The sequence below is a fragment of the Lactuca serriola genome, chromosome 4, assembly GCF_051521515.1.
Source record: "Lactuca serriola cultivar US96UC23 chromosome 4, Lser_US96UC23_V15, whole genome shotgun sequence".
NCBI classification, from domain to species: Eukaryota; Viridiplantae; Streptophyta; class Magnoliopsida; order Asterales; family Asteraceae; genus Lactuca; species Lactuca serriola.
Genome location: NC_136411.1, coordinates 159,757,907 through 159,818,854, shown reverse-complemented (window position 1 = coordinate 159,818,854; position 60,948 = coordinate 159,757,907). Strand labels below are relative to the sequence as shown.

Sequence of the window (60,948 nt, the reverse complement as noted above, 5' to 3'; positions counted from 1 at the left end):
AAACATACTCAAGATTAACTCTAATGTTGGGCTTAGGGGCAAAGGCCCAAAATTTTCCTTTTCTTTCCAAATTCTCGGCCCAAATGCACAAGCCCAAGAGGATGGAAGAGTTGACTTGTTGTGCCACATCATTGTTATCCAAAGGACTTCCATGCAAAATATCTCACATACCTCCATGCACATCACTTCAAAATCACATCTCTTCTCTCCTCCCTCTCACTCTCGGCCGAAACACACATACACACATTCACAAATCTCTCACAAATTCTCTCTAGATCACTCAAGAACACTCCTTCCTCCCCACTCCAAAAATCTCGAAAATTAGGAGCTTTCAAGAGGATCTTGCAAGTTAATCATCATCTTAGGTAAGTTTTTACTTATATATACGATCTAGCTATTTCATTCCATCAAAAACCTCTTCTAAATCTATTCCAAATTGTGATCATACACCTTAGAAGTCACCAAACTCGAGATCTACCAAGGAAGGGTGCTAAGGCCGAAAATCACTTCATTTTCCTTCCATTTTCTTTGCAAAACCGAGCCCCCACACCCAAGGTGAGCTTCATACCCCTATTTTCTATTTTCATGCGTTTTGTGGGGGGGGGGGAATACAAGTGAAAGTGTATATCTATATGTGTTTTGTATGCCTTGTATGATTTCCATGCTTACATGTATGCTTTTGTGTGCTATAATGTTGGATCTAGCCATAAAACCCCTCAAAACCGAGATATATCTTATGTTAAATGATTTTAGCATCAAATGTATTTCTACATACCAAGTGTTTCAAGAAAAATAGCTAAGTGGTTTAGTAACAATTTTCTTTGGGCTAAAAACACAAATTTTGGGCCTAAAATGTGAAAAATACAAAATTAAGGGCCCAAATTGACATATCACGAATTCTGATGGATGAAGTGTGTCAAAACAGTTTCAATAAAACAATTTCTGGAAATATACTCATTTAGAGGATTAAAAATATAAATTTCAAGCTTAATGGGCTAAAAATGACAATTTCGGCCCAATGAGGCCCATTATGCGAATTTTTCTGTTTTGGAGGGCCAAAACTGTGATTTTCTGTAAAACAGTGGACCATAAGTGATCCAAGTCCTTTTCAAAGGTTTAAAATGCTTTTTAAATTAAAAAGGACCAAAGTTGCAAAAATTTTACAATTTGGGCCAAAATTGTCAAACTTGCGAAAAAGAAGGGTTATAACCGAGAAAACTGAAATTTTAGGGACTTAAGCTGTTTTCTATGAAAAATATGCTGGAAAATATTTATTTCAAAAATTTTTGGTGTTAAAATGTCAAGAAAATTGATTTAAGGACCAAACCGGAAAGTATTTGAATAAAGGGTTGAAAAAGTAAATTTTACAAACAAGGAGGGGCTGAAAACAGAAAATTTTCAAGACTAATTCAATACATGCAATTTGACCAAATAATGGTACCACGACTATCGACAAAATACAATACATTACAACACCAAAAGTCGTTGTTAAACGAATTGGTTCGGTCTCGAACCAATAAAAATCCGAAACTACTAACACGACGACACTACGATACTACAACACTACGATTCATACAACTAACGATTTGGAATTCATTATACATGCGAATGTGCACAGACGTCTACGCACTATCTTTGGGCCCCACAAGTGTAAAATCTTGTTCGTTGAGCCTAGCTAGCCCGACGACCTGATCTTAAGGCCCAAAGACTTCAATCTTACGAAGTGTTGGGTTTTACCGATCTGACACGACGTAACCGGACTTTCAATGGCTTGTAGACTACTTGTCCCCAAGAGTCCTTTAGTGTCGCTAGTAGAGTCTGCCTTTTATGCGAGGCGGGTCTGGGACCCCTCGTACCTTTTTATCCCCAACCGGCTAATGGAGTCATCGAGGCCTTCGTGTCCTCTTTCTCTTCGGATGTGGGACTACACGTAGTCAGGGCGGTTGGATAACGTGATTAGTACGGACGACGCCTACAGGATCGTTAGTATTGCTATAGACGAGTCGTTTGTGTAACGCGTGTTTGTAGCAGATAATCATAATCCAATGTCGTCTGGTAATGATAACTTCATGCGTTGCAATGGTTTCAATGTAAATTCATGGAATTCAAAGAATTAGGAAAACATCGGGTTTTCCTAGGGTTTTCAATACATACAGATTCGAAATACATACAACTTCAATGCACAATTTTTACAAGTATAGAAACAAACAAGCATACTTATGGATCTTCACAAACGTTTTCAAAAGCTTCTCTTTTCAGAAAATATCGGATTTTCTGGTGGTTTTCAAACGATACGAAACATTGTTTTTCAAATACAACTTATGAACTCACCAACATTTCATATGTTGACGTTTTTCAAAATACTTGTATTCTCAGGGAACCAGTGAATCAAAGGAAATCATATTCAGTGATGGCTTGCAGTTTATTTATGTACGAATCGAACAATTTATTTTGGGAATGTAATGTTTAAACAATGTACTTCATGTAAACTCTACTGGTTGTACTATATTAATGCATGGTGACGAATGTTGTTACGTTTCATATATATTCAATGTTATGGTATTCAATTGAGTCACGACAGCCCCCGAACGTTTCCGCCGCCTGGTTTGGGGGTGTGACAGGTTGGTATCAGAGCTTTGTTTATAGTGAACTAGCATGTCGAGCCACACATTGATATGCAACTATAAACCAAAAAGAGGGACTAACAGAACTCTGAACAAAACAAGTAAATAAAACACGCTTGCTTGCATTAGGGATAAGAACCTAATGCCGAATCAAACACAATAATGCTGGTATCTCGGTTAATTCGGGACTGTTCTTAGTGATACCAAGGAGTGAATGTAGCCTGATCAACTACATTCTCTCCAAAGTAAAACTAACCCACGTCTTGATGAGATCGGGATAGCTAGGGAACCTAAAACTATACCCTTTATCACCAACAAGAGAACGTTTGCTTGGTCTGTACAATAGTCATAGCATCCTAGGAATAATGTTAGCATATTTACATACTCGCGCAGACAGCATGGCTGGTTTTCATCACCCTGGAGACCCCTATTTCCCTAATCAGGGAAACAACGGGTGGCTAGAGGAGGAGGAGGAGCCCGAGGAAGAGCCTGAAGAGGAACCTGAGGAAGACCCCAAAGAAGAATCTGACGGAGAACCGGAGGCAGAAGTCGAGGGCGAGCCTGCCGAACCCGAAGAAGACGAAGAGCATTTCGAAGAGGAGCTCGATGATAGCGAAGGGGGTGATTCGGACGCAGAGTCTGAGGTCATCGACCCCCCTTACCCGATCAGGGTGCCTGCTTATCGTGTGGGTCCCACTGGACCTACCCCTCCTTGGGGCATCGATCTTTGGAGATGGAGCAGACATCAGGGACAGCGACCCCCGTTTGGCATGTCACGGGAGTTCTTTGATCTGAGGGACGGAGGACCGGCCGACCGAGCCCTACCGGTCATGGTGAGACGATTACGGGACACCGGCGACCTTGCTCAGGGCACTGCTGATCAAGTGCGCCAGTTGTGGACTAGGGTCGAGCGGGCGGAGCAGGAGACGCGTGATGTCCTCCGAGAGTTTCACATGAGGCTGTAACGCCCGCAGATCCGGGCTAGTCAATTTAGAGGCAATAGGGGTCGAAAACGATTTTTCTACAAAAAAAAGATTATTTAGAATAAATAATCTTAACCAATTTGTAGAATATGTCACAAGGTTTCCGTACATATAAAGAACGCTGAAATCCGAGTTATAACGAAGAAGTTATGACCCGTCGAAGTTTCGCGTCGGAACCGGCACGGCGCCGGGAAGCGTAAATAGTAAATTTATGATATATAGAGATTTAGCCTTAGCGCTCTAAACAAAAGTCGTAGAATATGTTAAACTAAGAACATCGATAAAAAGAACGCCCAAATCTGACTTCGTATGAAGAAGTTATGATTTTTCGAAGTTTCGGATTAGCGGTGTACAGCCCGAAATTCGAATTTTAGATCGATTGATTTTTAGCCGACACAACCTAAACAAGAATCGAAGATCTCGTTATTAGTAGCGTAACGATAAAAATACAGACGAAAATGGACATCGAATAAAGAAGTTATGAGATTTTAACGGACCAATCCTGTCCTGGCCTGTTAAAAATATAACTTTAAAAATAAAGTCAAAATTAACCAACGGAGTCTAAACGAAAGTTGTAGAGTATGTCTCCACCTACGCGTGGATATAAATAACGTCAAAAACGGAGTTCGTATGAGCGAGTTACAAATTATAGTAGTATATTTACGTATTAAAATAAAGTATAAATCATGTATACGTACACATATATATATATATATATACATATGTATATATCATTAGAAAGGTATCGACGATGCGGTTATTATAAAACTAATGTTGAGTTCTTTCGACATTAGTTTAGTACAAAGATCATTAAATCCATTTAAAATAGTATTATAGAGGGGTGTTTAGTTGTTTATATAACTAAAAGGTCATTAAGTAATTATGGAGGGTAGTTTTTGAAAATTCAATTAGTATAAATAAGAGCCTTGGGCTCTCATATTTCTTGCACCATTCTCTTGCAAGAGTCTTTCTCTCCTTATCCCCCGAGCATTTCGGTCCCTCGTGATTCGACTTCTCTTTCTGTAGTTTTAGTATAGTAAGGTGAGCGCTGAAGCGCTGCACGAATCTTTCTTAGAAAGATTCAACGACGAAGTTCTGCCCCTGCAGAGCCCGACTCCTAGCTAAAATCTCCTTGAAAGTAAGTTATGCTTACCCTATTTTAAATATAGTTTATATTTAAAATTAGTATTGTTATTATAAATTTATAATAAATATTTGAGCTATTATTATGACTTATATAAGTGTTGTTATAATATCTTTTAACTACTCGTGGTACGGGGAATCTGGTTTAAAGGGCCGCATAGGGTTGTTGGATTTCAGAAGTGCTATACGCCAAAATGGTCCTGCCCTCCGGTGTTTTATGTCTGGCCCCTGTCTGTACATAATAGTTGGAAAGTATTGTTTAAACGCTTATATAATAATAATAATAATAATAATAATAATAATAATAATAATAATAATAATAATAATAATAATAATAATAATAACAATAATAATAATAATATTAAGACTAATAATTAGTCACGGTAATATTAGACTAAAATCTAGTGGTGATAATACTAGGTTTCGTCAAAGGAAATTATTTTAAAGTAAACGAAGCGCTGTCCAAGTACCGAGTCACCACCTTCTCAGGTGAGTGCATAGTTACTTTCAGCTTACACATAGATATGAAGTATTTTATATAAATTACGTACTGTGTGTGTATATTATCTGTATACTTGCTATCTATGCTGGATGAACGTTTTATACATGTTTTCAATGATTTAAACTGTATATGTATTTTATATCTACAAAATGTGTTGGGTAAAACATGGGTAGATGTATTAGTTGTTGTGTGATAAAATGAAATAATGAGATGCCTCGTTATAGATGTTCTTGATGATCTAGTCATCTAGCGGAGTATAGATGACGACCACGGACTATTCTAGACAGTCCAGTGGAACACTAGCAGGCTCGCAACCTGTAGGTGTTTATTCGAACTGTGTGTTTGTTTGAACTGTGTGTTTATTCGAACTGTGTGAACTGTGTGCTCACCAGATATACTCCATCCCAATGATAGTCCTTTGACTAGGTCCCTTGTGTTAGATGTTTTAGGGACGTAATGTGAGGATAACGGGAATGGGTAATTGGGTTGATTGTTTGATGTTTAAAAAATAATAATTATATTATTGTGGGTTGAAAACCCTATGTGCTCACCAGGTTTCCCAACCTGACCCACTCAGTTTATTTATATCACAGGTGTTCATATGAAGTCACATTACACTGAGAGATCAAAGAGATGTAGATCACTAGTGTAAATAAATGTAAGTTCTGTTTATGCTTTTGTTCCTGTATTGACGATGACATCCCAAACGTTTTAAGATGAACAAAAATACGTTTCTTCGAAAATGTTTTAACAACGTATTTATCGTGTTTTTCTGGGAACAAATTCCGCAACATTTTTATGAAAAGAAGTACTCTGATTTTTACAAAGCATAAACAAAATCGGTCTTTTCTGGCCGTGATTTTGGGGATGTCACAGTTGGTATCAGAGCATTAGTTTAAGCGAACTAGGAATATGGATTTATTTCTAGACTTAAACTTAGAATGCTAAGCGATGATTGTGAGGTGTGAGCACTAGCTTATTTTAGGAATTGTGCCTAAAATGCTTTTATGTGCTAAATACTTGTGCCTGATATGCTGTTAGTTGTTCGGATCTATGGTCTGTTGCCAACCGGATCTGGAAACCTTATGTGTTTAGGATTCTAAACGTACGACTACGATATTAGAACTAGCATATAAACGTTTCGGAGTGATAAGGATGATTTAACCGTCAATCCTAAGTAAAGATCTGGATTCACCTTATTCGGTGTATAGATCAAGATGGCAAGAACCCGTAGTGGAAACGTGAATGCAAATGGGAACGGACACCAACCCCCCGTGATCGAGCAAATACCAGTTGTGGAAGCCGCTGCCGGACCAATAACGATGGCCGGAGTGCAAGCGATGATCCAGGCAATGTTGGATCATCAAATGGAGGAAACTAGACGTTTGCTCCAGCAAAATCGTGAGGAAGCCACTATTCAGATCGAACAGCCCGAGTTGAACGAAGGGCAGACTGAGGAAGGAAACTACAGTGGGACTGTTGGTCAAGTCAACCCACCAATAGTTCGACAAAACAACCAAGATGACAAAGTCAAGAGGAATGGATGCAAGTACAAGGATTTTCTGACTTGCAAGCCATCGACTTTCACTGGAAAGGAGGATCCGATCGGGGTCATGGATTGGATCTCGGAGATGGAGTTAGCCTTCATGACATGCGGTTGCAGAGGGAAGCTACAGACCACATTTGCAGTGCGTCAGTTTCGAGGAAGTGTTGTACGTTGGTGGAATACCTTGGGGAAGACTCTGAGCCCTAATGAGCCCCTGCAACTGACATGGGCAGAATTTTTGGTGCAATTCAAACGAAAGTACTGCTCAGCTCAAAACCTGCTTGAGCTAGAGAACCAGTTTCTAACCCTGAAGAAGGGAAGCATGTCAATCGATGAATACACGAACAACTTCACAGAAAAGATGGAGTTTGCCTTGCGTCTTGTTCCGGATGAGCTGACGAAAATTGACAAGTACGCAAAGGGACTTCCATGGGAGTACGCGGTGCCAGTGCGTCAGGCTCCTACTCTGGAGGCAGCTATCTGGGCTGCCAAGTCTGTGGAAGATATGATTAAGGGAAGAGCTGCCAACAAGATTGAGGTTGGCGAAAAGAGAAAGTTTGAGGAATCTACGAGGCCCAATAAGAAGATCAAGTCTGGTTCAAAGGAGTCTAGCGGAGGAGAAAACAAAGTGAAATGGTGCGAGAAGTGCAAAAAGAATCACTTTGGGAAATGTAGCGAAGAAGTGACTTGCTACAAGTGTGGGAAGACCGGACATTACGCCAACGAGTGCAAAAGGGTGTGTTATGAATGCCGTGAAGAAGGGCATGTTGCTAAGGATTGCCCGAAAAAGAAAGAGGCGGAAAAACCAAACATTCCGCCAAAACCGAAGGCAAGAGCATTCCATATGATCCTAGACGAAGCAGATGACAATGCGAGGATTCAGGAATGACGGCTTGACATCCAAGGATCGAGTTATAATGTAGCCATAGAATCATATGATTTAGCCTGTTAGAGGCATAGTCTAGGGTGAACTTGAACACCTATGTAATCGTTTCAAGAAATAATATGAAACCTTTGTTTTGTTATCTGATGTGTTAAGTTGTTTTTTTTTTCGTGTATGGTGACTTGGAGAGACTGCGGGACAATACTTGAGACGAGTATGAGTAGGTGTGAATGGTAGTAGAGGCCTATACTACCGGAAGCACAGGACTCACACTTGGATCAGGGAAAGTCACAAGGTTACCAAGAAGCTAGTAACTGATTCTGTTTTTTTTCAAGTATGTCATTACCATCGTTTCGATAATGGCTAAAAAGATTGTTAATTTCCGACCCTAGTGGTCGTACCGAATTGAGTCCGACTACGATAAGTATGTTGCGTGGTTCAGGGAAACAAGTTCGATGTAGCATCCGACTTAAACCAAACAATTGAAATCAAAGCGATCAATAGAAGTATCGCGTTCGTTGTTAAAGAAGTTGGTAGCCAGAAACGCTACATGTTAAAGTGTGATTATATCACATTAGAACATGAAGGAATGCATAGTCTATTTTAAAATTTAACTCTAAGAGACCTAAGTCTAAACGTGCATCACATGATGATAGGTCATAATTTGAAGTCTAGCGTGAGGTAGAGAGCAGGTGCACGATCGAGTACTGCTTACAGTCAATGAGTCTAAGAGATAGACTTGAAGGAATATAGAAGTTATAATTATTACCTAGGATGAAGACATGACGTATGGAGTCATTATACGAGCCCTGTTTCGTTGATGATTCCGGGACGTAATCATCCTAAGGGGGAGATAATTGTAACGCCCGCAGATCCGGGCTAGTCAATTTAGAGGCAATAGGGGTCGAAAACGATTTTTCTACAAAAAAAGATTATTTAGAATAAATAATCTTAACCAATTTGTAGAACATGTCACAAGGTTTCCGTACATATAAAGAACGCTGAAATCCGAGTTATAACGAAGAAGTTATGACCCGTCGAAGTTTCGCGTCGGAACCGGCACGGCGCCGGGAAGCGTAAATAGTAAATTTATGATATATAGAGATTTAGCCTTAGCGCTCTAAACAAAAGTCGTAGAATATGTTAAACTAAGAACATCGATAAAAAGAACGCCCAAATCTGACTTCGTATGAAGAAGTTATGATTTTTCGAAGTTTCGGATTAGCGGTGTACAGCCCGAAATTCGAATTTTAGATCGATTGATTTTTAGCCGACACAACCTAAACAAGAATCGAAGATCTCGTTATTAGTAGCGTAACGATAAAAATACAGACGAAAATGGACATCGAATAAAGAAGTTATGAGATTTTAACGGACCAATCCTGTCCTGGCCTGTTAAAAATATAACTTTAAAAATAAAGTCAAAATTAACCAACGGAGTCTAAACGAAAGTTGTAGAGTATGTCTCCACCTACGCGTGGATATAAATAACGTCAAAAACGGAGTTCGTATGAGCGAGTTACAAATTATAGTAGTATATTTACGTATTAAAATAAAGTATAAATCATGTATACGTACACATATATATATATATATATACATATGTATATATCATTAGAAAGGTATCGACGATGCGGTTATTATAAAACTAATGTTGAGTTCTTTCGACATTAGTTTAGTACAAAGATCATTAAATCCATTTAAAATAGTATTATAGAGGGGTGTTTAGTTGTTTATATAACTAAAAGGTCATTAAGTAATTATGGAGGGTAGTTTTTGAAAATTCAATTAGTATAAATAAGAGCCTTGGGCTCTCATATTTCTTGCACCATTCTCTTGCAAGAGTCTTTCTCTCCTTATCCCCCGAGCATTTCGGTCCCTCGTGATTCGACTTCTCTTTCTGTAGTTTTAGTATAGTAAGGTGAGCGCTGAAGCGCTGCACGAATCTTTCTTAGAAAGATTCAACGACGAAGTTCTGCCCCTGCAGAGCCCGACTCCTAGCTAAAATCTCCTTGAAAGTAAGTTATGCTTACCCTATTTTAAATATAGTTTATATTTAAAATTAGTATTGTTATTATAAATTTATAATAAATATTTGAGCTATTATTATGACTTATATAAGTGTCGTTATAATATCTTTTAACTACTCGTGGTACGGGGAATCTGGTTTAAAGGGCCGCATAGGGTTGTTGGATTTCAGAAGTGCTATACGCCAAAATGGTCCTGCCCTCCGGTGTTTTATGTCTGGCCCCTGTCTGTACATAGTAGTTGGAAAGTATTGTTTAAACGCTTATATAATAATAATAATAATAATAATAATAATAATAATAATAATAATAATAATAATAATAATAATAATAATAAGATGCCTCACAGAGACCACGTACACCCAACATCTTTCCGTTTCGTGACAAGAAGATGCCTCTCCGACCTACTCGCGGAAACCCAGGACCAACTCCACCCGAAGTTGACTCCACAGCATTCCAAGCAGCCGTGTCTGCTGCGGTCACCGCAGCTATGGCACAACTCCATCAGGGGAATAATGGAGGAGGCAACGGGCAAGGGGCAGGAAGTTCGAACAACGGGATGAATCAAGGACCTACCAAAACATGTAACTACAAGGACTTCACAAACGCCAAACCACGAACTTTCAACGGCACTGGAGGTGTGATCACTCTGAAGCGATGGATCGAGAAGGTAGAGTCGGTATTCGAGATATGCGATTGCCCCGAGCAGATGAAAGTGAAGTTCGCGGCCTGCACTTTCGTGGACCAAGCACTCACTTGGTGGAACAGACACGTGGAAGCTATGACGCTCCCTGTCGCCAACTCTATCCCCTGGGCAGAAATGAAAGAAATGTTAATGGCTGAGTACTGCCCTCGAGGCGAAATACAAAAGATGGAGCAGGAACTATGGAACCTCACTGTGCAGAATGCGAACATCGATGCCTACATATCAAGATTTAGCGAACTATCTCTGTTGTGCCCGGGTATGATTACATCAGAAGGAAAGAAGATCGAACGATTCATCTGGGGACTGACACCTCCCATTCAGGGGAATGTGATAGCTGCAAACCCTGAAACGTTTGACAGTGCGAAGAGATTGGCAAAGAGGCTATATGATCATAACAACAAGAAGGGCGAGAAGCCAGTAGAGACTGAGAAGAAAAAGGAGGGTGATGGCAGGAGAGGGAAGAACCCCAAGAGGAAGGGGCGTCAGGGCCCCGAGACCTCTAAAAGGCAGCAAACAGTGGCAGTTAACGCTGTCACCGCACCGGTTCCAGCCACACCACATGCTCCAGCCTCAGCTGCTTCAAATGCTTCAAGACCCTACTCCGGTAATCTTCCCAGTTGCAATAAGTGCGGCCTCCACCATCACGGAGAATGCAGGGAACTCCATTGCACCAGTTGCAACCGAAGGGGACACACTGCAAGGTTCTGCAGGACGTACCCTCCTAGGAACCAGAGTCAGGGAAACAACCAGAACAACAACAACAACAACAACAACTACCGCAATAACAACAACACCAATGCCGGCGGCAATAATGCAGGGCCTAGCCACACCTGCTTCGGGTGTGGAAGGACGGGGAATTTCCGCCGAGATTGCCCTAACAACAACTCAAGAAACAGAGGAGCAGGAAGAATGCTGACTATGGGTCAGAGTGATGCAGTCCAGGATCCCGCAGTTGTGACCGATACGTTCCTCCTAAACCACACTTATGCATGCATCTTATTTGATACCGGAGCGGAGCGAAGTTTCGTGAGCGAGAAGTTTAAACATTTATTAAAACAACAACCCCAGAAGCTAAATGAAACATATACGGTGGAAATGGCCAATGGGAAAACCGAATCCACTGAAGAGATCTACACCGGATGTATCCTAACCCTTAACCAGCACGTTTTTCGAATAGACCTAATGCCAGTATCAATTAGGAGTTTCGATGTAATTATCGGCATGGATTGGTTAAGCCCCCACCATGCTGAGATTTTGTGCCGCGAGAAGGCCGTTCGCCTTCGTCTTCCGAATCACGAAACCCTAGTGATTTACAGAGACAAACCCAGTACGAATCTTCGCCTCATCTCGAGCATCAAAGCACAAAAACATCTGCGAAAGAACAATTTGGCGTTCTTGGCTCACATAGTGGACAGGACCAAAGAAGAAACTAACATCCAAGATATTCCGGTAGCGTGTGAATTCCCGGACGTGTTTCCTGAAGATCTTCCAGGAGTACCCCCAGAGAGACAGGTTGAGTTCCGAATCGACCTTGTTCCAGGAGCGACTCCTCTCGCTAAATCACCATATCGGTTGGCTCCTGCTGAAATGCAGGAATTGTCCAGCCAACTCAGTGAGCTTCTGGACAAGGGATTTATCCGACCTAGCTACTCGCCGTGGGGAGCCCCGGTGCTCTTTGTCAAAAAGAAGGACGGATCTTTCAGAATGTGCATCGATTACAGAGAGTTGAATAAACTCACTGTTAAAAACCGCTACCCACTCCCACGAATCGATGATCTATTTGACCAGCTCCAAGGAGCTAGTTATTTCTCCAAAATAGATCTACGGTCTGGATACCACCAACTCAAGGTCCGAGAAGAGGATATTCCCAAAACCGCTTTCCGAACCCGCTATGGACATTATGAATTCGTCGTAATGCCCTTCGGTCTAACAAATGCACCTGCCGCATTTATGGACCTAATGAATCGAATCTGTCGACCGTTCCTTGACAACTTCGTCATTGTATTTATCGATGATATCCTCGTCTATTCTCGAAGCAAAGGGGAGCATGGCCAACATCTCCGACAAGTCCTAGAGACTCTGCGAACGGAAAAGCTTTACGCCAAACTCTCCAAGTGCGAGTTCTGGCTCCGGAGTGTGAATTTCCTAGGCCACGTAATTAGCCAAAACGGAATTCATGTGGATCCCTCTAAGGTCAAAGCGGTGGAAGGATGGGCAACTCCGACTACGCCCACATACATTCGTCAGTTCTTAGGCCTAGCAGGCTATTATAAGAGATTCATCCAAAACTTCTCTAAGATCGCCAAGCCGCTTACCTTGCTTACACAAAAGGGCGTGCCATTCAAGTGGACAGACCGACAAGAGATTGCGTTTCGAACCTTGAAGCAAGCTCTCTGTAGCGCTCTAGTACTATCACTACCTGAAGGAACGAAAGATTTTGTAGTCTACTGTGACGCGTCGAATCAGGGCTTAGGTTGCGTTCTCATGCAACGTGGAGGAGTGATAGCATATGCGTCCCGCCAACTAAAGACGCACGAGGTAAATTACACGACCCATGACCTAGAACTGGGAGCCGTGGTCTTTGCTCTAAAAATTTGGAGGCACTACCTGTACGGTACAAAGTGCACCATCTTCACAGACCACAAGAGCCTCCAGCACATCTTGAATCAGAAGGAGCTGAACATGAGACAGCGAAGATGGGTGGAATTGCTAAACGACTACGAATACGAGATCAAGTACCATCCAGGTAAGGCCAACGTGGTAGCTGATGCATTAAGTCGGAAGGAGTACACTAATCGCCGTACGAAAACGCACTCGATAACCATTCAATCTCATCTGGCCACTCAAATTGCATCAGTCCAGCCGGAGGCTATGAAAGCGGAAAATAGAATTAGCGAGGCATTGCGCGGGATGGAAAAGAACCTAGAGGCAAGAGAGAATGGGGTATACTACTTCATGAACCGTATTTGGGTCCCAAAAATCGGAGGATTTAGGGAGACCGTTATGAAGGAAGCCCACAAGACACGATACTCCATTCATCCTGGATCGGACAAGATGTATTTGGACATTAAACAACACTATTGGTGGCCTAACATGAAGGCGGAAATCGCAACCTATGTTAGTAAGTGCCTTACGTGCGCCAAAGTAAAGGTGGAATACCAGAAACCTTCCGGATTGTTACAGCAACCGGTAATCCCTGAGTGGAAATGGGAGGGGATTTCTATGGACTTCGTGACCAAGCTGCCCAAGACGTCGGATGGACTGGACACCATATGGGTAATAATCGACAGACTGACGAAATCCGCCCATTTCCTACCAATCAAAGAGTCCTACAAGATGGAGAGACTGACGCGTTTGTACCTACGAGAAATCGTAAGGCTCCATGGAGTGCCAAAATCTATCATCTCGGATAGGGACAGTAGATTCACGTCGCGCTTTTGGCAGTCACTCCACAAGGCAATGGGTACTCATCTCGATATGAGCACCGCATATCACCCACAAACGGACGGTCAAAGTGAACGAACCATTCAAACGCTTGAAGAGTGATAGCATATGCGGTGTGACACGGTTAATTTGGAGCTTTGTTTGGAGTTTTTCTCCACGGTATCTTTCACCGGGGGAGTGGATGCTTATCACCTGTCCAACTTCAGTTTCTGTCTTGGGGGAGAGTTTCATCAATGCTCTATGGTGGATCTTGCCTGTCGATTAGGGGTTTATGATCAGCCCTTGGTCTCAACACCCATCTTTCGGGCCTTTTTGGCACAAACCCATATGGTGTTTCCCGAAGGAGTTACGAGTACGGGCTGGTGGAATACTATTGGTAACAAGGTCTATATTCCAAAGTCGGCACAAGAAGGGAGCATTCGATCCCCAACACACCGCCTAATACACCGCCTCATTTCATCCACCATCAATCAACGAAAGGATGATGACAAGGTTTCCAACCTTGACATCTTCTATTTATGGAGCATCATTACACCCGACGTTTTTTGCAACATTCCTTGGTGTCTAGCTTCATATCTCTCGGCGGGTGTGGTCAAGGATCGCAAAACTTCACGAATTAATGGTGGGATGCTTGTCACCCGGTTGGCCAACTCATTCGGGTTGATGAACCGCGGTGCGTGGAATTTCATGACGATGATCCCTACACCTCCCTTCAATCCAATTCTTTTCCGAAGAGCGAGGATTATTGAAGATTATGGTGGTGGCCACTATGCCATCCCGAATGATGATCTGGTTGTTGGTCCCGAAGCACCGGGGAGGATGGTTCGTTCGAGGAGAGAGCGGGATATTGAGGAGGAGCCGCCGGTGATTCTGGTTGAGAATGACGAAGTACCAATGGATTGGTACAATGTGGAGATGAGGCGACTACAGGATCAAATGGCGCGGGGCTTGAATTTTAGCAACCAATCTCATATCCGACTTTTTGAACACTTTAACATTCCACACATAGATGGTGGTAACTTTCCATACATTCCATCATGGGAAGAGGTGATAAATGCAAGACGAAGTGGGGCTGGAGGAAGTGGAGTAGGGCTTGATGATGATGATGAGGAGGATTGATTTTTTTATGCATTTTTATTGAACAATTTTTAATTTTGTGTTTGTTTTTTTTATTTGGTTTGTTTGATGTTTTTAAAACTTGCTTTTGATGTTTAATTGATGTTTGATGCTTTGACAATTTTTTAGAATTGAATTAGGAGTGCTAGCTTCAAAAGGGGTTTAGAGTTATAGAATCAAAGTGAGAAAGAGAGTCAAGAAAAAGGAACGTTAGAGTTAAAGTATTGAGTCCGGTCCTTAGAGATTTTGGCAAGGGAGTCTAGAAGTGAACAGAAAGTATAGAGAGTTTATTGGAAGCTGGATCAGATGCAGAATGCTATTATTTTCATTTAGTGACCAACTCGTCGAGTGCACTAAGCTGACTCGACGAGTCGCCCTTAATTCTCAACAATGCGAAGATTTTCCCGAAGTAACTCGACGAGTCTGTGACCCACACGAGACGAGACACCCAAGGCATGGATACCATGTCTAAAGGCAATTGAAGTTGGAGATGAAAAGGAAGTGATCAACCTATCCACTGCTATCCCAGGGGAGTTTGTTCCAATTCCCTCTTTAGTTTCTTTTTATGTTTTTTTCATACATAATATGCAATGAGGGCATTGCATCAAATAAGTGTGGGGTAGGGGGTTGGTTACATATTAGAAAATTTAGAGTCTTAATTTAGGCTAATTTTAAAATTTTGCATACCATAAGTATTACTTAGGATCTAAATTAGAAAATTTTGGTAAAAGTAAAATTAGGACTCCATGTTAGAGTTGTGTTGATGATTGCATGAAAACCCAAATGTTTAGTTGAGCCTATATACGTTCTAGTGCATTTGTGGCTTCCTTATTCTAGTGAAATCATGGGACAAAAACACGAACCTGCTCAGCCCGAGGGATGCAATATGTTTAGCAGCCTAAACCTGAAATGTATCCAGGAAGATTGTTATCATTAGCCAATAAAGATTGAGATTGAGCGCCCCTGCTTAAGCATGTAGGGATTTGAGTGAAAAAAGAGAGGTACATGTTTAAAAAAAAAAAGAGAATTACAAGAGAAATTGTATGAATTTTGGAGCAATTAAAGTGAAGATCAAAAGATCAAAATTCCAAGAAATCCAAAAAGTTGAAGATACCCGAAAATCAAACAATAAAGGTGGTGAATTCAAAGAGATCAAAGCAAATATCAAAGAAGAGATGAATTCAAAAGAGCTCCATAGTGGTATCGAAAAGTTGTAATTCTAGATTATGTATGCTTGGGTTGCTCAGTTAAAAACACCTTGAGGGTAAGAGGTTTTCTGCGGATGGATTCGGAGGGTTGCATAAAATGAGCATAGTTCGGGATGAGTGGGCAAGTGTTTATGAGGATTGTGAGTATTTAGAGTATGGGAGGTCTTTAGGAAAATTTTTAGACACAAATGCATGCGTTGCGGTCTTGGCATAATGGTTGGGTTATATTGGAGTTGTTATATATGATTCTAATATGTTTAAAATTCAGTTTTGCTTGGGGGCAAGCAAAAGACAAGTGTGGGGTATTTTGATATGTGCATAATTAGTTCATATTAAGTATACATTTTTACTCATTTATTAGCTAAATTATTGCATATTATGGACAAAAGGTACTTAAAAGTGTTAAATTATGTTTTTCAGTCCAAAGATGAAGCTCGAAAGCGAAAGGAAGCGGGAGAAATAGTTAGAAGATCGAGAATGAAATAAAGAAGAAAAACACTAAAAATGGCACCTACTCGGCGAGTCAGATCGACTACTCGGCGAGTCCAATCGAAGAATCGAGAAGATAATGACTCGGGATCCCAGAGAGTTATCACAATACGGGGAATGTGAGAGGGACTCGACGAGTCGATTCGTATATTTAAAGATAATTCCACAGATCGATAGAGGGGAGTTCTGGGACGATTCAGAAGTACCTTGCTGCGATTGAGAAGCCAGAGAAACCCTAGAAGACAACGAAAGGAGCTAGAATTCAATTCCGGAGAGTAATTGAGGCAAAATTTCATCATTCCATTTATTCTTTTGTTTTATCATTATGGTTAAGCAATTTGACTTTGTTTGTTTGCTGTTATTTACTTCAATTATGAGCTAAAACCTTTAGACTTCTGTTTGGGGATACAAAGTTGACAATATGGTTTGATTGATTGGTAGGATTAATTCCAAGTTGGTGAATCTTTGTTATTTTAGCTTGCTAAAGAACCTTGTGTGTGAATAATAATTAATTTTATGTTAATAGGAAGATAATTGATTAGCATGAACATCTATTGATTATTGACCTCATATGCTATGTGATCACTATGTTATATGTCTAGGATTAATGAATATGAAACTAGAATTAATAAGAAAATTGAGTAAATTCATGTGCAAGCTTGTAAGATGACCATCAAACAAGGAGTTAATTAAAAGAATAAATTAGTTAACTATTGCAAGTCTAACTTAACCCGAATAATTAATCTAGTGAATATAATTAAATTAGACAATTGGCCACTGTTTAAGTTAGTTTTTTTGCTAAGGATTAGGGTAGTGAATACGAATCTAATCACTTGAATCGGTAACTAACGAAAGAATTAATCCATTGCACCATTACCTTGAAATCAACCATAGAGTTAACCAAGTTGAACTAAACGGAAGTTCCTTTCCAATTATTGAATCTAGTTAAGTCGTTATTTTCTAGTCTTAAATTAGTAATAGTTAGTAAGTTTCTAGTCTTGTAAAACTAGAGAAAACCCCTACTTCTTAATTAACTTAGATAAAATTAGTTTTTAATTTAATTTGCCGTTCCCTGTGATCGATACCCTACTTATTTAGCTATACCACAATTGATAGGTTCACTGCCTTTTGTGTGTTATTTGATAATTAAAAGTAGGTTTAAAACTAAGTGAGTTTACACACATCAATAGGTATAATTTCTTCCTTCGATTTCAAAGTTGCTTCATAAGGTGAAATTACATTTTTATTCAACATGTTGGCTTTTTATAAATCGATGTTAAATTCTTGATGCATAAAGTCTAATGACATTTTGATAATATTAACATTTTCAATCCTGCAGATCGTATATTTGACAAAATGTCATGTGATATTCATGTCAATTTTAAGTGATCTTGTATGTAGACATTTGTTATTCTCTTGACCCATTCTATTCCTTAATGCCAAGAATACACAACATATATATTATTTATATTGGTAGTACGATTATGGATGGTTGCTGAGGGAGAGAAAACTTTATAGTTCTTGTTTATTAGTTGAAATATGTTAATACAATATTATAATCTCATCGATGGTTGTTTTGTGTTAGAAAGGTAGAAGTTCATCAATTGAAGTACTGATATAAGCTAATTTAATGGAAACTATATGTACTTGATGAAGTACTGATAGAAGCTAATTTAATGGAAACTATATGTACTCCAAGAGCTTTAGTTTACTTACTTTAATTTAGATTGTGAAATCCAGAGCATCATTGATACGTGAGTTAAGGAACATTTCTAACTCACATGCAAGGGATGAAGATGGGCCAAAAAACCATTTTCTAAATATAATTAAGCATAAATTCTTTTCAAGAAGAGGATCTTTGAGTGTCATCTAGTACTCGATCAAAATCAATACCAACTAAGATATCTACAAGTGATTAACGAGGTTCCAATTGTAGACAAATATGCCATCCAAGAGGAAAAACAAATTGAGGCGAAACACAAAGACTAGCATGAGCCTTCCTAAATGTTGCAGAACCTAATGGTGAAGAAAGCTAGTTGAAGGAAGACACCTCAAAAAACATTGATGATATGACTGAGAACAAAGAGGATGCGTCATTCAGTGATATAGAGAAGGACGGAGAGCGGTTTCAATCGAGCCGAAGTTCAAGTGATCAGCCAAGGACTGTGACACTAGCATATAATTATATTGATGTTAATTATATTTATCTGGCATGATGTTATATCATCTTTTCCAGTGTATTCTTAATGAATTACTTGTGTTAAGATGACATCGTGAATATCTAATATTTACAGTTTTTGGAAATTTTAATTTATATATAGATCTCAGTTTTTCACATTTATATAAGCATTGTTGGCAATATGCACACACAATGAGTGAACCATCTATTTTTTGTTATTCATGCATGTAAAGATGCGATGAAGAAATTTTTGAAACAATAATGTATGACAATGTCGTGAATAGCTGCTCAAAAGTAAAAGAAAACATTTATACACTAAAAATTACAAGATAACTAACTGATAACTGATTACAAACTGTCAAATATGTTATATATGTAGTTCATAGATAATCGACCATGATTTATATCATTTGAATTGGCAATTTGCTTCTAATTAACATTGTAATGAATTTCAGAATACTAAATACTATGTTGCAAATAACCCTACATGTAGAATCGATTTTTTTTAAAATTAGCCTATATGAAAAGGTCTATATATCTGTGATGTGAATCAAAGTTTAAGGTAGCTTTTTGTCAAACATATGGAGTGCACCAATGAATAAATAAATTTCTTTGAGTTGGTATGTGTACATACCGAAAAACATACAAGCTCTACTACAATATAATATGTCAGGTAGTCGCAAGAATTTTGGTTACATGGTTTTGTAAATGAAAGAAATATTTTGTAGTAACAGAGAGAGTAGATGACATATGTACGGTATATTATAAAATTGCAATGTGATTTTAAGTCCTTACAGATAAAAACTAAAATATAATTTGATTATAAGTCCTTATCTCAACAAAGAATAATTAAATTATACTGTAATTTGATTTTCAGGAAGAAAGGCACCAATCGTAGTGGTTTTAATCATATTAAATAGCAGTAAAGATAGTTTAGATTTTGGGAAAGCATTCGTTTGAATTGCAGTAGAGTGGAAAGAGTAGCAACGTCATCTTCCGACAGTTTTAGAGATTTTTAATGAATTTAATTAGGAGAAGTGGCAGTCCATCGGTGAATTTAATTTAGCTAAAAACGACGTTGTTTTGAATGTTCTACATGTTGGGGTTGAAACAAACTTTTATTCAGAACTAGAACAAAAGGAGGAGCTTACTAGCTCAATTACAAGAAAAGAAAAACAACACTCTATTGCAAATACTCACTCTATCACTCTCTGTTTTTGTGGTGCTCTACAACTGAAGTTAGAGCTCTTATTTATAGGTAAGCTAGTCTACCGTAACTACTATTACCATTTAACGTGTTCATCATGTGAAATGAAGAAGCTGCCAATTCTAGTTGTTATTGTCAACAAAGGAGGGTGGTGCAGCTACTCATGGCAGGTTCACACCCTAGTCACACAAGTCAAGTTTATACTCACATTCTCTCCCTTAAACCGAACTTGGCTCAAGATTCGTCACTCCGATCATGTTTCGCATTTCACCATGTTTCACGTATGCTAAAGCCTTTGTAAAGATGTCCGCTCGTTGATCCTTCGAGTTGACATATTCCACTATAATTTGCCCAGGTTCAACACATTCTCGTATGAAGTGATAACGAATGTCAATGTGTTTGCTTCAACCATGAAACACGGGATTTTTCATCAATGCAATTGCTGACTTGTTATCAACATATAAGGTGATAGGCATGATATGATGTCCCGTGAGCTCCTTCACGAGATTAGCAAGCCAAATGGCTTGACATGCTGCTGTTGTAGCTGCCATGAACCCGGCTTCACATGTGGACAAAGCAACAGTCTTTTGCTTTTGGGATTGCCAAGTTATCACGTTCCTTCTTAGATAGAAAATCATTCCACTTGTTCTCTTGCTATCAACAGGGTCACCTCCAAGATCACTATCGGTAAAACCTACCAAATCTTCAATTTCACGACCTCTTCCATAGTTGATTCCATAATCAACGGTTCCTTTCACATACCGTAAGATGTGTTTCACAACTTGGAAATGCAAAATGGTCGGTTCCTCCATGAAACGACTTGCAATTCCAACTGAAAATGACAAGTCCGGTCGAGTGTGAGTCAAGTACCTCAAACAGCCTACCACTCGCCTATATTCAGTTGGATCAACTTTTTCGCCATCTTCATCCTTCTTAACCTTCAACTTAGGTTCCATTGGTGACGTTGTCGAATTGCAATCCAGCAACCCAAATTGCTCTAAAATCTTCTTTGCATAAGCCGTTTGTCACAAAGATATTCCCCACTTCTTTTGCGAAACTTCGATTCCAAGGTAGTAAGAAAGTAATCCCAAGTCACTCATTTCGAATTCTTTCTTCATTTGTTCTTTGAATTCGACAATGTCGTTAGTGTTCGACCCGGTAATGATCAAGTCATCAACATAGACACCAACAATAAGAATTTTGTCTTTTGAGTTCCTTTTGTAAACAGCTGGGTCTTGTGAACTTTTTGTAAAACCAAGCCTTTTTAAGCTTTTATCCAAATGAATGTTCCAAGCTCGAGGAGCTTGTCGTAGACCATAAAGAGCTTTATAAAGCTTGAACACCTTGTGACTGTTTGCTCTATCAACATATCCTTCTGGTTGGGCGACATAAACCTCCTCTTTGAGATTTCCATTGAGAAAAGTCGACTTGACATCGAGATGGTGGACAACCCACCCATGTTGAGTTGCTAAGGCAAGAATGAGCCTTACGGTTTCAAATCGTGCTACCGGTGCAAAAACTTCATCAAAGTCGACTCCTTCCTTTTGTACAAATCCTTTTGCTACAAGTCAAGCTTTATGTTTCACCACTTTTCCCAAGTTGTCTTTCTTCACTTTAAACACCCATTTCAAACCGATTGCTTTGTGTCCGGGTGGCAAATTGGTAAGTTGCCATGTCTTGTTCTTCTCGATTGCATCCAACTTTGTTTGCATAGCCTCCTGCCATGCTATAGAGGTTACTGCCTCTTTAAACTTCAAGGGTTGATCTGCTGCAATCATCAACAATCCTCTGGGTTCAAGGAACACATTTTCGCCTTCAGAATAGATATCGGTTAATGGACATAATCCCCTTGGCCCAATCTCACTAGAAGGGCTTTCCATATGGGGCGACGTTGAAGAAAACAGGGCTGAGACAGGAGTTTGTGGGGCTGGTTCAGACTCGTCAAATTCAGCATATGGTTGTCCAACTTGGATAGCATCGATTCCTGGACTGTTTGGTTGTTCCAGGTTGATTTCGGGGGTCATTTTAAGGTGTTTCGAGGTGTATATGGGGTTGTGGTTCAATTATGGTAAAGGTCTTAGGAGTCGCCATCTCTTCTTCTTTGTTTTTGTACCAATTCCATTCTTCTTTTTCGTCAAAAACAACATCTTGACTAACTGGCAACTTTAGGTCTTGCGGATCAAACAAACGGTTGCCTTTAGTTCCATCTTCCATACCTAAAAACACCATCTTTTTAATTCGATCATCAAGCTTCTTCAAGTGACCACCTACAAGTTTAGCAAAAGCAACACAACCAAAAACTTTTAGATTTTCAAGGTTAGGCTTTTTGCCAAACCATGTTTCATAAGGCGTCTTGTCGGGAAGTGCTTTTGTTGGCAGGCGGTTGAGAAGATAAACTGCATGTCTAACCGCTTCTCCCCAAAACTCTCCTGGAACATTTCTACCTTTGAGCAGACTTCTTGCCATGTCCATAATGATCCGATTTCGCCTTTCTACAACTCCGTTCTGTTGAGGAGAATATGGTGTCGTAAGATGCCTTTGAATACCATTTTCTTCACAAAATGATGAGAATTCTTTTGAAGTGAACTCTCCCCCTCGGTCCGTTCGAAGTGTCTTTATTTGATAACCCGAACTCTTTTCAACCATCAACTTGAACCGTTTGAAAGCGCTCAAGGCTTGAGACTTCTCCGATAGCATGTAAACCCACATCCACCGGCTAAAATCGTCTACTAAAAGGAGAAAATATTTACTCCCTCTAATAGACGTAGGTGTGATCGGACCACATAAGTCCATATGAACAAGTTGTAGAGGTTTTTGAGCCTGAAAAACTGTGTGATCCAGGAAAGGAATTCGGGTTTGTTTGGAAAGAACGCACCCTTCACATACTTGGTTTGGGTGCTCAATCTTTGGGACTCCGATTGCCGTATCCTTTTCGGACAACTTCTTTAAGGCGAGAAAGTTAACATGACCGAGTCTAGAATGCCATATCCAAGCTGGTTCGTCTTTTATTGCTAAAAGACAAGTTGGTCTACCGGTCCTTAAAGGAGTTTTATATAACCGGTTTGGGGATCGTTTAACTCTCAAAAGTAGAGTTTTGTTTTTGTCAAACAATGTCAGATCCGACCCAACCATTATGACCCGACTCCCTTCCTCCGTCATTTGTCCAAGACTAATAATATTGTTTTTTAGACTTGGAATGAAATATACCTCATTAAGGAGTCTTTGGTCGCCATTTTTGCTATCGAATAAAATTGACCATTTTCCCAATATAGCGACAGTCGAACCATCCCCAAATTTCACGTGACCCGTAACGTGCTCATCTAGTTTGCGAAACTTTGAGCTGTCTCCAGTCATGTGATTGCTAGCACCGTTGTCGAGATACCATACCTCAGACTTGACTCGACTTTCTCCCGATGCAAGAAGATTAACACAAATCTTCTCTCTTAGAGACACCTTTTTGTGTGCATATTCTTGTGCGCCTGCCATCATCAAAATAGGCTCTTCTTCGTTGGCTTGAGTGAGGTTTGCCTCCTCACCTCGATTCTTGTTTGGACACTCTGAAGCATAATGACCAAATTGTTCACAAGTAAAGCATTTGATTTTACTTTTATCCTTTCGAGAAGGATTATGGTCATTCCAATTTGTATTGTACTCGCGACCACCTCCTTGGCCACGTCCACGACCTCGGCCTCGTCCCCGACCTCGGTTACCATGTCCTCCTCGTCCTCTTGAAGTGTATGACGAGTTTCTCTCGACAGTTTGCTTCGAACGAGATTCCCACTCGGCATGTGTAAGCAATAGAGAAGGTCCTCCTTCTTTTTCTCCATAACTTCGAAGTCTCTCTTCATGGGTCTTTAGACGACCCACAACTTCTTCCATCGTCATATTCTTCAAATCTTCGAATTTCTCGATAGATGTTACGATTTGTATAAATCGTATCGGTACGGCTCGCAGAAAATTCTTCACAACCGTAATTTCTTCAATCTTTTCACCTAGAGATCGAATACCGGTTACGATAGTATTCAATCTCATGGAAAAATCATCTACCGATTCACTGTCTTGCATCCGGATCACCTCGAAGTCAATTCTCAAGGTTTGAGCCTTAGCCTCCTTGACCCGATCGGCTCCCATGTGCATCATCTTAAGCGTTTCCCATGCTTCTTTAGCTGTGTCCTTCTCAGCTAACATCAGAAGTACGTCCTCTGGAATTGCTTGATAAATAGCCGCAAGAGCCATCCGATCTTTACGTTCGTCCGTTTCTGCATTTTTAATTACATCCCATACTCATTGTGCTTGTAAATTCACTCGCATTTTTATGGCCCACACCGCGTAGTTCATCTTCGTGAGCATTGGCTAGTGTAACGTAACACTACCATCTTTCTCGGTCCTTTGAAAACTTTCAACTTCGGCTTGAGAAGATGACGAAGTTGGTGTAGTCATTTTTGGCATATACTTGGGCATACACGACTATGAATTTTTTTTAAGTACAGGGACCAATATGAACTTTTCAAAAATTCAGGGGGCAAATAGAACTTTTACAGAAGTAAAACAGCGGCTAAAATGAAATTTTTCTGAAAAACGGGACCAAAAATGCATTTTTTCTGAAAAACAGGGGCTAAATTGCACTTTTCGGAAGAACAAGGGCTAAACTGCAATTTTCAGAACTTTGGACAGCTTCTGACGTCACTGCTACAGTACCTGCTACAGTACCGATACAGTGTCGTCTTCTCCGGCGAACCCTGGTTTTTCCGGCCAACTTTCCGACGAATTTTGACCAACTTTGACCGGCGATTTGGAAGCCTTCCGGTGGTCAAAAAATTCAAAAAAATATATTTTCGGAATCCTCGGAACGAGTCCTTTCCAACGGTGTACTCAGAAATTGTTTTTGAGACAAAAAAATTTCGACCAAAAAACAGAGAATGCTCCCCCGAAGCTTAACCAAGCTCTGATACCACTTGTTGGGGTTGAAACAAACTTTTATTCAGAACTAGAACAAAAGGAGGAGCTTACTAGCTCAATAAAGAAAAACAACCCTCTATTGCAAATACTCACTCTATCACTCTCTGTTTTTGTGGTGCTCTACAACTGAAGTTAGAGCTCTTATTTATAGGTAAGCTAGTCTACCGTAACTACTATTACCATTTAATGTGTTCATCATGTGAAATGAAGAAGCTGCCAATTCTAGTTGTTATTGTCAACAAAGGAGGGTGTTGCAGCTACTCATGGCAGGTTCACAACCTAGTCACACAAGTCAGGTTTACACTCACACTACACCTAATACTACATACCTAACAGTCTCATATTCCCTATCCCCTATATATATATATATATATATATATATATATATATATATATATATATATATATATATATATATAACTTAGGCCTCATTAAATCATATCCGAAAGGTACAATATACAATATAATGATTTTGTAAAATCTTTATGGTAGTTTTCTTTCAAGTCAGCTGATACATACAATGAGCGGTGGCAAAATGTTTGGATCTTCCCCGCATTCTGTGAAGTTTTATCATTCTCTCTTCTCTGCATCATTTGTGCTCTTTGGGCGCCATCTCAATACTCAATGCAGTAAGTGAATTCACCAAACTCTCAATATTATATTTCGTATATTGTTTTGTTTTTTTTTTCAAAAACGTTCCGTTTTAACATATAGACTTCGTCATATTGGATATATTCTATTGCACATAAGATTGTAATCAATAATTATCTTTCACTATTCAATTAAATGTTTTGATGCAGTTAGGGTTAAATTATGAAAAAGAAACATGTTTTATTTATTTACGCATTATAACATCCAACTTTCATTATTTTCTATAAGAGAATTATACATTTATTTGTTTCTCTTACTACTGCATTTTACTCCAAAAAATCTACCTAATTATTGCATTCAAATTTCATTGTAATAATTATAGAAATGAAATATATTTGGATAAATTTGCTATATATATATATATATATATATATATATATATATATATATATATATATATATTGAATGTATAGTCTTTTTGTAGTGACCCGGTTATGATGACGAATGTGGAAATGTAAAGATTAAGTAAATCAATCAACCACGAAGAACAAAAGGAGTAAATAATTCATTTAAACTCTCATTAATCTAGTAAGCTATTACAAAAATGGATTATGTAATAATTCTCTCACTAGACTAATCTCACAAATGGTTTTTACATTAAATGGGAGCCACTCACTTCCTATTTATAGGAAAGGCTAAACCCATTACACATCCAAAGACGGTAAGCCACATCCAAGGAGAACTTTATACCCTAACATTATCTCCCTCAAAGCTAGGATTGGATGTCCCGACTTCAAAATCCAGACGAGCTCCAGATGATCAATACCAACTCCCCCTTGAAGTAACACCGCTCTTCAAACCCACTTTTAAAAATAATATCCAATAATCTTCGAATACCCATTTTAATTTTCTCTGCTTTTAATAATCAACAAATGATTATAAAACCCACAACGGTATGAGAAACGCTCAAGGAATAAACCATACGAAACTCCCTCTCAACGTGTGATAAAAATGAAACCACGAAAATCTTTCACGAAAAACAATCACGGAAAGTCAAGGAAAATATCTTCAAAAGTTGTGAAGATTTCGACTTTTGGGTGAAAGTTGCAAAAAAATCGAAAATTAGATAAAAACTGTCATTTTCACAAATTCTACAGGGACCCGTTGCAAATATTATGCCTTCAGCTACCCAGTTCACTCCAAATGTGAAAGTACTCCCTAATATCGAAGCTGGGTAGAAACTATCAGTTTCACAAATTCTTCAGGGACTAAAATTCAAAATCTTTTTCCAGTTTACAAAAATAGTGAAATCAATCCTCTTATCCAAAACTGGGTATAAACTGTCAAAATACAAAAGATGACGGACCAGATGCAAAAAACGAGTGTTCTTCTTCCCCAATTGCTCCTGATGGGAACAAACGATATCACCAGTCGAAAATTGAGTTCGTCTCCAAGCAAGTTGCTTTCGACTATGTGGCTTTCGACTCTTCATCCACAATCAGTCCTGATACGAACTGGCATCATTAGTCGAAACCCACTCGACGCCAAGCAATACCGTCGAAATTGACACCAAACGATCACAGGTACCAGTCGAAATCGACTCCATATGCTTTCAATTCTTGCAATATGATTCAACCTGTGTGGCGTTCGACTATTAGCCCAAAAATCATTCGTCTCTATATGCTTTTGACTTTTGATGTCAAGCAACAAGCTACATATTTTCGATTCCAAGTCTTTCGACTCCAAGTAAGTCCAAATCACTTTCGAATTATAAGCTTGGCTTTCGATTCCATTTTCCATTCGATACACACGTTATCTACTTTTGATTGATAAACCAGATTCCGATCACTCATCAACTTCATGCCATTGAAATTGAATTTTCAACATCGATACTCGACATCCAAACAAACCCATTTGATATCAAATAAAAATCAACTTCAATTTTCGTTTCCGAATGTGAACTCAAACATCAAATTTCAAAATGGATTTCAATTTCATATGTGAAACTCGAATTGAATACCTATTTTCCAGTCAACATAGAATTCCATTTACCATTCCGACTCAAACAAACAACCGGTAACCTTCTAATTCCAAAATCATCTTACCATTTGAAAGACCAGAATAACGAATGAACAAAAACTTCGATCAGATGACGAGATAATCAGCAACGAGACCCAATCACAAGTCAAATTTTGACTTTCTAAATCTTTCATCCTTCCGATTTCGAATTGATGGAATATACGTCTTGGACTCATTAGTGATGATGAACAGTAACGAATTTTAATTTGGGCTCGAATCGATTAACAGTAGATCACAATCTGATTGAGACATAGACTCATATAGTCATATGAGATAATGAACAGTGTCCGAATTTGGGCTTAAAATTGGATGAAAATAACAAAAGATCAATAGATCAACAACAATTTCGCTCGAATTTTATGGATCATAAAAGATAATGTGATAGAAATTTTGGAATTCAAGCAAACCTTGATCGTTCATCGTCGGATCTTCAAAAATACGGTATCAATCTCAATAAGAATTTTTCAGAATCCATTTGAAAATTTGGGAAACCTCCTTGAAAATCCATTTTTCCATTTGTAATACATGAATCGAACGTGAAAGATCTAGGTTCCTTGGTTGAATTAAGAAATTTCCAATTTGCACATTATACCACCCATGATGCACATTGTACCATCCATGAAACCTCTTCTCATTCTCCAAGATCTAACTTCATCAACATGTTGAATTTGAGAATTTTCAACAATTTTGGGTTTGGAATTCGATTCCATAACAGAATTTGATGATTTTTGCTTTGGAAACCAAATTTTATTCATTGATTTCGGCGTCAAAACGACAATTGAAGAATTATGTTTAGAAACCCAAATTTTCTTGATTTTGATCTTCTTTTTCTTTTTTTTTTCTTCTTCTTCATCTTTTTGGATTTTGAAGTTTTGAATTCAAGAACAACTTCATTCTTCACAACTTGAACATGGCAACTTTGAATCAAATTCTTTGGAGATTGATACATTTGAACATCTTGGATTGAAGGCTTTCTATAAGACACCATTCCTTTAAACGAATCACAAGAATACAAACAATCATCGCTTTGAACTCTAACTGAGGCAAAAACTTTCACAACTTCATGAGAATCACATTGAACTCCCTTGTCTTCAACTTCAATTTTCGTTTCCAAATGTGAACTCAAACATCAAATTCCAAAATGGATTTCAATTTCATATGTGAAACTCGAATTGAATACCTATTTTCCAGTCAACATAGAATTCCATTTACCATTCCGACTCAAAAAAACACCGGTAACCTTCTAATTCCAAAATCATCTTACCATTTGAAAGACCAGAATAACGAATGAACAAAAACTTCGATCTGATGACAAGATAATCAGCAATGAGACCCAATCACAAGTCAAATTTTGACTTTCTAAATCTTTCATCCTTCCGATTTCGAATTGATGGAATATATGTCTTGGACTCATTAATGATGATGAACAGTAACGAATTTTAATTTGGGCTCGAATCGATTAACAGTAGATCACAATCTGATTGAGACTTAGACTCATATAGTCATATGAGATAATGAACATTGTCCGAATTTGGGCTTAAAATTGGATGAAAATAACAAAAGATCAATAGATCAACAACAATTTCGCTCGAATTTTATGGATCATAAAAGAAAATGTGATAGAAATTTTGGAATTCAAGCAAACCTTGATCGTTCATCGTCGGATCTTCAAAAATACGGTATCAATCTCAACAAGAATTTTTCAGAATCCATTTGAAAATTTGGGAAACCTCCTTGAAAATCCATTTTTCCATTTGTAATACATGAATCGAACGTGAAAGATCTAGGTTCCTTGGTTGAATTAAGAAATTTCCAATTTGCACATTATACCACCCATGATGCACATTGTACCATCCATGAAACCTCTTCTCATTCTCCAAGATCTAACTTCATCATCATGTTGAATTTGAGAATTTTCAACAATTTTGGGTTTGGAATTCGATTCCATAACAGAATTTGATGATTTTTGCTTTGGAAACCAAATTTTATTCATTGATTTCGGCGTCAAAACGACAATTGAAGAATTATGTTTAGAAACCCAAATTTTCTTGATTTTGATCTTCTTTTTCTTTTTTTTTTCTTCTTCTTCATCTTTTTGGATTTTGAAGTTTTGAATTCAAGAACAACTTCATTCTTCACAACTTGAACATGGCAACTTTGAATCAAATTCTTTGGAGATTGATACATTTGAACATCTTGGATTGAAGGCTTTCTATAAGACACCATTCCTTTAAACGAATCACAAGAATACAAACAATCATCGCTTTGAACTCTAACTGAGGCAAAAACTTTCACAACTTCATGAGAATCACATTGAACTCCCTTGTCTTCAACTTCAATTTTCGTTTCCAAATGTGAACTCAAACATCAAATTCCAAAATGGATTTCAATTTCATATGTGAAACTCGAATTGAATACCTATTTTCCAGTCAACATAGAATTCCATTTACCATTCCGACTCAAAAAAACACCGGTAACCTTCTAATTCCAAAATCATCTTACCATTTGAAAGACCAGAATAACGAATGAACAAAAACTTCGATCTGATGACAAGATAATCAGCAATGAGACCCAATCACAAGTCAAATTTTGACTTTCTAAATCTTTCATCCTTCCGATTTCGAATTGATGGAATATATGTCTTGGACTCATTAATGATGATGAACAGTAACGAATTTTAATTTGGGCTCGAATCGATTAACAGTAGATCACAATCTGATTGAGACTTAGACTCATATAGTCATATGAGATAATGAACATTGTCCGAATTTGGGCTTAAAATTGGATGAAAATAACAAAAGATCAATAGATCAACAACAATTTCGCTCGAATTTTATGGATCATAAAAGAAAATGTGATAGAAATTTTGGAATTCAAGCAAACCTTGATCGTTCATCGTCGGATCTTCAAAAATACGGTATCAATCTCAACAAGAATTTTTCAGAATCCATTTGAAAATTTGGGAAACCTCCTTGAAAATCCATTTTTCCATTTGTAATACATGAATCGAACGTGAAAGATCTAGGTTCCTTGGTTGAATTAAGAAATTTCCAATTTGCACATTATACCACCCATGATGCACATTGTACCATCCATGAAACCTCTTCTCATTCTCCAAGATCTAACTTCATCATCATGTTGAATTTGAGAATTTTCAACAATTTTGGGTTTGGAATTCGATTCCATAACAGAATTTGATGATTTTTGCTTTGGAAACCAAATTTTATTCATTGATTTCGGCATCAAAACGACAATTGAAGAATTATGTTTAGAAACCCAAATTTTCTTGATTTTGATCTTCTTTTTCTTTTTTTTTCTTCTTCTTCATCTTTTTGGATTTTGAAGTTTTGAATTCAAGAACAACTTCATTCTTCACAACTTGAACTTGGCAACTTTGAATCAAATTCTTTGGAGATTGATACATTTGAACATCTTGGATTGAAGGCTTTCTATAAGGCACCATTCCTTTAAACGAATCACAAGAATACAAACAATCATCGCTTTGAACTCTAACTGAGGCAAAAACTTTCACAACTTCATGAGAATCACATTGAACTCCCTTGTCTTCAACTTCAATTTTCGTTTCCGAATGTGAACTCAAACATCAAATTTCAAAATGGATTTCAATTTCATATGTGAAACTCGAATTGAATACCTATTTTCCAGTCAACATAGAATTCCATTTACCATTCCGACTCAAACAAACAACCGGTAACCTTCTAATTCCAAAATCATCTTACCAATTGAAAGACCAGAATAACGAATGAACAAAAACTTCGATCAGATGACGAGATAATCAGCAACGAGACCCAATCACAAGTCAAATTTTGACTTTCTAAATCTTTCATCCTTCCGATTTCGAATTGATGGAATATATGTCTTGGACTCATTAATGATGATGAACAGTAACGAATTTTAATTTGGGCTCGAATCGATTAACAGTAGATCACAATCTGATTGAGACTTAGACTCATATAGTCATATGAGATAATGAACATTGTCCGAATTTGGGCTTAAAATTGGATGAAAATAACAAAAGATCAATAGATCAACAACAATTTCGCTCGAATTTTATGGATCATAAAAGAAAATGTGATAGAAATTTTGGAATTCAAGCAAACCTTGATCGTTCATCGTCGGATCTTCAAAAATACGGTATCAATCTCAACAAGAATTTTTCAGAATCCATTTGAAAATTTGGGAAACCTCCTTGAAAATCCATTTTTCCATTTGTAATACATGAATCGAACGTGAAAGATCTAGGTTCCTTGGTTGAATTATGAAATTTCCAATTTGCACATTATACCACCCATGATGCACATTGTACCATCCATGAAACCTCTTCTCATTCTCCAAGATCTAACTTCATCAACATGTTGAATTTGAGAATTTTCAACAATTTTGGGTTTGGAATTCGATTCCACAACAGAATTTGATGATTTTTGCTTTGGAAACCAAATTTTATTCATTGATTTCGGCATCAAAACGACAATTGAAGAATTATGTTTAGAAACCCAAATTTTCTTGATTTTGATCTTCTTTTTCTTTTTTTTTTTCTTCTTCTTCATCTTTTTGGATTTTGAAGTTTTGAATTCAAGAACAACTTCATTCTTCACAACTTGAACTTGGCAACTTTGAATCAAATTCTTTGGAGATTGATACATTTGAACATCTTGGATTGAAGGCTTTCTATAAGGCACCATTCCTTTAAACGAATTACAAGAATACAAACAATCATCGCTTTGAACTCAAACTGAGGCAAAAACTTTCACAACTTCATGAGAATCACATTGAACTCCCTTGTCTTCAACTTCAATTTTCGTTTCCGAATGTGAACTCAAACATCAAATTCCAAAATGGATTTCAATTTCATATGTGAAACTCGAATTGAATACCAATTTTCCAGTCAACATAGAATTCCATTTACCATTCCGACTCAAACAAACAACCGGTAACCTTCTAATTCCAAAATCATCTTACCATTTGAAAGACCAGAATAACGAATGAACAAAAACTTCGATCTGATGACAAGATAATCAGCAATGAGACCCAATCACAAGTCAAATTTTGACTTTCTAAATCTTTCATCCTTCCGATTTCGAATTGATGGAATATATGTCTTGGACTCATTAATGATGATGAACAGTAACGAATTTTAATTTGGGCTCGAATCGATTAACAGTAGATCACAATCTGATTGAGACTTAGACTCATATAGTCATATGAGATAATGAACATTGTCCGAATTTGGGCTTAAAATTGGATGAAAATAACAAAAGATCAATAGATCAACAACAATTTCGCTCGAATTTTATGGATCATAAAAGAAAATGTGATAGAAATTTTGGAATTCAAGAAAACCTTGATCGTTCATCGTCGGATCTTCAAAAATACGGTATCAATCTCAACAAGAATTTTTCAGAATCCATTTGAAAATTTGGGAAACCTCCTTGAAAATCCATTTTTCCATTTGTAATACATGAATCGAACATGAAAGATCTAGGTTCCTTGGTTGAATTAAGAAATTTCCAATTTGCACATTATACCACCCATGATGCACATTGTACCATCCATGAAACCTCTTCTCATTCTCCAAGATCTAACTTCATCATCATGTTGAATTTGAGAATTTTCAACAATTTTGGGTTTGGAATTCGATTCCATAACAGAATTTGATGATTTTTGCTTTGGAAACCAAATTTTATTCATTGATTTCGGCGTCAAAACGACAATTGAAGAATTATGTTTAGAAACCCAAATTTTCTTGATTTTGATCTTCTTTTTCTTTTTTTTTTCTTCTTCTTCATCTTTTTGGATTTTGAAGTTTTGAATTCAAGAACAACTTCATTCTTCACAACTTGAACATGGCAACTTTGAATCAAATTCTTTGGAGATTGATACATTTGAACATCTTGGATTGAAGGCTTTCTATAAGACACCATTCCTTTAAACGAATCACAAGAATACAAACAATCATCGCTTTGAACTCTAACTGAGGCAAAAACTTTCACAACTTCATGAGAATCACATTGAACTCCCTTGTCTTCAACTTCAATTTTCGTTTCCAAATGTGAACTCAAACATCAAATTCCAAAATGGATTTCAATTTCATATGTGAAACTCGAATTGAATACCTATTTTCCAGTCAACATAGAATTCCATTTACCATTCCGACTCAAAAAAACACCGGTAACCTTCTAATTCCAAAATCATCTTACCATTTGAAAGACCAGAATAACGAATGAACAAAAACTTCGATCTGATGACAAGATAATCAGCAATGAGACCCAATCACAAGTCAAATTTTGACTTTCTAAATCTTTCATCCTTCCGATTTCGAATTGATGGAATATATGTCTTGGACTCATTAATGATGATGAACAGTAACGAATTTTAATTTGGGCTCGAATCGATTAACAGTAGATCACAATCTGATTGAGACTTAGACTCATATAGTCATATGAGATAATGAACATTGTCCGAATTTGGGCTTAAAATTGGATGAAAATAACAAAAGATCAATAGATCAACAACAATTTCGCTCGAATTTTATGGATCATAAAAGAAAATGTGATAGAAATTTTGGAATTCAAGCAAACCTTGATCGTTCATCGTCGGATCTTCAAAAATACGGTATCAATCTCAACAAGAATTTTTCAGAATCCATTTGAAAATTTGGGAAACCTCCTTGAAAATCCATTTTTCCATTTGTAATACATGAATCGAACGTGAAAGATCTAGGTTCCTTGGTTGAATTAAGAAATTTCCAATTTGCACATTATACCACCCATGATGCACATTGTACCATCCATGAAACCTCTTCTCATTCTCCAAGATCTAACTTCATCATCATGTTGAATTTGAGAATTTTCAACAATTTTGGGTTTGGAATTCGATTCCATAACAGAATTTGATGATTTTTGCTTTGGAAACCAAATTTTATTCATTGATTTCGGCATCAAAACGACAATTGAAGAATTATGTTTAGAAACCCAAATTTTCTTGATTTTGATCTTCTTTTTCTTTTTTTTTCTTCTTCTTCATCTTTTTGGATTTTGAAGTTTTGAATTCAAGAACAACTTCATTCTTCACAACTTGAACTTGGCAACTTTGAATCAAATTCTTTGGAGATTGATACATTTGAACATCTTGGATTGAAGGCTTTCTATAAGGCACCATTCCTTTAAACGAATCACAAGAATACAAACAATCATCGCTTTGAACTCTAACTGAGGCAAAAACTTTCACAACTTCATGAGAATCACATTGAACTCCCTTGTCTTCAACTTCAATTTTCGTTTCCGAATGTGAACTCAAACATCAAATTTCAAAATGGATTTCAATTTCGTATGTGAAACTCGAATTGAATACCTATTTTCCAGTCAACATAGAATTCCATTTACCATTCCGACTCAAACAAACAACCGGTAACCTTCTAATTCCAAAATCATCTTACCAATTGAAAGACCAGAATAACGAATGAACAAAAACTTCGATCAGATGACGAGATAATCAGCAACGAGACCCAATCACAAGTCAAATTTTGACTTTCTAAATCTTTCATCCTTCCGATTTCGAATTGATGGAATATATGTCTTGGACTCATTAATGATGATGAACAGTAACGAATTTTAATTTGGGCTCGAATCGATTAACAGTAGATCACAATCTGATTGAGACTTAGACTCATATAGTCATATGAGATAATGAACATTGTCCGAATTTGGGCTTAAAATTGGATGAAAATAACAAAAGATCAATAGATCAACAACAATTTCGCTCGAATTTTATGGATCATAAAAGAAAATGTGATAGAAATTTTGGAATTCAAGCAAACCTTGATCGTTCATCGTCGGATCTTCAAAAATACGGTATCAATCTCAACAAGAATTTTTCAGAATCCATTTGAAAATTTGGGAAACCTCCTTGAAAATCCATTTTTCCATTTGTAATACATGAATCGAACGTGAAAGATCTAGGTTCCTTGGTTGAATTATGAAATTTCCAATTTGCACATTATACCACCCATGATGCACATTGTACCATCCATGAAACCTCTTCTCATTCTCCAAGATCTAACTTCATCAACATGTTGAATTTGAGAATTTTCAACAATTTTGGGTTTGGAATTCGATTCCACAACAGAATTTGATGATTTTTGCTTTGGAAACCAAATTTTATTCATTGATTTCGGCATCAAAACGACAATTGAAGAATTATGTTTAGAAACCCAAATTTTCTTGATTTTGATCTTCTTTTTCTTTTTTTTTTTCTTCTTCTTCATCTTTTTGGATTTTGAAGTTTTGAATTCAAGAACAACTTCATTCTTCACAACTTGAACTTGGCAACTTTGAATCAAATTCTTTGGAGATTGATACATTTGAACATCTTGGATTGAAGGCTTTCTATAAGGCACCATTCCTTTAAACGAATTACAAGAATACAAACAATCATCGCTTTGAACTCAAACTGAGGCAAAAACTTTCACAACTTCATGAGAATCACATTGAACTCCCTTGTCTTCAACTTCAATTTTCGTTTCCGAATGTGAACTCAAACATCAAATTCCAAAATGGATTTCAATTTCATATGTGAAACTCGAATTGAATACCAATTTTCCAGTCAACATAGAATTCCATTTACCATTCCGACTCAAACAAACAACCGGTAACCTTCTAATTCCAAAATCATCTTACCATTTGAAAGACCAGAATAACGAATGAACAAAAACTTCGATCAGATGACGAGATAATCAGCAACGAGACCCAATCACAAGTCAAATTTTGACTTTCTAAATCTTTCATCCTTCCGATTTCGAATTGATGGAATATACGTCTTGGACTCATTAGTGATGATGAACAGTAACGAATTTTAATTTGGGCTCGAATCGATTAACAGTAGATCACAATCTGATTGAGACTTAGACTCATATAGTCATATGAGATAATGAATAGTGTCCGAATTTGGGCTTAAAATTGGATGAAAATAACAAAAGATCAATAGATCAACAACAATTTCGCTCGAATTTTATGGATCATAAAAGATAATGTGATAGAAATTTTGGAATTCAAGCAAACCTTGATCGTTCATCGTCGGATCTTCACAAATACGGTATCAATCTCAACAAGAATTTTTCAGAATCCATTTGAAAATTTGGGAAACCTCCTTGAAAATCCATTTTTCCATTTGTAATATATGAATCGAACGTGAAAGATCTAGGTTCCTTGGTTGAATTAAGAAATTTCCAATTTGCACATTATACCACCCATGATGCACATTGTACCATCCATGAAACCTCTTCTCATTCTCCAAGATCTAACTTCATCAACATGTTGAATTTGAGAATTTTCAACAATTTTGGGTTTGGAATTCGATTCCATAACAGAATTTGATGATTTTTGCTTTGGAAACCAAATTTTATTCATTGATTTCGGCGTCAAAACGACAATTGAAGAATTATGTTTAGAAACCCAAATTTTCTTGATTTTGATCTTCTTTTTCTTTTTTTTTCTTCTTCTTCATCTTTTTGGATTTTGAAGTTTTGAATTCAAGAACAACTTCATTCTTCACAACTTGAACATGGCAACTTTGAATCAAATTCTTTGGAGATTGATACATTTGAACATCTTGGATTGAAGGCTTTCTATAAGACACCATTCCTTTAAACGAATCACAAGAATACAAACAATCATCGCTTTGAACTCTAACTGAGGCAAAAACTTTCACAACTTCATGAGAATCACATTGAACTCCCTTGTCTTCAACTTCAATTTTCGTTTCCAAATGTGAACTCAAACATCAAATTCCAAAATGGATTTCAATTTCATATGTGAAACTCGAATTGAATACATATTTTCCAGTCAACATAGAATTCCATTTACCATTCCGACTCAAAAAAACACCGGTAACCTTCTAATTCCAAAATCATCTTACCATTTGAAAGACCAGAATAACGAATGAACAAAAACTTCGATCAGATGACAAGATAACCAGCAATGAGACCCAATCACAAGTCAAATTTTGACTTTCTAAATCTTTCATCCTTCCGATTTCGAATTGATGGAATATATGTCTTGGACTCATTAATGATGATGAACAGTAACGAATTTTAATTTGGGCTCGAATCGATTAACAGTAGATCACAATCTGATTGAGACTTAGACTCATATAGTCATATGAGATAATGAACAATGTCCGAATTTGGGCTTAAAATTGGATGAAAATAACAAAAGATCAATAGATCAACAACAATTTCGCTCGAATTTTATGGATCATAAAAGAAAATGTGATAGAAATTTTGGAATTCAAGCAAACCTTGATCGTTCATCGTCGGATCTTCAAAAATACGGTATCAATCTCAACAAGAATTTTTCAGAATCCATTTGAAAATTTGGGAAACCTCCTTGAAAATCCATTTTTCCATTTGTAATACATGAATCGAACGTGAAAGATCTAGGTTCCTTGGTTGAATTAAGAAATTTCCAATTTGCACATTATACCACCCATGATGCACATTGTACCATCCATGAAACCTCTTCTCATTCTCCAAGATCTAACTTCATCAACATGTTGAATTTGAGAATATTCAACAATTTTGGGTTTGGAATTCGATTCCATAACAGAATTTGATGATTTTTGCTTTGGAAACCAAATTTTATTCATTGATTTCGGCATCAAAACGACAATTGAAGAATTATGTTTAGAAACCCAAATATTCTTGATTTTGATCTTCTTTTTCTTTTTTTTTCTTCTTCTTCATCTTTTTGGATTTTGAAGTTTTGAATTCAAGAACAACTTCATTCTTCACAACTTGAACTTGGCAACTTTGAATCAAATTCTTTGGAGATTGATACATTTGAACATCTTGGATTGAAGGCTTTCTATAAGGCACCATTCCTTTAAACGAATCACAAGAATACAAACAATCATCGCTTTGAACTCTAACTGAGGCAAAAACTTTCACAACTTCATGAGAATCACATTGAACTCCCTTGTCTTCAACTTCAATTTTCGTTTCCGAATGTGAACTCAAACATCAAATTCCAAAATGGATTTCAATTTCATATGTGAAACTCGAATTGAATACCTATTTTCCAGTCAACATAGAATTCCATTTACCATTCCGACTCAAAAAAACACCGGTAACCTTCTAATTCCAAAATCATCTTACCATTTGAAAGACCAGAATAACGAATGAACAAAAACTTCGATCAGATGACAAGATAACCAGCAATGAGACCCAATCACAAGTCAAATTTTGACTTTCTAAATCTTTCATCCTTCCGATTTCGAATTGATGGAATATACGTCTTGGACTCATTAATGATGATGAACAGTAACGAATTTTAATTTGGGCTCGAATCGATTAACAGTAGATCACAATCTGATTGAGACTTAGACTCATATAGTCATATGAGATAATGAACAGTGTCCGAATTTGGGCTTAAAATTGGATGAAAATAACAAAAGATCAATAGATCAACAACAATTTCGCTCGAATTTTATGGATCATAAAAGAAAATGTGATAGAAATTTTGGAATTCAAGCAAACCTTGATCGTTCATCGTCGGATCTTCAAAAATACGGTATCAATCTCAACAAGAATTTTTCAGAATCCATTTGAAAATTTGGGAAACCTCCTTGAAAATCCATTTTTCCATTTGTAATACATGAATCGAACGTGAAAGATCTAGGTTCCTTGGTTGAATTAAGAAATTTCCAATTTGCACATTATACCACCCATGATGCACATTGTACCATCCATGAAACCTCTTCTCATTCTCCAAGATCTAACTTCATCATCATGTTGAATTTGAGAATTTTCAACAATTTTGGGTTTGGAATTCGATTCCATAACAGAATTTGATGATTTTTGCTTTGGAAACCAAATTTTATTCATTGATTTCGGCATCAAAACGACAATTGAAGAATTATGTTTAGAAACCCAAATTTTCTTGATTTTGATCTTCTTTTTCTTTTTTTTTTCTTCTTCTTCATCTTTTTGGATTTTGAAGTTTTGAATTCAAGAACAACTTCATTCTTCACAACTTGAACATGGCAACTTTGAATCAAATTCTTTGGAGATTGATACATTTGAACATCTTGGATTGAAGGCTTTCTATAAGACACCATTCCTTTAAACGAATCACAAGAATACAAACAATCATCGCTTTGAACTCTAACTGAGGCAATAACTTTCACAACTTCATGAGAATCACATTGAACTCGCTTTTCTTGAACATTATGAACATCCGAGTAAAGTGCAAGAACATTGACACCATATTTGCATGCATCAAGATGAATTCCTCTAATGATTTCATCTTATTTCTTCTCTCATGAAAAGTTGTAACCAACCGATTAAGCAACACTTTATGATTATCATGATCAAGCGGATAACCAATCATCTTTCCATTTTCATCTCTTTTTCGACAAGAAATGAGTGAATTTTGTTTAAAATACCCGGTTGTGTGACAGCCCGAAATTTCTACCTTGTACAGTCAAACTTACTTCTGCTAACTTTAGCACTGTTTAGAGTCCGTATGGGCATTCTGAGCTTAATGCATCAAAGGAATAAGTGAATGAGAGTGTCAGATGAACTTGTAACCTATCAAACAAGCCTTAAGCCCTAAAAATAGGAGTTTACGGCCAAAACCTTGGAGTTTACGGCCGTAAACTCAAGGTGGCCGTAAACCCCTTGTATATATATATATATATATATATATATATATATATATATATATATATATATATATATATATATATATATATGACACTTAGTCATTTTCCTTTCATTCTTCACACTTCTAGCTGGAGAATTCAAAATTCTCTCCCAAGGATCTTCAAGTTTTCTTCCAATCTTCACTAATGTAAGCAAACTCTTAAATCTTTGTATTGATTACATCACTTCTACTTGATTCACCTTTGATTAATCCACCCATAATTCCATCTTTTATGCTTAGATCTTCAAGATCCTCAAGAACGCCAAGAACACTTTTGTGTTTTAGGCCGAAAACTCCCCTTTTTAGCCTTCAAACTGTAAGTCCTTAACCCCTTTGCATGTTTATAAGTTAGTATTATGAGTTAGGGGCTTGAAATCGTCCAAAATCAAGCAACCAAGGGAGTTTACGTCCAAGGCAATCTCCCTTGGCCGTAAACTCTAATAGAGGGTACTAAGTTGCCCTACATTCCTTTCTAAGGCTTGGAACTTAGCCTAGAACACCTTCCCTTTGTGCTAAGGACCTTAAACATTAAATTGGTACAAGACACCATGGGTTTACGGCCGTAAACTCATGGAGAGTTGGTCCTTGGGTCGTAAACTCAATAGCAAAGCCATACAACCCTTAGATGCAACCGTGTGACCTCATAACACTTGAATCAAAGTGTTTTCCATGTTCTAGGGTATCTTTACTTGCTTAATTAGTGTTATAATCACTAATTACATACATATATGTGTCTTTATATGTTAAATAGGATCAGAGTGTGTGTTCAAGTCTTCACTTGACACCTAGCACCTTATCCAGCACTTTCATCCAATCTACTCAGTACAGGTGAGTTCATACTCCTTAATTTACCTTTTAAATCATTTTAAATGCTTTTATGGGGGGATACAAGTTGAAACATTATAGTTATTACATCAATCACATGTGATTAATAGCTATCAAACAAATAGATTTACTATACTTTCAGCTATTTTATCAAGCAAACTACTTCAAACTGTTTACCAAACTTGTTTTACACGTTAAACTCTTTATCAAATTTGTTTCTATATGCCAAACTGCTGTTAAATCGTTTTATAAAGTGACATCAATTCATCAATATTTGTTTCTAAACTCATTAAAATGCTTTACAAAAACTTCTTTTTAAACTTGTACATATATTGTCAAAATCATGTCTAATGCATATATAGTTATATAAGTAAGGTTTGAAGGACTTAGGACTGATGACTCACTTTATTTCCTGCTCCTTGTTTGGTTGTGGACCTAGAGTACCCGGTTGTTCGTCCGAATGTCGTTTGATCCTTAGTTATATATTATGTATATATTTATAATACATAAAAAGCTTTTAGCTCAGTTCAATACATTCAGTCATACAAAAAATTCTAATAGTAAACTATAATAAGCATAGTTTAGGATAATACTATTCATTACTTCTAGATCAATGAAGCATACAAAGAGTCAGTTCATTCATGAGTCAATACTTACTATTATGAGAAACTATACAACTAGACTATGATGAGAAACTAAGACAACTTACTATTATGAGAAACATTACATATACATTTACTAGTACACAGAAGGAACATACACTAACATAACGTTTAGAATATGAGATTTACTTCTACATGATGCGGATTCCACCGTTGTAATGTTGGTAACCAGAGTCTCCTGGACGGAGAGCGGGAATTGTGTGTATAGATCTATACGGGACAGACTATCCCGCACCTCGACTGTTAGCTACAGTCCCTGGCCGACCAAGCCAAGGGATGACAAATGTCATTTTTATTTCGACGTCTTTCATCATCGTGTTTTATAGCTATCAATCAATATGGTTACAAATCTCACCTTATCTTATAATTCATTGGCTTTAAGATAAGTAACATCACGGTAGTTTCCGCATACGAACTACAAAACTAAATCATTTTCCCATTGCATTCATTTTGTGATCTTTTCACATAAACGGTAATGTATAAACTATATTTTGTTAATGATATTCATACTTGGGAAGAATATGCACTTTTACAACAAACAAACATACAGAACTTTGATGCCTTGGTAGAAGGCTACTTTTAGTAGAAAATATATGATTTTCTAGGAGATACAATTTCTTATACAAACATTTACATTGTACAATTGGCAACATTTTCTTCAAAATTATACTAACATGTATTACAAACAATTACAAACTTATACATCCAACACTTACAAACATTTTCATACAAACAATGACACTAAATACTTATGAACTCACCAGCTTTTATGCTGATAAACTCTTTCAAAGTAACTTGTATTCTCAGGTCATCGGTAGACAGGTACAGTTGACCAGGTTTTCAGAAGATGGAGCTCGTTCAAGACTCATCTCTTATTTTGATTTACATTTTTTTGAGTGTCTTATAAACCTCGCAGAAAACACTTGTATAAAATTATATTATTAATGCAATGGATGATGTTGTTGCTTGTAGGCCTGGCAACCGTGTCGTGTTCGGGTTGGCGTGTCGTGGGTTAGCGGGTTGGCAGGTCAAAATATGCCAACCCAAACACGGCCCATTTAAATATACAGGTCATGGGTTGGTGGGTTTGGAACATAAACCCATATATGACCCACCAACCCATTTATTTATACGGGTTCATAAGTTGGCGGGTTCGTGGGTCAGATTTGGGTTTGTGGGTCCAAATTTTAGATATTTAAGTCTTAAACATCCAAATGAAAATTAAAAACATTCGTAGAAACATGTTACAGACTTAACCTTATAGTTTACGACTTATGACCTTAGACCATCCACCACGAGTAATAATGTCAAAACAATCAAATGGTCTATGAATTAATGGTATATATTATATAATACTTATTAAATATTAATACTTGATACATAAATATATTTAAAAATATAATAATTTTTTTTATTAAGAATATAAACGGGTTGGCGGGTCAACCCGTTTATTTTTTTAGAAACCTATATATGACCCGTTTAATAAACGGGTTGGCGGGTTGAAAAACTCAACCCAAACCCATTTATTTCGTGTCGTGTCGCGAGTCGTGTCGCGTGACGTGTCGAGAATTGCCAGCCCTAGTTGCTTGTTTACTATTATTCTGTGTTGTGATATTGTACATGACGTCCTCCACCCTAGAACGTTTCCACCGTTCCGGTTTTGGGGTGTGACAGGTTGTTAGGTTATTGATAAGTCCTTCAAAACTATATGGATATGGATCATCTCCAACAAATACAAACCATCTTTCACAAATTTCTTTTTCCATTTCGAATCAAAAATGAAAAAGCTCACAAGAAATTGAATATTTCTAAAGAGAGAAAGTGATTTTGAATGAAATCTCTAGAGTGAGAAAGCAAAATTGATCAAAATTCTATAGAGAAAAACTGATTTCGACATGAAGTTTTAGAGAGAGAACATGAAAATCACATGAATTCTAGAGAGGGAAAATCTAATTTCAATCAAGATCATAGAACAATTTGATTTCTAAAACCAAAAATGCCCTCACAAACATGGAACTTACAACAATTTGTGATTCACCAAATCATGTTGTCATCATGGATCAATTTCTTGAAAACTTCAAGCCCCCTTCAAGATCACCCGCTCTAATACCAATTGTAGTGACCTGGTTATGATGACGAATGCAGAGATGTAAAGATTAAGTGAATCAATCAACCACTAAGAACACACAGAGTAAATAATTTGTTTAAGCTCTCATTAAGCTAGTAATCCATTACAGAGTGGGTTATGTAATAGATCTCTCACTAGACTAATCTCACAAATGGTTCTTACATTAAATAGGTGTCACTCACTTTCTATTTATAAGAAAGGCTAAACTCATTACACATCCAAAGAGGGTAAGCCACATCCAGGGAGAACTTTGCACCCCTAACACTTTTAATTGCATAAATTTAAATATGATGTTATTATAAGGAAATCAATAAAATTAAATTTTTATTTCTTGCATTTATCCCGTCTAATTACTCCAAATAAAGAGGATGTACCTCTAACCTCAAACTCTCTATTTCAATTTAGATGTGAATAATTATCCTTGTATTGATTTTTTATCGTTGTATAGATACTATATTACTTACAGTGATACTTATTCTAATGATGGAATTGAAGAATTTGATGACGAAAATGTTGAAATTTCGTTGCTCGTGAAACCATCACTTCTTCCAATAAAATATATTTGTAGTCAAACTGAAGTAAGATTATCTCATAGTGGTGAGGGATTTTTTGGTGGTGATCTGGAAAAAGATAAAACAGAGTACACATAATTACATGTATATTAGTATTTTCACATGAATAACTCATGTGTTTCCAAAATAATATAGGTGAAAAAAATTCTCAAGTCTAAAAAGTTTGGTTATTAGATCAGATTGTCATTAATATCATCTAAGTCAAGTGTGTTTATTTAGAATGACAACACACACACACACATACTAATATACTCATGGAGCTATTCAATAAGTCAACCCATGTCCCGGACAGGAGGTGACAGACGAGACTTGAACCCTCAACCTCATGTGTTTATGGAGGGGCCGACGTCTGTTGGTTAAGGCAAGCATGCTTTTAATACCAAAGACCAACTATAATATAAAGATATTTGTCAATATCTTACAATTGTTCATGAAGCCTTACCTATCTTTCAAACATTTTATAAGTGTATTGTTGCTACTACTTAACACATCTTGTTATATATATATATATATATATATATATATATATATATATATATATATATATATATATATATATATATATATATATATATATATATATATAAAAGAAATCATTCATAAATAGGTCAGTCTTCTAATTGCACAAATCATTCTTTAACAACTTCTAAGCTGAAAAAAGTTTATTTTTTGTTTTTTTTTAGTTTTTCAGTTATATCAACATTTTATTTTCAGTTTTCAGTAATTATTTTGTGTTTTATTATTTTTTGTATTACATATAACAATTCAAGAAAAGTCCAAAAAATATTTTTTGATTATTTTTCTATTTCCTCTATATCATATGAAGGAAATATTTTACTTCCAAGTGTGTTTTGTAAAGATAGAAAATGATAAGGGCCAAAAGCCACACTCTCAATACTAGTAGGTGTAGTAATAGTATTTTTCAGACATTGGGTTCTAAGATTACACAAGAGGTATTGAGATTGGTGTTCAAGTCCGTGATTCTATTGGTGCTTCATTGATGTGAAATCTAATTATGAAAAAAAGTCAAATACTTTTAGTTTTTGCATTAAAGTTTCATATTTTTATATTTTAAGTTCAATTAAGGTTAGTTTTAGGTTCCTTTTTCTTTTGTATTTATCTTTTCATTTTTATTTTAATTTCAAATCTTTTTATTACTTAAGAGCAAGTAAAGTTTAGGGACATTTGTTATATTCCATTTTATGCATTTTTTTCAATTAGTTTTTAGTATTTTTTTGCATCATGATTTATTCATTTAGTTTTTTTTAGTTTAAATAACGGTTAGCTCATGTTTTTTCAATAGAATGTTGGTAATGCTCATGTTTTAATGTCTTTTTTTAGGTATTTTAAAGAGTACCAATATTTTGGAAGCGTTTGTAAAAACCTTAGGAGCATACGTAGAGCTTAATGGAGCTAAAACACTCGAGGAAGCAGGAAGTTGGATTAAAGTATCTGAAACTAATGATTTCGATTCGGAAATATGCCTTTATGCATTTACATGATCCTGTTTTTCATTAAACGGTCTTGTTTTTAATTACACAATCGTCTTTTTATTCCACAATATTTTTTCACCGCTTAAAACACCTCTATGATATGTCAAAGTCATTACACGTTCACAACACAAGAAGCATGATCCTGCTTTTTGTTCGTATATTTTCAAGCTTTGAAATCGATTTTTAGCACCTCGTGAGTCAAATACTATTAGAAAATACGATTACACAATCTTATTCTTAATTTACAAGGTTTTGTTTGGCACAAAAACCTCAAAATAACATCCCACTTCCTTTAAAGTTATCCAGATACACTTGTTTTCTTATTTTCACGTATACATCTTTCGAAAACACGACCATTTAAACCCCAGAATGATTCTGACACTATGAGCTACCTATAAATACCTCATATTACTTCCAGATCACGTCAAACTGATGCATAGTTTTTCCAAGTGATTTTTTATCGATTCTGACGTATTCCGAAGAGTTATGAAGATCTAAAGATTACGAATCAGTCAGTTAGTTTAGTTTATTCGTATTTCATTTACATTATTTATTTTTACAGTTTTAGTTTTTCTTTAGATATATTTGACTAAAACCTTTACTTTTAGTTCTACACAGACTTTGTGTAACATCCCAAAATTTAAGACTAAAAATTTCGATTTTTAAATTAATAAAACCATTATTCAAGACAAAATCATCAAAACCATAGTGAATCAAAGTGTATCAATAAATATAAATATATATGAGAGTAATTTAAAATGCGGAGCGATGTGGTGTGTGCAATACAATCATCGCGCGCTCTTCCCCTTCGAACCAGATGTACCTGAAACATAAACTGAAAATCATAAGCACAAAGCTTAGTGATTTCCCCAAAATACCACATACCACACAAACACACTGCCAAGCATATATGGGTGCTTACCTACGCCTTCAGTCTATTTCAACTGGATACTACCAAGCATATATGGGTGCTTTCTTACCCCATTCGATCTATTTCAACTGGATACTATCAAGCATATCTAGCTGCTTGCCTACCCCCTCGGTCTATTTCAACCAGATACTATCAAGCATATCAGGATGCTTGCAATCCCCTTAGTCTATCTCAACCGAATACTAGGTCTATTTCACCCCTACTACTACCACATAATATCATAATAGGAATCATAGAGTCATCATGCAAATACAGACATAACTGACAATTATCACAAAGACAATCATCACACTACATCATAACTAGTTGGTCGGCATTAGTGCCTTCGACCCACGGATACAGTGGAGGAAAACTCATTAAGATGTTGGATCTCTCAATCAAAATCTCGGTCTGCCGATCCAGAAAATCCTCGTGCGCTAGCACCACCAAATAATATTCAATTAATAATTGGACCTCAACCCATAATAAAGAATCTAAATTACATGTCCAATATCTAGGATAAAAGACCCATTTACCCTTTTCTTATTTGCCCAAATCCAAGGCCAAACCCATTTGCTCAAAAAGCCTAATTTCCTAAATGGAACCCCAAGACCCCATATGGCCCATCTTCCTAATTGGGCCAAAAAACCATCATGGACCTAATTCCAAGAAATCACATAGATTATCCATGACCCAAAGTATAAGTCCATTGGTCCAACAAGGCCTAAACCTAAAAGGCCCAAAAGAGATGTATTGGGGAGTACACCCTGCGTACCCTAAAAGTACGCCCCGCGTACCGACTGCCAAAGCACGATGTACAAGTCTCTAATGCATGAAACTCGCATTATGTTGATCATACCCTCATACGTACGCCCGTCGTATTCATTGTAGGTTCAAAAGTCCATAATAAGCTCTTAATAGTTAAGACAAAAGCATCCAAACACTTATCTTAACCCTAAATGATGTCTTAAACCATAAAGTTGAAACCTTTAAGCCTTTGCATGGCTAAAGAGGGCCAAATCTCCAATATCTTTACTTTCACAACACTTAAAACCATTTACCTCTTGCATAGTTCTAAGGAAACAATCAAGCAAACATTTTTATGACTCATAACACTCCAAGACCTCAGAAAGGACAGCTAATATGCTCTGGAGTACCCCATACTCACAAAGATCCAAACTTTGGGACAAAAAGCTTATGAAACTGTGCCATAACAAGATTTAAGAACAAAGTCATCAAGTTTGAAGTTTTATACCTGCCTAAGGTAGATCAAGATGCAGCAATCCTGGATCCACAAGCTTCAAGCAATCCCACACATTTCCAAGAAGCTCCTTCTTCTTCTTCTTCAATGAGCACCAAAATGCATGAAATCACACCAAAAGGTCAAGAACCACACCAATGGAGGCTATGATTTTGTTTCTAGGGTTTAAAGGGATGGAGGTTGAAGATAAGAGGGTTTGGTGTTGATTTAAGGAGCTTAAATAGGGTCCAAGACCCTAAATTAGGGTTTGGGTCTGATTGGAGTATGCTTAACGTACTACGAGTACGCCCATCGTAATCCATGAGGCATTCGTGACTTCCCTCATTAGTATGCCCAACTTACTCTTAAAGTATGCCCAACGTACTAGGATTAGCCCTTAAACCTCCAATTTCCAAAGGCCATAACTTTTGGATTAGTGTCTAAGTCCATAACTATATTTGGTATGTACTTGACCCGGTTGTTCATGGTCCTTGTGGGTTGCCTTCACCAAAGCAACTTGACTGGAGGAATAATATAGAAAGAGGTTATTATGGTTTATTAATATATTATGAGACTAATATATTAAAAGAGAAATCATCTTTGTTTAATTAAGTTTGTGATCAAAAGAAGTTAATTAAACTTAGGGGACAGAACTGTAATTATGTGATAGTTGCAAAGTTGGGTAAGGAAACCCTAATAGATAGGGTGGACGAATTCTAGGGATAAAGCCTTAAGAATTCGTCCATGATAGGGATTCTAGAATTATCTTAAGGGCTGCTTGGTGGCTAAGTAACCAGATAAGGATAATGATTGAAACCCTAATTCCTACACCTATATATAGACCACTTGGGCATGGGAAATTCGGCCACTTGAAACCTAGAAGTCCTAGAGCCAAATTTCACCTCTCCCCTCTCTCTTTTGTTTCCTCCAATTGCTCTTGGTGTTTTTGATTCATTAGAGGCACAACATTTGAGGTGCTAAAGTTCTCAAGGCTTCAAGATCTTCAATCAACAACAACGTAATCATCTAGATCTTTTTTGTTATACTAATTTTGAATTATATATACTAGATCTAGGGTTTGCAAGTCTTGGATGAAATGCATGTACAATAGAGAAACCTAGATCGGTTTGCATGAGCACATACGATGTTATTTTGGCTCAAACCCATCAGTGGTATCAGAGCTTTGTTTGGCTTCTATTGTATTGATGCCTTATAGGTTCATTCATGCTTTAAAATTGTTTTTTGGGCTTTCTGTCTGATGAACTCGACGAGTTCCATTGAGAACTCGACGAGTTCCAATGTGAATTCGACAAGTTTAGCTGTCAGACAGAGAGATTTTCGGGATTTCTTGTTGTTTTGCTTAAGGATAATTGCCTAAATCGTTTTTGACTAATAAAATCCGAATTTTATTACTGTTTTATGATTCTCCTTACCAAATCAAAAGATAATTACCAATTGTTTGAATAATAAATTCCTTATTTGATAATATTTGATTATTTGAAGTAATTGTTGAATTAACTTGTAAACAAAAAAATTGATTAGGTCAAATTTAGATAATCATTAAATTAATTGTTTAATTTAAATTATTTGCTATTTGATCTTTTGTGTTTTGAAAAGTTCAAAACTTTCCCTCAAGTTTTGAAATTTAAATTTTGATTAAAAGTTTAATTTAAATTATTTAAATTTCAACCTTATACTTTATAATATGATAAGATTAATATATATATATATATATATATATATATATATATATATATATATATATATATATATATATATATATAAACCTTAAATGCTAGTCGTACCGTTAGTAGGCCTCATTCACGAAGCCGATCTATAAGGGGGGGTATAAGATTATGGCCTATAAAATGGCCGTTTAATGGGTGTCCACACTCACCCACCGCTTCCTTGATTAGTGGAGGGTCGTTAGTCGTACAGGTAGGATAGGGCAACCCCTTCATCATTAATAAGTATAATGAATTATAAAAGTAACTAAATGTTTTTCAAAAAATTCCCAATCTTAGTTACTTTAGGTAAAAGTGAAATTGGTTCAATTCCATGAAATTACACTGTGTACCCTTGCTAAGGTGTTAGTGGAGCGTCTGTGGTTAACCGGCACACTAATTGGGTTCTAAGCAAAGGTGGCAAAGGGTGGCTCATTGTTTTTCATAGTTCGATGGAGCGTGTGTGGTTAACCGGCACATCAAATAGGTGAATGTAACAATGAGGGCACCATCTATATTTGCATGGTTATTCACACCTGCTTTGTGATCCTCGGTATGCCAGTCACAAACTAGAGGGGCATATCGAGACTTAAACATGTCATTGAAAAGTTCAATGAATCTCAAAAGATCTAGGAGGTTTCAATACATTTAAAACTTAATCTCTTTTTCATTTTCATGGTGGAGAATTAGTGAATCGTCATTCACTTACCTGCAAATTATTTACTTGTTAGATTATGGCATCCCTCTTCTAATTTGTAAATAATGATGTTGGATCCTATCCCTAATTTCTCATTTGGGTGTTTAATTAGGGAGTCATTTCTAATCAAACTTTGTTCTTTTTCCTTTTCAAATGTCGAACGTCAACAACAATGCTTTCGGCTCAAATTCCTCCGACTCGTTCTCACTCATGAACTTGTGTGGGAGAGTGATCTTTGACAGCTTAAATTTCAATGATTGGATCCACAACATCTGAATGGTCACTCGTTACAAGGACAAACAGTATGTCCTTGATGAGAAGCTGAAGGAAATCAACCTCAATACTGCCTCTACTGAAGAGATCGCAGCCTTTGAGGCCCATGAGCATGATGCTATGAAGGTCTATTGCATCATGCTGGCAACCATGACCGCAGAACTCCAAAAGTCCTATGAGGACATGTATCCCTATGAAATGCATCAAGACTTGCTGGACTGGTACCACCAAAGTGCAAGGCAAGAAAGGTATGAGATCATCACTTCGATGATCACTACTAGAATGGGTAATGGAGAATCTCTTACCGCTCATCTTCAAAAGATGCAGAAATATGTTGATTTCCTGCTGAAGTTAAATGTTAGCTTCGATGAAGAGCTAGAAATACACATTATCCTTCACTCCTTGCCTCCCTGCTACAACCAGTTCTGCATAGGGGTGTCGAATGGGTAAAATTTTCGGGTTTTGGGTAGAATGGGTATTTCCTTAAGAAAATATTACCCGATACCCGACCTATATTGTAATTCGGGTTTTCGGGTTTCGGGTATTTGGGTTTGAGGTCGGGTCGGGTAATTATCGGGTATACCCGAAAATTTCTTAAATGACACTTATTGATATTTTTTTTACATGTTGGTTGGTTTAATAAAGAATTGGGTAGGAAAATACTCCATACAATTAACAAGTACATCTATAATAACAATACAAATCATTATAATATGTTATGTACTTTTTTAATTCCATTACGTGCGAATGAGAGAAACTGAAAATTGTGATGATGGTTCAGGACTTCAGCTTCAGCATCGTATTCCCTTTGCAAGTTCGCGTCGACTGTTGTGCCGTCGTTTATAAGAAGGAAACGAAAAGTTTTGTTTTATTTGAAGTGTGCATACGTGACTACATTGTATATTTGATATTATTTAAAAAACGAATTCGGGTATTCGGGTATACCCGAAAATAAATATTCATACCTAAAACCCGACCTATATTATTATCGGGTTAACATATTACCCGAATGTTCATACCCGTTACCCATTCTACCCAACCCATTCTACCCGAATTCGGAACGGGTCAGGTGGGTAGAACGGGTTTCGGTTTTTTTCGACAGGCCTAGTTCTGCATGACCTACCACATGAATAAGGAAGAGGTCACTTTGAGCAAGCTTCAAGGCTTGCTAAGGACTGCTGAGAGCAATCTCAAAGATAAGTATGTTGCATCAACTCCAACTCCTGTTGCTGCCCCTGTTTTGGCTATTGGGCAAGGGAAGGGAAAGTCCCAAGATGGTACCTCTTCTAGTGGAACCAAAGTTGGTTCTGCTAAGCCCAACTCTAAACCCAAGGAGGTAGAGTGCCACCACTGCTACAAGATAGGGCATTGGAAAAGAAGTTGCCTAAAATATCTGCAAGCTATCAAGGATGGGAAGATTAAGCCGTCCTTCGCAGGTATTTACACTATTAAATCTAATGATTCATCCCATGCTATTTCTTGGGTTCTTTATACAAGATGTGGTTTTCACATATGTTCTGATTTGTAGGGACAAAGAAGAAATAGGGATGTGGAGCGTGGGAAGATAAATCTAATCATGGGAAATAGAAGATCGTCGCCTGTCACCAATATTGGAGTTTATTCCCTAGTGCTTAGTAATGGATTAGGTTTAGATTTAAATAATTATTGCTATTCGCCAGATATGGCAAGAAACATCATTTCTTTTCATGGTTTATATAGACAAGGATTTAGATATTCATTTGATAATGAAAAGGGTTCTATTTATGCTTATCTTAATAGTGTTTTATATTTTGAAGCATTGCCTTGTAATGAAATATATGAAACTGTGATGGTTGTAGATAACTTAGGAAATGATGTGTTTTGTATCGATTTTTCCAATAGTTTGGATAAAGCATGCTTGTGGCATTGCCGTCTTGGACATGTCAATAAAAAACATATAGCCCAACTCCAAAAGGATGGAATGTTGGAGTCATTCGACCTTAGGGACGATGACATGTGAGAGTCTTGTTTACTTGGAAAGATGACCAAGTCACCCTTTAATGGCACTTGTGAAAGGGGTGAGGGTTTATTGGATCTCATACACACCGATGTGTGTGGGCCCTTTAGATCCACCACAAGGGATGCGAGCTGCTTCTATGTGACTTTTACCGATGATTATATCAGATATGGGTATATATACTTAATTAGACACAAGTCAGAAACGTTTGAAAAGTTCAAAGAGTTAAAACAAGAAGTGGAGAATCAATTGGGCAGGAAAATCAAGATGATTCGATCCGATCAAGGTGGAGAGTACCTAAGTCTTGAATTCCACGACTACCTCAAGGAATGATGAATCATTTCGCAATTGACGCCGCCTAGGACACCGCAGTTGAATGGTGTGGCTGAGAGGCGTACTTAGACCTTTCTAGACATGGTTCGTTCCATGATGAGTCGTGCTTCGCTACCTATCTCATCCTGGGGGTATGCCTTAGAGACTGCCATCCATATCCTTAACTTAGTCCCTGCGAAGAAGGTTACCAAAACACCTCACGAGATGTGGACAGGGAAAGCTCCCTCGTTGTCACATATCAAGGTTTGGGGTTGCGAGGCTTTCTTAAGAAGAGAGAGTCACGACAAGCTTGAACCTCGTAGTGAGCGGTGTATTTTCATCGGCTACCTGCAAAAGTCCTTTGGATATCTTTTCTATAGGCCGAATGACAATTTTGTCTTTGTCGCGAGGAAAGGGGTTTTTCGTGAGCGAGAACTCATAAGCCAAGGGGACAGTGGGAGGCAAATTGATCTTGAAGAGCTTCAAGAGTCGAGCGATGAAGGAACCTCTAATGTTGGCGCTCAACCCGAGGAGGAAACTTCGGTTGAACCGATTGATGAGTCCTTACCTCTTAGACGTTCTGATAGAGTTAAGGTTCAACCCCAGTATTATGGTTTTCATATTACTACCGATGGGGATACATTCATCAGTGATAGTACACTAGTGAATTTGGATGAACCTAATAGCTATAAGGAAGCCATGGCAGGCCCGGAGTCTGTGAAGTGGAAAGAGGCGATGGACGCCGAGATTCAGTCTATGTATGACAACCTATAAGGAATGATTAGTTGCGAAGGGTTTCACTCAAACTCCCGGGGTTGACTATGATGAAACCTTTTCACCGGTTGCGAAGATAAAGTCTATTAGGGTGATGCTGGCCATTGCTGCATTTCATGACTATGAAATATGGAAGATGGATGTCAAAACCGCTTTCCTTAATAGAAAGTTGTTTGAGGATGTTTACATGGCTCAGCCAGAGGGTTTTGTCAGTGCGAAGCATCCCAATAGAGTGTGCAAACTTGAAAAGTCCACTTATGGACTGAAACAAGCGTCTTGCAGATGGAATCTTTGTTTTGATGAGAAAGTCAAAGAGTTTGGTTTTCTATGAAGCGAGGATGAATCATGTGTATATGTCAAAGCCAGTGGGACTATAGTAAGCTTCCACGTATTGTATGTCGATGAAATACTACTCATAAGAAACGACATCCCGACACTGCAGGAGGTTAAGTCCTAGCTCGGGAAGTGCTTCGCAATGAAGGACCTCGGAGAGGTTGCCTATATTCTGGGCATAAGGATAGTGAGAAACAGAAGTAAGAGACTAATAGGACTTAGTCAGAATACTTACTGGGACAAGGTACTAAAGCATTTTAGTATGGAGAATTCAAATAAGGGAGAGTTACCAATCTAAAATAGTTCCAACTTGAGTAAGACTCAAAGTCCGAGTATAAAAGTCGAGATTGCAAAAATGAGCCGAGTACCATACACTTCCGCAGTTGGCTCGATTATGTATGCTATGACTTGTACTCACCATGATGTGGCCTTCGCTTTGAACATGGTCAGTAGATATCAAGGGAACCCTGGCAAAGCACATTAGACCGTAGTCAAGAATATTCTTAAGTACCTTCGGAGGACCAAGGAATGGTTTCTAGTCCTCGGTGGGAGTGATGACTTAAAGGTGTGAGGGTACAGCGACGCCATTTTTCAGACCAACAGGGAAAACTACCATTCGCAGTCAGGCTGGGTCTTTACCTTAAATGGAGGTGCATTGACATGGAAAAGTTCCAAGCAAGAGACCATAGTTGATTCAATGTGCGAATTAGAGTACATTGCAGCGAGCAAAGCATCAAAGGAGACAATATGGTTGAAGAACTTCATTGGAGACCTTGGAGTTGTGCCGTCCATACAGGAGCCTATGGAAATTTTCTATGATAATTAAGGAGCGGTTTCCTTGACCAAGGAATAGAGAGATCATGGAAGATCTTGACATATCGACAGAAAATATCACTTTATTCGACATCGGGTGGAAGAAGGACTCCTCGTAGTGAAGAGGGTATCATTAGAGGATAACCCAACAGATCCGCTTACGAAGGGACTGAGTAGGGTTAAGCACTTGCAACACGCTAGGAGCATCGGGCTGAAGGACGATATTAGTTTAGATTAGATAGTTTAGAAACTTTTAATAGATAAATTGTAATTAACATTCGATGATTAAATAAATGGGTTTTATTTATGAGTAAAGCTACTATCTTATGTTAATTGTTTACCTATTTTTTCATTTTGCATGTTTTGACTTCCTCAATAATATGATTATTCGAACAGTCCACAATCGTTCATATGTTGGAAGTAGGTATGAATGAAGACTGACATGAATTGGTGTGTAGACTGTTTAAAGTGTGTTAGACATAGCAAAAGTTTGCTACAACGTTCATGAGTGCTTATGAAATTGATTTGAGCATTGTAATAAACCCATACTTGCTGGAATCACTTCATGGAATTTATCACGAGTGATCGCAAGATGATAATATCATATGGTCTTAAAACCTAGGTATATGGTTTATTGTTTGATAATTGGTTCTGCATTGATAATGTGTAAACGCATTAATAACTTGGTGTTATAAAACGCATTGTTGTGTATGATTTGATTGGTGAATGGTAAATTCATATAAGTCGAATTTTATCCGTTCCTTTTATTCTAAGAGGATAAAAGCGATATCAGGGCCCCTTGATGATTTGGTTTGACTTATGTGTCGGGCCCGATCAGGACTGAATTGATGTGTTCAATTCTATATCAAACGAATATGAGATCGAGAAACAAACTGCTAGACAATAAGTATGACTGTGTTCCATGTAACTGTCTGCATGATATCTAGAATAGAGGATTATACGATCCCTTATCTTAAGGACAGGTTATTGATAAGATCAAAAGTTTTGAGAACTGCGATTGCTAACCAGATCCAGAAGTTGCATTTGCATTTATAGTTATTAGACTTATCCAAGTGGGAGACTTTTGGATTAGTTTCTAAGTCCATAACTATATTTGGTATGTACTTGACCTGGTTGTGCATGGTCCTTTTGGGTTGCCTTCACTAGAGCAACTTGACTGGAGGAATAATATAGAAAGAGGTGGTTATGGTTTATTAATATATTATGAGACTAATATATTAAAAGAGAAATCATATTTGTTTAATTAATTTTGTGATCAAAAGAAGTTAACTGAACTTAGGGGACTGAACTATAATTATGTGATAGTTGCAAAGTTGGGCAAGGAAACCCTAATAGATAGGGTGGACGCATTGTAGGGATAAAGCCTTAAGAATTTGTCCATGATAGGGATTCTAGAATTATCTTATGGACTGCTTGGTGGCTAAGTAACCAGATAAGGATAATGACTCTTGGGCATGGGAAATTCGGCCACTTGAACCCTAGAAGTCCTAGAGCCAAATTTCACCTCTCCCCACTCTCTCTTGTTTCCTCCAATTGCTCTTGGTGTTTGTGATTCATTAGAGGCACAACATTTGAGGTGCTAAAGTTCTCAAGGCTTCAACATCTTCAATCAACAAGGTAATCATCTAGATCTGTTTTGTTATACTAATTTTGAATTATATACACGATATCTAGGGTTTGAAAGTCTTGGATGAATTGCATGTACAATTGAGAAACCTAGATCCAAGCATTAGGGTTTGCATGAGCACATAGGATGTTCTTTTGTCTCAAACCCATCAATAAATTCTTCGTTCTAGGTCTAATTTTGATGATCCTTATATCCACGAAAAGGTACAGTCAAGCTCCACCATTCTATAAACTTATCCTTGCCTTAAAACTTTCCGAACTTAAATCCAAAATTCATACAAGGTCTGAACTGCCCATTTACAATTACACCCTTGGTTTCAAAATCACACACTGAACTCCCGAATCATCTAACTTACATTGCCCACACCCAAATGGGTCTAGATATCTCTTTCCCAAAGGACCTAAGCCTTTTGATAACCAATCCCCAGGGAATAACCCCGAATTAGGAATGATTCAGAATAGGGTGTTAAAACTCCCCCCCCCCCCCGCTTAAATTAGATATCGTCCTCGAAATCCCTCCTTACCACTCACTTGGAAACCAAATGCTCTGGCCAACACCTATTGACCACGAACAAAACACTGATCCTTTAACTGTCGAACCAATAAGTTACTTCTAGAAATCCAAAATCCCATAACTTGTCTGTGACAATCCGAAATTTTCATTTGTACGAACTCTACAGTCAAACATTTCAATTAAAAAGTCAAATTCATTTCTGCTAATTTTTAGCTCGGTTTAAAGTCCGTTTGGGTGTTTTAATATTAATTCTTCGAGAGAACAAACGAAAGGAAGTACACTTTAGGATTATTTATGCATCATTTGAGTCGCAAAACTCCAAGAGTTTGGATTTTTCGGCCCAAACTAGTGTTAGGGCAAAAAACCCTAAAGGGTATATAAATGACACTTAGTCATTTTTGTCATTTTTCCCATTTCCAAGTCAAGAACAATTCTCTCTCAAGTATCATCCAAAGGTTTTTCGAGATCTTCAAGATTGTAAGTGTTTCCTTCCTTGTTTAGTCGATCTCTTCCATTATCTAGTGATCTCATTTTTTTTTCTTAGATCTTCAAGTGTTCTCCAAGAACACACCCTAGTGTTTTGGGCCGAAAACACCTTTCTTTTCTTCCATATTGTAAGTATCTATCTCCTATACTTGTTATCTAGTAAGGATACTTGATATAGGGCCTAGAAATCATCATTTACCCAAGAACAATAGGGGTTTTCGGTCTGGTACATCTCCTAAGACCGAAAACCCTCATTAAGGGAGGTTCTTATAGCCTTAAACCTTCCTAAGGCTAAGCATGAACCCTAGAGACCGATCCCATTGAGCATAACCCTTGAAAAACATCATTGTTACAAGATTTGATGAGTTTTCGGTTAAACCTCCTTAGACCAAGAACTCCATGACCGAAAACCATATGGACCGAAAACCACAAGAAACATACTACTTGGAACGAAAACTCCCTTAAGTGGCTATACAACCCTTGGATTCAACCCTTGGTACTTCTAGCACTTGAATCAAAGTGTTTTCCATGTCCTAGGGTGTCTTAACTTGGTTAATTAGTTGTTAAATGACTAATTGGATACATATATGTGTTATTATATGATAAATAGGATACATGTGTGTGCTCAAGTATTCACTTGACACTTAGCATCTGATACCATCCGTTCATCCAAACCACTCACTATAAGTGAGTTCATACCCCTTAATCAAACTTTTAAATGATCTTAAATGCTTTTATGGGGGGGATACAAGATGAACTATTATAGTTATTATATCAATCACATGTGATTAATAACTATCAAACATATAGATTTGCTTACTTTTCAAACTGTGTTATCAAACAAACTACTTCAAACTGTTTTACAAACTCTTTTACATGTTAAATACTTTCATTGAACTCTTTTAAACTAATACTTTGTTAAATGTGTATCTATATAGATATAGTTATATAAGTAGGATTGAATGGACTTAGGACTGATAGCTCATCTTGCTTCCTGTTCCTTGTTTGGTTGTGGACTTAGGGTATTGGTTATTTGTCCGAAGGTCGTTTGAATTCTTAGTTATATATTATGTATATGTGTATAGATTTAAAAGTTCCTTCATTCAGCTCAATACCTTTGGGTAGCAAAGGTATACAAACATGTTCATACATACAAAAAACATTGCTAGTAAACTATAATAGGTATAGTTTAGGAAGTTACAATACTATTACTAGAGCAATGAAACATACAATGAGTCAGTTCATACATGAGTCAACACATACTATAACAAGAAACAGATACAGAATACTATGATGAGAAACAAACAATAGCATACAGAGAGAACATACATACATACTAGACAGAGAGAGAGAACATACAATACAACAAGTACATACTATACATTATACAGAGAGAACATACTATTATGAGAAATAGAGAGAACATACATACATACTAGACAGAGGGAGAACATACAATACATATACAAGAAACATTACAACAATTATGTGAGCCACGTAACGGGGCATGGCATCACCTGTCATGGCTCGTTTTGTATCCAGAATCTCCTTAAGTGGAGAGCGTTGAGTTTGTGTATAGATCTATATTGGATTGACTATCCTAGACCTTGCTGCTCGCTACAGTGAGACCTGCAAGTCTACGGGTGCCAAATGTCATTTCTTCCGACGTCTTTCATCGTCGTTTTTTTAGTCAGTAGTATGGTATAGGCATATCACATGGTACTTTAATTAACAATTGGATTAAGGTAGTTAGTACAACAGTAGTTACCTAATAGAACACTACAGTACTATTTTATTTCCCCATTGCATTCACTTGTGATCTTCTCACAATGAACAGTAATGTAAAAACTATATTTTTGGTTAATGATAGTCAGAATTGGGAAAATACATACTCTTACAAGAGATATACATACAAACATTTGATGCCTTGGTAGAAGGCTACTTTTAGTAGAAAACATAGGGTTTTCTAGGAGAGTTCAAATATTTACAAATAATTACAAACTTATACATCAAGTGCATAAAAACACTTTCATACAAACAATGACATTAAAATACTTAAGATCTTGCCAGCTTTAAAGCTGATCAACTCTTTCAAAATAACTTGTATTATCAGGTCATCAGTAGACAGGTACCAATGCCAGGCTTTTGAGAAGATGGAGCACATTCAGGACTCATCTCATATTTTGATTTACATTTTAGTGTCTATTAAACTTAACAGAACACACTTGTATTAAATTATATTGTTAATGCAATGGATGATGTTGTTGCTTGTTTACTACTATGCATTGTTGTGATACTGTACATGACGTCCTCCACCCCTGAACGTTTCCGTCGTTCCGATTTTGGGGTGTGACAGATTGGTATCAGAGCATTGTTTATAGTGAATTGAGTATATCAATCCATAAAAGATATAAAAACTATAAACACAACGAGATTAAAATACTCTGACCAAGAGTTTATACTTTTAAATAATAAAATATTTAAACAAGTATACATACCTGCATTCATTCTAAAATCAGTGTCACTAGGACAGAACAAAAGTATTACGATTGTTGGACAACACAATCAGACTTAGAAACATATAGTCAACCCTGGGAAGATATAGCCTGATCAACTATATTATCCGAGGAGTGACTAGCATGTGCCTAAGGGTGGTTGTGAGGTTGCAACAAGTCTAAAAACTTACCAACATTACTACAATGAAAGCATTAGAACATAACATAAACTTAAAATACTATACGAGCATTTTGCGTTACTATAAGTACTTAACTGGGAACCAAAGGTTTTTATTAGTAGGTCAATAATTTCTAAGTGGATACACTAAGGTTATATGTGACTACGATGTCATAGACTTAGAATCAGTGATCTTTGCTTTTCTTCCTGTTCCTTGTTTGGTTGTGGATTTGGAGTTAGGATCACTCATTCGAAGGTCTATCCTGTTTTGCTTTCATATAACTGGTATGCATTAAGCAAGTATTGAAGTAACTAATAAAGATCATCTTATAATTATCTAGTTAGTTTGTCTATTAATTATTTCTTTACCCCTTTTCTCGCGTAGATATCATGGCTAGATTCCATCTTCCCAAAGACCCGTACTATCCCAACAACGATAATGCAGGATGGCTGGGGGAAGAGCCAGAAGAT

The 60,948-nt window shown here is 36.6% G+C and overlaps 1 pseudogene; it reads right to left on the bottom strand.

Annotated features, from left to right (window-relative positions):
* Positions 1-20,461: 20,461 nt before the first annotated feature.
* LOC145098955 (secreted RxLR effector protein 161 pseudogene) lies at positions 20,462-21,013 on the bottom strand (annotated as a pseudogene).
* Positions 21,014-60,948: the final 39,935 nt, after the last annotated feature.